At 35.2% G+C, this 65,759-nt stretch overlaps 10 protein-coding genes, 1 long non-coding RNA gene and 2 other non-coding genes across 14 annotated transcripts in view; 7 read left to right on the forward strand and 6 right to left on the reverse strand.

Moving 5' to 3' along the window:
- Positions 1 to 1,005, reverse strand: part of LOC145026964 (Tetratricopeptide repeat (TPR)-like superfamily protein) — a 2,382-nt gene extending 1,377 nt beyond the window's left edge. Inside the window, exon 1 of the mRNA XM_078976876.1 lies at positions 1 to 1,005. This exon is cut by the window's left edge and continues 1,377 nt beyond it. Within this exon, the coding sequence (XP_078833002.1) occupies positions 1 to 964 (964 nt within the window). The 5' untranslated portion in view covers positions 965 to 1,005.
- Positions 1,006 to 4,112: 3,107 nt separating this feature from the next.
- LOC145026980 (ferrochelatase-2, chloroplastic-like) lies at positions 4,113 to 7,560 on the reverse strand. Its single transcript, XM_078976877.1, has 9 exons — positions 7,218 to 7,560; positions 6,414 to 6,711; positions 6,159 to 6,302; positions 5,936 to 6,037; positions 5,691 to 5,794; positions 5,468 to 5,594; positions 5,196 to 5,348; positions 4,998 to 5,098; positions 4,113 to 4,729 (listed from the first exon to the last, which is right to left on the reverse strand). Exons 1-9 carry the CDS (start codon positions 7,301 to 7,303, stop codon positions 4,396 to 4,398), a joined length of 1,449 nt encoding a protein of 482 aa, XP_078833003.1. The 5' UTR covers positions 7,304 to 7,560; the 3' UTR covers positions 4,113 to 4,395.
- Positions 7,561 to 16,094: 8,534 nt separating this feature from the next.
- Positions 16,095 to 17,631, reverse strand: LOC145048580 (uncharacterized). Its single transcript, XM_078997114.1, has 2 exons — positions 17,320 to 17,631; positions 16,095 to 16,735 (listed from the first exon to the last, which is right to left on the reverse strand). Exons 1-2 carry the CDS (start codon positions 17,456 to 17,458, stop codon positions 16,215 to 16,217), a joined length of 660 nt encoding a protein of 219 aa, XP_078853240.1. The 5' UTR covers positions 17,459 to 17,631; the 3' UTR covers positions 16,095 to 16,214.
- Positions 17,632 to 20,378: 2,747 nt separating this feature from the next.
- LOC145003261 (ATP synthase subunit C family protein) lies at positions 20,379 to 21,634 on the forward strand. Its single transcript, XM_078962398.1, is given in 2 exon segments — positions 20,379 to 20,528; positions 21,413 to 21,634. Coding segments are annotated over 2 exon segments (372 nt in total).
- Positions 21,635 to 29,761: 8,127 nt separating this feature from the next.
- LOC145026996 (uncharacterized) lies at positions 29,762 to 31,242 on the forward strand. Its single transcript, XR_013674947.1, has 2 exons — positions 29,762 to 30,563; positions 31,092 to 31,242. It is a non-coding gene; the product is annotated as an uncharacterized LOC145026996 (long non-coding RNA).
- A 5,473-nt stretch (positions 31,243 to 36,715) lies between these two features.
- LOC145027007 (Rieske (2Fe-2S) domain-containing protein) lies at positions 36,716 to 38,018 on the forward strand. Its single transcript, XM_078976878.1, has 3 exons — positions 36,716 to 37,221; positions 37,342 to 37,602; positions 37,683 to 38,018. Exons 1-3 carry the CDS (start codon positions 36,841 to 36,843, stop codon positions 37,860 to 37,862), a joined length of 822 nt encoding a protein of 273 aa, XP_078833004.1. The 5' UTR covers positions 36,716 to 36,840; the 3' UTR covers positions 37,863 to 38,018.
- A 252-nt stretch (positions 38,019 to 38,270) lies between these two features.
- Positions 38,271 to 39,723, reverse strand: HSD5 (hydroxysteroid dehydrogenase 5). Its single transcript, XM_078976880.1, has 5 exons — positions 39,466 to 39,723; positions 39,278 to 39,363; positions 39,051 to 39,182; positions 38,792 to 38,956; positions 38,271 to 38,656 (listed from the first exon to the last, which is right to left on the reverse strand). Exons 1-5 carry the CDS (start codon positions 39,536 to 39,538, stop codon positions 38,354 to 38,356), a joined length of 759 nt encoding a protein of 252 aa, XP_078833006.1. The 5' UTR covers positions 39,539 to 39,723; the 3' UTR covers positions 38,271 to 38,353.
- Positions 39,724 to 42,350: 2,627 nt separating this feature from the next.
- On the forward strand, positions 42,351 to 42,423 carry TRNAK-UUU (transfer RNA lysine (anticodon UUU)). Its single transcript has one exon. It is a non-coding gene; the product is annotated as a tRNA-Lys (tRNA).
- Positions 42,424 to 42,556: 133 nt separating this feature from the next.
- On the forward strand, positions 42,557 to 42,629 carry TRNAK-UUU (transfer RNA lysine (anticodon UUU)). The gene has a single exon. It is a non-coding gene; the product is annotated as a tRNA-Lys (tRNA).
- A 2,190-nt stretch (positions 42,630 to 44,819) lies between these two features.
- Positions 44,820 to 47,180, forward strand: LOC145027040 (putative serine/threonine-protein kinase At1g09600). Its single transcript, XM_078976881.1, has 5 exons — positions 44,820 to 45,186; positions 45,271 to 45,558; positions 45,657 to 46,306; positions 46,380 to 46,698; positions 46,782 to 47,180. The coding sequence occupies exons 1-5, from the start codon at positions 44,854 to 44,856 to the stop codon at positions 46,926 to 46,928; spliced, it is 1,737 nt and encodes a 578-aa protein (XP_078833007.1). The 5' UTR covers positions 44,820 to 44,853; the 3' UTR covers positions 46,929 to 47,180.
- Positions 47,181 to 47,529: 349 nt separating this feature from the next.
- LOC145027082 (electron transporter, putative (DUF179)) lies at positions 47,530 to 50,166 on the reverse strand. The gene is made up of 3 exons (XM_078976885.1): positions 49,621 to 50,166; positions 48,427 to 48,563; positions 47,530 to 48,346 (listed from the first exon to the last, which is right to left on the reverse strand). Exons 1-3 carry the CDS (start codon positions 49,859 to 49,861, stop codon positions 47,669 to 47,671), a joined length of 1,056 nt encoding a protein of 351 aa, XP_078833011.1. The 5' UTR covers positions 49,862 to 50,166; the 3' UTR covers positions 47,530 to 47,668.
- A 585-nt stretch (positions 50,167 to 50,751) lies between these two features.
- On the forward strand, positions 50,752 to 53,637 carry LOC145027056 (immune-associated nucleotide-binding protein 9-like). 2 transcript variants are annotated; one of them, XM_078976884.1, is made up of 8 exons: positions 50,752 to 50,816; positions 51,426 to 51,668; positions 51,804 to 52,078; positions 52,186 to 52,350; positions 52,448 to 52,519; positions 52,664 to 52,792; positions 52,951 to 53,079; positions 53,227 to 53,637. In XM_078976884.1, exons 2-8 carry the CDS (start codon positions 51,449 to 51,451, stop codon positions 53,536 to 53,538), a joined length of 1,302 nt encoding a protein of 433 aa, XP_078833010.1. In that variant the 5' UTR covers positions 50,752 to 50,816; positions 51,426 to 51,448; the 3' UTR covers positions 53,539 to 53,637. The 2 variants fall into 2 exon arrangements, with proteins under 2 accessions (XP_078833010.1, XP_078833008.1); XM_078976882.1 differs by having other exon boundaries at positions 50,810 to 50,906.
- Positions 53,638 to 54,112: 475 nt separating this feature from the next.
- LOC145027098 (uncharacterized) lies at positions 54,113 to 56,870 on the reverse strand. Its single transcript, XM_078976886.1, has 11 exons — positions 56,466 to 56,870; positions 56,124 to 56,298; positions 55,869 to 56,027; positions 55,702 to 55,795; positions 55,502 to 55,572; positions 55,297 to 55,348; positions 55,118 to 55,166; positions 54,913 to 55,050; positions 54,701 to 54,820; positions 54,467 to 54,616; positions 54,113 to 54,335 (listed from the first exon to the last, which is right to left on the reverse strand). Exons 1-11 carry the CDS (start codon positions 56,774 to 56,776, stop codon positions 54,329 to 54,331), a joined length of 1,326 nt encoding a protein of 441 aa, XP_078833012.1. The 5' UTR covers positions 56,777 to 56,870; the 3' UTR covers positions 54,113 to 54,328.
- Positions 56,871 to 65,759: the final 8,889 nt, after the last annotated feature.

The following is a 65,759-nucleotide window of genomic DNA, read 5'->3' on the forward strand; positions in this document are numbered from 1 at the left end:
TTGTAATTAATGAATTTTTTACATTATCATAGTCATGACAACATGTTCGAATTGCTACACCATGGATTTCCTTGCCTAGATTCAGTTCTCCAATATGGGAACATGCACCTAAACCATTGATCACAGCCACTGGATCCCATTTACCAGAGGTCCTCAATTGGGAAAGTAACTTTAGTACTTGGATATAGTTTCCTGTCTTCAAATAGCCTCCTGCAATGGTATTCCAGATGATGACATTCACTTCTATGTTTTGGTTCTGCATATCGTTGAAAAGCTCAAAGGCTTCCCTCCACATGCCCTGAGATGCGTACCCTGAAATTATGGAGTTCCAAGAAATTTCATCTCTCACAGGCATTTCGTCGAACAGCATTCGTGCAACGTTCAAGTCTCCACATTTTCCATACATGAACACCAATGCATTGTGCACGAACAAATTCCATTCCAATCCCGACTTCATAATTGATTCATGAACCTCCCTACCGAGACCCAAATCAAACTCCTCGCCACAAGCCTTGAGAACAGACGGATATGTAAAATTGTCAGGGATAATTCCCTTCTCCATCATTTTTGTATACACAGATAAACCCTCCTTCCCAAGCCCAGCTCTAACATAGCCAGAAATAAGTACATTCCAAGACAACGGATGTAGAATGTTTGAACTTTCGGTGACGACATATGCATCATTGAAAAGATTGAAATCAACATAGAACGTGACTAACTTTGGAACCAAAATACGGGATTTTTCAAACCCCGAAGAAACCAAATACGCATGTAGTTGTTTACCTTGTGAAATTGCTTTAACTTGCGAACAACATGCAAGAAGAGAAGCCAATGACTGCAACACGAAATTAGATGACGAGGCATTGTGGGTTTGTTGTATGATGAGAGAGAAAATGTTGAATGCTTTTGATAACTTGTTATGACTTGCTGAATCTTTGAGGGAGGAGACAAGCAATGCTAACATGGATGAAGGATCTGGGTTTGGTCAACCATGACATTGAGCTGCTAGTCACGGATATGGATAGGGTGTAAGTGAGCGGAGCTACGAGCTCCTCGGCCGACTCGTTAAAAGCTCGATTCGAGATCGAATTAAACGAGCCCGAGCCGAGCTCGAGCCTAGATATAGGCTCGTTTACTAAACGAGCTCGAGCCGAGCTTCAATTAATGGGGCTCGCGAGCCTAAACGAACCTCTATATATATATATATATATATATATATATATATATATATATATATATATATATATATATATATATATATATATATATATATATATATATATATATATATATATATATGCTCGTTTAGGCTCGATTAGGCTCGCGAGCCCACTAAATTTTTCATGAGCCGAGCTCGAGCTTCATTTTAAGGCTCGAATCGAGCTCGAGCTTCCTCAAATTAAACGAGCCGAGCTCGAGCTTGGTCAGCTCGGGCTCGGCTCGTTTACACCCCTAACCACGGATATTGATTTATTAAAAAATAAATAAAAACCGTCAATGCACACAATACAAGACTGAGTAATTCTATATACAGGAACGCACGATTTGATTGATTATGTTTATTTAATCAAATTTTATTTTTAAATTTAAACAAACTGTTTATATAATTATATAATACACATAATATGTATTTTCATTTGTCATTCTTCTGTCTAACTATGTATTTTCATTTGTCACTGATTAACTATGTATTTCAAAATTCATGATTTACTTGTTTAAAATATATTTCACACATCCATTATTTAAATATCATTAATAAAATATTATAAGGGGAAATGACTTTTTTCTACTTATTTTTTTTTGTATGCAATTAACCCTGAAGCTCTTATGGGGATTTTTTTTGCACGAATGAAATGATTGATTATATTTAATGTAGTCAAATTTATCCAAAATTTCAACAAAATATATTTTTATTTATATCTTTTTTTATATACATATTAGAAAAACGAAATGCTATGGATTTCCCATGTTAGAAAAAAACATTAATTTAATAACAGAATATGACAGCTTCAATATTTGTATAATTTTAAACTTATGAAAGTGTTATTTTCTAATTAACACTAATTGAGTTTTTAAACGTCAGTTGAGTTCTAATATGTTAATTGAGTTTGTAAATGTTAATTTTTAAATACTACTTGAGTTTTTAAACACCAACTCGAAATGCTAATTTTTTAAAACACTAATTAAATTAAATACTAATTGAGTTTTTAAACACTAATTTTTAAATGTTGATTGAGTTTACAAATGAATTAGACTAATACTATAGGTTAAAAATCATGTATATATATTTTTAAATATTATCATACACATATTAACATATTTCTAATAGAATAAATTAATATAGTGAATTTTTAAAAGTGGAAAAAATATAGGATGAAATATGAGCATTGTATTAATAAAGGGATTAATAAGAAATTATGTAATAACATTTTCATATAAAACGGTTGTGACAGATTGTTAGTTTTCAAATTTTAGGTACAAATACCAAAACAATTACATGACTCGTTTCGTGCGAATAGGATTTTGGGTGTGCTTCAATGATTAAAAAAATCAGTATCGGGAAATTATCTTGATAAGGATTCATCGTTCGCCACCTATTTTTGTTTTAGAAAGTCATTTTGTTTATTTATTTTGCATCAACTTCACTTTAAAAACATATAGTGAGACACATAAGACATCATGCAACAAATCAGCGTCGTGAAATTATCTTGATCAGGGTTCACCGTTCACCAATTCTTTTTGTTTTAAAAAGTCATTTATTTTATTTATTTATTTATTTTGCATCAACTTCACTTTAAAAACATATAGTGAGACACATAAGACATCACGTAACAAATCAATATCGTAAAATTATCTTGATCAGGGTTCACCGTTTTTTGTTTTAAAAAGTCATTTATTTTATTTAATTATTTATTTTGCATCAACTTCACTTTTAAGTCATTATTTTTAAATTTTTGACTACCTATTTGGGATTGATTCCCAAAGTGTTTATTAGCTTTTCAAAAAAGCCCTGACCGTTTTGGACATACTACTTTTTTATTATAAAGTTATTGTTTTCCAAACATCTTTTTAACTTGTTGGTTTTTTTTAAAAAAATCAATAAACTAATAAGTAATTTTAAAAAACACTTCCAAACACCCACTAACATTCTACTTAACACATGTTAGAAGACAAATCAACACAAAGTTAAAATCCATGTCATTAAATGACACTCCTTCTCATCAATTAAGATACATGTCTGTTTAGTTTGCTTTATAAATTTCAGAGGTCATCTTTTTAAAAAAACATTTTGTATATTACAGGTCGGACCCATTTCCAAGTAGGGTCATACACCCGACTAAGCAAAGCTTAGCTCTGCCACTACCGCCATTGACCCATGTATGTTTCCACTACCGCCTCCCCTTTCCTCTAAAATTGTTCACTCACCCTCCCATCTGCCATGGACAATCCCGAAATTTGAAGATATTTTTGGAAGGAAATTTGGTTTGAAAACTCTCTTGGGCATTCCATCCCCAATTGTCCTAACTTTTTACCATGGCATACACAATCAAACACCAAAAAACTACTGTTGTTGAAAATTCATGATGATGATAGAAGTTTGGACCTTGAAACTAAAGAATTGATGAACATGAAGATTTTGGCAGAATACATGAGATTTGATCTAAAAAATATGTTGAAAATGAGAATTTGTTGTTTTTCGAAGTAATTGTTTAATATGAGAAAAAATGATGCAACTAATGTCGACGAGGACACAAACTAATCAAGTTTTATTTGTCAAGATTGAAGTTAAAATTCGAGTTTAAGATTGCTTTAGATACTTCTTATTGGTTCGTAATGATTTGGGTTGTGGTCCTAATAGTGATATATGAAGCAACAGCCTACATAAGCTCAATACATTGATGTGGTTCAGAAATTCAATTCATACGATGAAGAATGTGGAATAGATCTGATTAAATGGTCGTATACCGATGCCAAAAAGGTTGTGGTTCCGATGCTTTGAGAAGCTTCTAAATGATTTATAATGAATGGCTAAACACAGTTCTTGAATGTATGGACAAAATCGGTGAGTTCGAATTGTTTTGTATCATTCATGTTAACTAGTTTCACTATAATTTGTGAAAAAAATATCATAATTGACATAACGTAACTTACAAAACTTTTTGTTCAAATATATATAATTAATTACAAACTTTATCAATTGTGGGTGATACCGATATGCACCTGGTAACAACATAACCCTTTCTTCCCATTTCATATCTACATGTCCTGTTTGCAAAAATATCTCACATGTTCCAAAACCCATCCGTAAAATGCAACAAAAGCAAAGTTTCAAAACCCAAAAAAAAAAGAGATAATTATTTTTGTAGTTGATTATTACTCCTCATCCAAACTCTTCTAAACAACAGGCTTCCTGAATGCAGACAGCATTCTGGGAGATATAAGCAGAATAAACGCCAAAAAGGAACCAACAAATATCTTCATCGCGTACCCAACAGGATCACGCTTAAATTCTTGAGAGCTGCTGCCACTGATTAATGATGATGAGGATGCTGACATGGCTGTAGCAGAAGGTAACGCCTCAATCACTGCATCCGCCAGGTCAGCAATGAAGGAAGTGGTGCACCCAAGAGCCGGGACCCGACCCCAGTTTTCAACACCTGATTTCAGTGCCAACTCCTTGTACTCCATATCTATTTCTTCCAGTGTCTCTATGTGCTCGCTCACAAAGCTAACAATTCAAAATCCCAAACCAAACATCATTTCATTTGTTTAGGAACTTGTCTTAATACAAAAATAGTGGATTTCAAATTATTTGTATTACAGCATTTTAGTTTTTTTTATTAAAGCATTAGAAACAAATCAATTAGAGTACATTGTTGTTTCTTGAAAATATAACTCTTCGGTCCCTCTGTACTCCTTGATACCACTTTGAGTTTGATTTATAGCTATGTTTTAAAATTTTACACATTTGACCCTTGAAGATAAAATAAATATACCTAACAGGAACTGCAAGAAGACTCTTGACACCTTGTTGGCCAAGCTGAACAAGAACTTGATCAGTGTATGGTTTCAACCACTGCACAGGCCCAACTCGACTCTGATAAAGGGAATCAAAACATATTTTTATATTATTATGGTTTGAAACACTTGTTATATATAAAAGAACAAGTATATAAATAATTTGAATTGGTGACCTGATAAGCCAATCTATGATTATTTTCAATTCCTCTTGCTTTAAGTTCCTGCATGATCAAGTCAATGCATTCCTCCATCTGATATTTATATGGATCACCAGCATCAACAACATACGTCTCTGGCACCCCATGAGCACTAAAGAATATCATTACCTAAAATCACAAATCACATAAGCTGTTGCAACTTGCATATTTTAACCTTTTTATTATACTTGTACTTTGTGATTTCAGGGTATTTAATATTTAAAAGCAATCAACAAAGTAGCTTTTACCTCTTGAGGTTTATTAAAACCTTGCAATTCCTCTTCAATCAAGTCAGCCATAGACTTTATATAACCATATCTTTGATACCAAGACTGGATAATGGCAACAGGAAGCTTAGACAAAACTTTGTCTTCCCTGCATGTGATTGTGATGTGACTCAAGTTAATTCCCTTATCAGAGTTTCAAAATCAATAACCTCAAAGAAAATGAAATCAAGCATTTATGATTCACCTAAAGATGTTTTGAAGTGCACGTATACTTGATCCGGTTGTTGAAATAGAAAACTGAGGGTAAAGAGGCAACACCACAAGCCTTGTGATCCCATCCCTCTTAATCTGTCATGGATAAAAAAAGAAACATCATTATTAACAATCTCAATTGATGATGACTTTATGGTAATCTTTAATTTTACTTTTTTGTGTTGAAATGCCCTGATAGTAGACCAATTATTCTCCAAATTATAATAAGTTAACTACCTGTTGGGCAGCTTCTTCAGTGAAGGGATGCCAGTAACGCATTGCAATGTAGACATTAGCAGGTAATTTCTTAGCTTCAAGTTCTGATTTTAGAGCAGCAGCCTACAACAAACAGCTATAATCATAAATATATACTGAAATGAAAATATGAAATGCAATATAAAAATCAGATGAAAGTCAATTAGAAAACTCAAACATCAACAATAGCATGTCTTACTCTTACCTGCTCATCTGTTATCTTTCTCAAAGGTGAACCACCTCCAATTGAGGCATAAGCTTCTTTACTTTTTCTTGCTCTTAATACAGAAATGATTTGTGCTAAAGGTTGTTGTAGGAAACGAAACAACCTTGGTAGACGGATAATATCCTGTCCCAAACACTAAAATTGTTAGCATGATGAAAAATATAGGAACTAAATTAGCACTGAATCTTTCTTTAGAGTTTCAAAAAGGAGAATTATTTGTACAAATACACATACCGGATCTGCAAAGAGGTTATAGAGAAAGGGTTGAACATCAACAAGTGTCTCTGGGCCTCCAAGATTCAAAAGCAATACTCCAACTTTTTCCTCCTCCACATGTGAATCAGATTCAGTTTCACTCAAAGGATGTGTGCATACCCCTACAGAACAAAAGCTCTTTCCAGCTAAACCTATGTTCTTTATGGGTTCGTCTAATTTTAATTTCTGGAGGTTGCTGACAGTTGAATTGGAGTTCCCAGATGCTTTGCATGTATGGCTGCAGAAAGAAACTTGATGTTTTCTATGGAAACACACACTGCAAGTAGAGGAAGTAGGTGGATGTTTTAGTTTAATTATAACAAACAGGAGGCGATTTCATTAAGTGTGTTAACTTTTAAAAGAGCTAAAACATTTTCCGAATAGAAATGCCAAGGAAGTTAATGATCCAACCACAGCTCGTTTACACGTTAGTGATGCCTAACTTAGATTAACGAAGGCATAACTAAATCTCAGAATAATTTCAATACTAACAATCTAAAATTGTAAGATATGAAGCATATACAGGTTATATGAGAATCAAACGCTATGGATTCGACAAATTTTACAGAACCAGATTATAATATAAGCTTCTAACGCACGGATCTCCGATTAGGATTCAATTTCCTTACCAATCCGATTTCAGTTTCATTACCAATCAGGGTTCAAAGGCAGCACACCATTTCATAATTGATCAGGCGAAACTAATAACATAAACTACACAGCATACACACAATTGAATGGCATCCATGCTTGTACATGGGGATATTCGTATATAAAACTTACACTGAAGAATTGTGATTGAATTTGGAGGTTGTCAACTCTGACAGTTTCACGCCGAGCAGAGCATGAGAAGTCGCTGCTGTGTTCATGGCAACGAATAACGCCAAATTTGGGTGTACGTAAACCCTTCAAAACAAGGAAAAGTAAATCTGGGTTCGAGAGTTTTGTGAATTCTTTCAAGGGTTTCTTAGGGTTCTTGCAAATTATTATCAAATTAATAAGTGCAAGAATTCTGAATTAGTAATTACATTGTTAAAGAATGGGGAATAAAATTAAAGAAAATATATTTATTATTTTTCAATAATTAATAAAAAATTAACGATTTGAACAAAATAATCATACGCATCTACAAAAATCTATCATATCTACAAAAATCGTATGTGACATGCCAAAAATCATTTTAGTATATAGGTGGAAGGGATTAGGGATGAGCATTGGAACCGGAACCGCCTTGGAACTGCCGGTTCTGGAACTGGAACTGCCTTAAGTGGTTCCGGTTCCGATTCCTAAAGTTATGGAACCGCCTTAAGCGGTTCCGATTTCAATTCTCATTTTTTCGGAACCGCTACCCGCTGGGTACCCGCCGAAACCGGTTTATATATATATATATATATATATATATATATATATATATATATATATATATGTGTGTGTGTGTGTGTGTGTGTGTGTGTGTGTCATTTAAACCGGTTTAGAATATATTGGTCTGTCCCACTTTGGTCCAAATTGATTCGATTTGGATCGAACTAGTTGCGGTTTTATCGACAAAATTAACAAAGTTAATGTAACCGGGTTACCCGCTCCCAGAACTGGAACCGCCGGTTCCGGGACTGGTTCCAAAAATTTAAGAACCGCCTAGAGTGGTTCCGGTTCCGGTTCTAACTTTCTAGGAACCGCCGGTTCCGGTTCTCGCCAAATGAGGCGGGTACCCACCTATGCTCATCCCTAGAAGGGATTTTCATATATGCGAGTGAATTTTCGAAGATGCATATGTGATATTCTTAGCTATACATCTATGGAAAAATATGTTTCCTCAACAAATGAGTTTGTGTAGATGCCATATTTTCTCAAAATTTCATTAACGAAAAATAGGTTTCTTTGAATGAAATGCCAAAAAATAAGTTTTATCAAAATGTGAAAACTATATTTCTTTGTAATTCTTACTATGAAATTATAAATTCTTATTGTGAAAAGCGTAAAATACAGAAAAACACAATCATTTATTTATCAACATTTAGAAAAACCATTATATTTTTTTATATGAGAAAAACTCTTACATATTTAATTACCATTCATATTAATCCAAATATTTGTTTTTTTTTTTTAATTACTAGTTGTTTTCTGACATAACATTTATATTTTTTGTTTTTAGGTTAACAATGAAACATAAATAAACGAAGTTGATTCTTTTCTTAAGTAAAACGTGAGAAATACATAATTTACTCAAACAACCATTACTCAAGCAAGTATAAGTGACATTGTTTATGTTTTTTCAATGTTAACCTAAAACCGAACAGGATAAATGTTATGTCAAAAAACAACATGATAACTTCTTAAAACTAGATGTTTGGGTAAATATGAAAGATAACTGAAAATGTAAAGGTTTTTCTGCATATAAATAAAATATAAGAGTTTTTCTGAATGTTGATAGATAAATAGTTGTGTTTTTTTGTATTTTTCCCATGTGAAAAATCTAAAATCTAAACTGCAAAAATCTTCTTATTCTAATAAAAGACTCGTTTTATTTTCCTTTTGACATGTGTCACCATATTAAGCCTCATAATTAATGCATATTTTTTTTGCCACGTGTCACCATATTATGTCTTCTAATTAATGCATGCCACTTATCAACCTATTGATTATCTATTTCAAATTTCAAATTTTAAATTTTTCACTCTAATTACATTAAATTAACAACATTAAAAAAAAATTTAAAATAAAATTAACACAAACTATAAAGTGATATAATTTTACATATTTATTTAAATCAATGATTATAATTTTGTAGAAGTAAAAAAAATCTCTTAATTAATAATTTATTTAAAATAAGTGATTAATAATTTTGAGTTTTTTTATTATTAAAGTTTAATTAAATTTGTAACCGTGATTCTCACGGGTTATAAACTAATATAACATATATAGTTAATTTAATGGTCATCTTATAAGATGTACTTTTGATTAAAAAAAATTCAATACAACTTTCTTTGTTTGTAATTATTTTCCTGAAAAAAATACACGACTTTAAATTTTTTTTTTCTCTCTCTCTCTCTCTCTATATATATATATATATATATATATATATATATATATATATATATATATATTAAGATGTACGTTTGATTAAAAAAATTCAATGCAATTTTCTCTGATTGTTATTATTTTCCTGAAATAAAAACATGACTTTAAATTCTCTCTCTCTCTCTCTCTATATATATATATATATATATATATATATATATATATATATATATATATATATATATATATATATATTGGTTCATGACAATCAAAAAATGGTGGATGTATTTACCTTAGCCATTTTGTTAAAAACTATGGTGTAAAAATTTCATAAAATATAAATTATTAGATTTGGTTTAAGTGTGGTAAGGTTTGGAAGGTAGACCTAACATCTATTTGTCTTTCCGTTATCCATCAATGAAATATGTTATAAAGATAAATTTGATAAAAGTGATGTGAAACACTTGAAAACTGTTATTAAAAAAGTTTTAGTGGTTGTATATTTTTATGTGGTAGATAATGATCTGGTGGAAGAGGCTCCAACTGTTCAATATAATGCAACAAATCGATCTAACGGAAAAGGCTTTGGTAACAGAAATGGAAAAGGCTTTGTTAAGAACCGATCTAGCGAAAGAAGTAGCAACAACCAGTCATGTATTTTTATCTCATAAAGTGGTCATTAATACCCTCTTAGGTATGTTGTATATTAAACAAAAGTACAACCATAATTATGGTATGACGATTAGGTACACGCACAAAGTCTTGGATAAGTTGTATACGAGACCTAATTTTCGGTTCGAAAAAATCATTATGTCAATCCATAAACTTATAAGTATCTTGATGAAGATGTTGCTACATTTTACAATGTTGTTCCTACAAATGACAATGATGTTGATATGTTAATACATATGTTGTTAAAGATGATGATGCCGATTATTGAGAAGTACTTTTGTTGGGAGATGATATGAATCCACTTCCTTATGAGGAGCAAGTAGATTTTTGTATAAACTATTTGACCTTAAGAAAAGGTGATATATAATTGAATGGTCAGATGATGAATACACATTACACAAGAACACCATCCACTCGATATGCATGTTATACCCACCTGTTCAAACCCGATATATGCACCAACTCCATCACACAAGCAAAACCCATCATAGAGGATAAAAAATCTACAAATATTCAAAGACAAATAATCTTTTTCACTGACACTATGTGCAAATAGTGCTCGTGAAGTAGATCAAACAAAAAATATGTTTCAAGCATCTTGTTACCACCAAATTTGTATTTGGCTTATTTCATACAACTGAATAACATTAGCATGTTTCATGTCAGAAAACCTATGGATGAACACACTTGTGTTTCAACATAATTGAACACAAACCATTGTGAAAACAAACAAAAAAGTGTTGAGTCATTTAATTGTCGATGTGTTGAGTAATGATCATAACATAGCCTATTGTGAAACCAACATCCATCAGGATTTCACTACCAAATAAAAATTAAATATTTCATACACATAAATAAAAATTAAATATTTCATACACACAAGCATGAAGTACGAAACAACATACAATTAAACCTCTTAAGGCCTCAAGAGGAATCATTTTGTAGAGCCCTTTTGTAGTGTTACAATTTGGGGAAGAATAATATTGGAATAGTGACATAAATTCAAAAAGATAATTACAAACAATTTGAGTTATTGTTCCTATTGATTGGTTAACGGTAAGCTTAGTTTTTATGTTTGTATCTTTATATGGTATATTTCCACATCATTTGTTAATTAATTTTGAGTTTTTTTGTAGATACATGTCTTCCTCAAATGTTGTAGGTGTGCCATCGTGATAGACGCGACTCATCTAAAGAGTGATGCAAAGGCACCATGTTATTGGTTATCGTAGTAGACGATAACAAACAAAAATTTATTGTTGTGCATGAAATATTCAAGAGGGAGTGCATAAATATGCGCATGGTTCCTAAAAAGCTACATGATTGACCGGCGACTCGAAACCTTTAACCTTAACTTATGAAAGGGCACCATCGATTGCCGTGTCCATTGCAACTATATTCTCGAATTCACATCATGGTATTTGTGGTAATCATATTTGATTGAATGTACAAGCTAAGTACGGGGGAAATCTGAAGGCAAATATGTTGTTTTGGAAGTCAGCCAAAACGTACAAAGTGTATGATTTTGACAATTATTTTGAAACGCTATGTGATATATGAAAAATAAATTGGAATATTCAAAATGTGAAAATTCAAAAAATGTTGGAATGCATATTTCTACGGTCTTCATTATAATCTTATGATATCAAACAATGCAGAGACCACCAACATGTTATCTAGAGATGCCGATAACGATATTTTTATAGTTCTTTTGCATGAAGTTGTGATACCTGTTATTGTTATTTTAACGTCTGGACAAAGCAAATATATTTAACATGCATTGACAATGTTTAATGAGTTGGTTAATGGAATTGAAAGTTTAACAAGAATCTCCCCAAGAGGAGGAATCTATAATTGGGGAAAGTTTTGTACGTCAAGAAGTAATATTTTAATAATATTTCTCATTATATATGAATCTATGATGTTACATAAAAAATCAATAAGATGTCCTATTAATAATATATGTATTACTATTAACTAATTAAAATAAATAAATAAAATTTTTATTAAGTATTTGTTATCCAAACAAGAATAAATAAAATGTTTTTCTATTAAAAAATTTTATCTACTATTATTAATATTGTTTAAATTATAAAGTTGGCTAAGTTAATTATCCCGTATGATTAATTATGGGGATAATTAGTCACTGGACTAGTATATCATCAAACTTGTTGTAGGATTAAAGATATAATCCCATCTTTGGTATCCTCCTTCGTCCCCTAGTCGACAACCTTACTTCCAAAACATTTGGATTTTCAATTTTCATTAAGGATTAATACGAAAGAGGTGATTTGATCGTTGATTGGAAGATTAGCATCCAAATGGGTGTCACATGTTTTTTTGTGACATCACTTAGGTCTAAAACTATAAACAGTCAATTTACTGCGAACCATATTGTAGCGAGACCTACGACATAATACATCGATGACTTATGTACAAATGAGATCATGTTACTCATAAGTGCCTTCAGGATACCTCAAAACGCTCAAAAGGTTGACCATCATCATCAAACAGGAAGTAGTTCAAAAGTCAGTGAGATTTGATGCCCTAAAAATGAAATTTTCGCATTTGATGTAACACTCCAAATCAGGTATTACCTTGAAGCCCTTGAAAGATTGAAAATATTGCATAATAGATCCCTTAAGTACGTTGGGCGTACTCATGGGTACGCTTAGCGTACTTTGCAAGAATGACCGCGGAGGGACAACACGTACACTAGGCGTACCAAGAGTACGTTGGGCGTACGTGATGGATGTCCAACCCCTAATTTCCAGACTTGAGGCCTATATAAGCATCCTTAACTCAATTGAGCCTCACCCTGATCAGCCTCTTTCACCTTCAAACGTCTTTGGAAACCCTAATACCATTTGAGAGTGTGTTTTGAGCTTAAGGAGTGCATTTATGGCCTTTATAGTGTTCATTCAAGAAGAAGAAGTTGTCAAGCAAGTTTGGAGTGGCATTGGGCTTCAAGAATCTGTATCTAATTCACCTTGAGGATCTTTTGGAGGTATAAAGCTTTGATCTTGCCTTCTTGTTCTTTAGATCTAGTTAGGGTTTTCTTTATGGTTCCTTTTTGTTGGTTTTGGACCTTCTCTTGAGAGTTGAGCAACTCCAAAGGTTGGAATGGTTAGATATGAGCCTTGTGAGCATGCTAGATGCATAAAAGCGCTAGCTTGGAGAGTATCTAGATTCCATGCAAGAGTTTGGAACCTTATATGAAGTCCTAATGTGAAGAATGAAGTTTTTGAAGTCCCATATAGCATGCAAGGGTATAAAGTTACCAACTTTATGCCTTAGGACGTCTTAATGAGCTCAGATATGGTTTTGGACGTTAGAACATCGAGTATTAAGCACTTAATGGAAGGAAGTGCTTAATCTGTTTGTACGATGGGCGTAAGTTAGCGTACGTCGCGCATACTGCTCAAGGACTCAGTATGCTGCGCCTACCGGTGTGGTACGTCGGGCGTATGCACAATAATTGGACTTGGATTTGTTTTGGCCTTTGAGCTTTTGGGCCTCAATTAGTCATTGGGCCTGCTTATGTTTTGGGATTAGTGGGCCAGTTTATTTGTATTGGGTCATGGATGCTATGATCAGGCTTTATTGGGCTATGAGGTCCATTAATGATTTTGAATATGGACTTTAGGCCCATTAACTAAGGAAGATCTTTTGGGCCACCGGAAAAGGACTTGGAGTTTGGGTATTTCAATTGGATTGTGTTTAGCCCTAACATTGGGTAATGTTATCATTGTTCAGCACAGGAGGTTATAGACAGTTAGGAGAGCAACTTTTGGATTCTTCGGACAGAGGTGAGTCTTCTCACCATACCAATGGGTCTAAGGCACCAAGGCCGACCCATTTTATGTTATGTGGTATACTAGTTGTAGTAGAGATATGTGGTATGATAGTTAGCTTTATGCTAGTGATTATATGATATTTGCATGGAGGACCCCAGGGAGAGCTCGTGGCAATCGGATATATGACCATGTAAGGGAGCCCATGACATTCCTATGTAAAGACCATGTGGGGTAGCCCATGACACGATGGTATAAGACTCTGGGGGAGCCAACGGAATCCTTATATGTTTATATATGTGTTATGTAGTATGATAGATACTTCTGTGATATATGATATGCTAGTTGACGATGTATGTTGTTGCATGGAAGACCCCGGGGGGAGCCCGTGGCAGTTAGATATAAGACCATGTAGGGGAGCCCATGACATTCCTAGGTAAAGAACATGTGGGGTAGCCAATGACACGATGGTATAAGCCCCTGAGGGAGACCACGACATCCTTACAGGTTTATGTATGCATGGCTTATGTGGTATATGTAGCTTTTATAACTAATATGATATGTGTTATGTGGATTGTGTGTGGGGTATGCTATAGGGGGGGACTCACTAAGCATTAGCTTATATATTGTGGATTTGTTTCAGGTACATCAGAGCCTAAGGGAAAGGGCAAGCCTTGATGGCGTGGCGTGCACTCTCTCACAAGCGTTTTATGAGACACTTTGATGTTTTTAAATAAAAATTGTAATTGAAATGAGTTTGAAAACAATTATATCTGGATTTTGTAAATTATGAGAATGTGTTTGGGTAATCAAAAATGAAAATTATCCTTTGAAAAATTGGGTTGTTACATTTGACCTACATGGGGGCCATGGATGATCAAATTGGATAGAACATGTTCCCATGATTTTGGTGGATATAAATAACCAAAACTTATGATTTATCTCTTTATCAAACATTTTAAGTATGAAATTACATACAAATAAAATACTTTTTTTGGTCATTTTAAAAGTATTATTACCGCAATTAGCATAAAACTTGTAACTCTCATCAACTTTTGTATTGACTCTCAAACTACATGTATATATTCTCAGGAGCTTACTGAACCAACTTTTAGCAGAAGAGATAGTCACAAATTTCAGGCAATCTAGTATCTCTAGTTTTTGATATATCGGCCTATCTGGGCAAATTGATGAACTTATTATTATTATTTGTATGAATAATGTATTCAAACCTTAAAGTGGAATATAATTGATGGGTTGTTATTGTTGTAACTTGTGATATATATTCAATTTGTTTGTGTTCCATGAACCCAACATGTTCTGTCGTCTCATTCAGAGGTGTAACATTTTTCGTGCGGATGCCTATAGGATTGTTCAACTTTCTTTTAACAAAGTTTCTATATTAAAGTGATCAAGAAATTGCTCAGAAGGTATTTCTTGAAAACTCGTATGATAGATTATTGGCTAATTTGATTGATTCAAATGATCCATCTTTTGGAAATTTGTTTTTATAAAATTATTTATTATTTTTGCTATGTATTCTGATTGCTTGAAAATATTTCTAGTGGTGATATTACGCCTTGATGCAAGGGTACAAAATGATGCTACTCATACAACTATAGATGATGTCATCGCTAATAAAAAGATTTGATGACATCATTAGCAAATCAGCCGAATTGATTATTTGGTTTGAGGATTAGACGAAATTCGCACAATGGGCCAATTAACAATAATTATCGCTTCACCATGATGCAAGTTGTTCGTCCATTCAGAACTGTTTAAAGATACAAAACGATATTTTTTTTTTTTTTGATTTTTACAATTGTTTGGATCTTTTATATCATTTATGTTTTGATTTAGACAATTGATTAGAGATGTTATCGTGATCAAATTTTGTGTGTTAGAAACTTTCTATGGGTTCTTCATGGGATTTTTTTTTTAACTTTGGACATCCATTTTCTTTGTTCAAATAGTCTCACATTACACCTGAATTGATCCTATTAGGATGGTGATCTTTTTTATGGTAAAATAAAATGAACTTGTGATCAAGATTAAAAATTTAACGATCCAGTAGCGATTATATTTGTTATGAAAGAGATGTAAGAAAACAAGACCTAGGTGTTTGTTTCCTTATAAAATTAAATTAATCTTAATGTATTTTTAACAAATTGTCTTATAAATGTATTCATATACTTGCTTGTTTTTGGGTGTTTGAACTCATAAACCATAAATATTTGTCTCACTAAATTTACATACACACAAATTCCTTGTCAATATGTTGCTTAATTGACTCCCTTCATTTGAGGTTCCAATGAAGTATGAAACATAAACCCCAAGATACCGCTACCAACAATACCATTGCCACCATGTTCACTGCCACCATTCTCCCATCATTCATCCCTCCTATAGCTAACATTTTCACTACCATCTTACACCTCTCTAATTTATCCTTCATTTTTGAATCCATACTTGTCTTTGTCTTTATGATCTTCTCACTTGATGGTTCATTTTCTTTGATCCGATCTGATTGCTTGTGTTCAATTTTTTCTTGGTTGTTTGGATTTGTATTGTCACTAGTCATAGATGATGGCTGTTGTGGGAAAGTGGTGGTGGGTGCATTGGTCATCTTCTTAGGCATGGTAATACTGAGGATTCCACCATCGAATTTGGCGCGGATTTTGCTCTTTTCGCATGTTTCAGGAATTGTAAAATCTTCACGAAAACGATTCCATTTGTTTCCGGATACAAGACACTCCCCACGGATTCTAAGGATGTTTGGATTTTCAGTTGTAACCTTTATAAACTCCTTTCGGAATCCTACAACACAAATGCAAGTAATCAAATTTGAAATTATACACGAAAAATAGTTTGATGGTTGAATGATTTTACGGTTTATTTTGGGTAATAAATAAGAATATCTACAATACAGTCTTTTTTTAATTGTTTTTCCAAACCAAAAAGCTCTTGAATTTGAAAAAATATATATATTAAACTTTTTTGATCAATTTTTTTATTAAGATTATTTATATCTTTGAATTTGATTATTACCAGTAAAATATAAATTAAAATTGCATCTCACTTTAGAATTATTAGGGACAAAATGGTCGGGTCGGCCGACGTCGGTAGTGGATGAGATTGGGTAGACCCACATGTCTCTCTTTTTTTTCTTTAAAGAAAAGATATGTACATTAATAGTATATTAAAAATTATTACATGTTCATATTTAGTATGCTAACTTTTAACCTTTTTTTTTTTTTTTTTTGATAAACTGATTTTGGAGGTTATAAACGAATTAAAATACATTTTTGAGCAACTTGTAAAAACGTTGAGACAAGATGTATGGATATCACACATATGAGTTGAATAATTTCTTTTACTTTCATGTAAACAAGAAAATTTACCAAGAAGATAAACGAGAAGATTATCATGATCATCTTCTTGTCTCCATTCGAAGATAGGCTTGAACTTTTCATAAACGCGCCCGGTGATCACTCGTCTTGGCCGGTTTAGATCGTTAGTTCCACCACCCCTGAGTTTCATCCTAACTTTATTTGATCACTCGAGGCTCTTGATTTCGACAAATAAACTATTTTTTTTTTAAACAATAAACCATATATACCAAGAAAGGTATTAAAGTGCTATATGTATGTATGGGTTAGTTGAAAATTAACTTGAAATGAGGGTTGAGTTTGCTTGTAGATGAAGAAGTTCCAGGGAGTTTGCTTGGGGTGAGTCTTTATGGGTTATATTTTGTTTGATATTCTTGAAAAAAAAGCGACGGACTAATACTTTTCTTTTCTACCAAGGAATTAGACGTGATGATTCAATTAACATGTTACATATTGCAACCGATTCCAATACTTTTTTTTTATTCAAACCAATTTAACATGTTACATAATGCAATTGACTCCCTTACGGTAAGTCGGTAACGAGGTGTGATACCATATTTTTCTATATTTTTTGTTGGACAAAATACAAAAAAAACACAATTATTATCTATCAATATTCAAAAAGAAATGTTTATATTTTGTTTATATATTGAAAAATCTTATATTTTCAATTACAATTCAAATTTACCCAAATATCCGTTTTTTAAAGAAGTTATCAGTTGTTTTGTAACATAACATTTATCTTGTTCATTTTTAGGTTGACATGAAAAAAAAAAAAATGATGTCACATATTTTTACTTGAGTAAATGTTCGTTGAATAAATGATTTGTTTCTCACGTTTTATCTTAAACAAGAGACAATGTTACTTATTTTTGTTTTCATGTTAATTTTTTTTTGAACCGACAAATTTAGACTACTCCTAAGCTAACAACACTTGTTCCACCTATGTCGATGACGGGACTAGAACCCTCGACCTTAAAGAGGGTGGACACCACCTGATACCGCTGGGCTACAAGCCCTTTGGTATTTTGGTTAATTTAAAAACGAAAAAAATAAATATCATGTTACAAAACAAATAATTTCTTTAAAAAACTGAATATTTTTATTAATGTGAAAGATAACTGAAAAATATAAAAGTTTCTGCATATAAATAAAATATATATATATATATATATATATATATATATATATATATATATATATATATATATATATTTTTTAGATAAATAGTTGTGTTTCTTTTGTATTTTGCTATTTTTTCCTTGTTACATTGTCCTTAGATTATTTACTTAAGTCTTCTGTCACCACTATATCTATCTAGGGATGGTTTATTTTTCTCCTTTTATTTTTTATTTTCATTTTTAAACAGAAATAAAAAAAGTATTAATTTACTAAATAAAATATTTAACAAATACATTTAAAATCAAAACATTTTATTAAAATTAATTATATTGAAAATTGAAAATTTTATTTTTTTATGTTGTTTTTAAATGGCCCGTTTGAATTAAGACTATCGTAATTCACACCGAAACACAACTCAACTATTTATTAAAAATCAGGTTATAATCTGTGGAATCAACGGTTAATAAGGTAAAATAACATATAATATACAAAGTATAAATATAATAATCATTAATCATAGATTTGCATATATTTATTTTTATACAATGTAAGTAACATAACAACCACACTTAAACATGGTAATACAATGGTAGTATTGGTAGACTTTCAAAAGTACAATGCCTTAGTTGAAAAAGAAATAGAAATGCTAATCATTTGTAAATGAAGTATGTTGTTATTGTTAGCAAGTAACAAAAGAAAAAGAGGAAAATATTAACATGCATTACCCATTAAAGCATTGTGGACGGTGCTTATTTCATGTTTATTTAAAACTTTTGGTGCTTGACACTAAAACTTTTAACAAAAGAAGTTTAAGTACATGGACAATTACCATTCACCCCAAAGGTTGAGATTTTAAAATTGATTCAAGAGGGAAAGCTCTTTTGAATAGAAGTTGAGCTTAGTTCACTTGCTATGTGTGCAAAATAAAAAATAAAAAATCACAAAAAACTAAAAAGATTACATGTTAGTAGCAATGTACTTTTATTGATTAGTTTGCATAGCAAATAGAATAAAAAAGGAATGTGATTGACTAATGATCCATTAATTTATAAATTAAAGATAAAGACAAACATGGACAATCAATAAAATTATTGGATGAAAAAAAAAACCAATTTAGTAAGTACTTTTAGTTTCATGTATAGTAAAACGCATCTACCAAAAACCTGAGTAAAAATATATTACGTTTTGATTTGACTTGCTTGAACTTTGAATTCTACCGGTGGATTTTCTAAGATGTATTACTTTGACTTTTTGAGTATTATGTTTTTTCTTTCAATTAAAAATGCTATATGATTTCTAAATAAAGCAATATAAATTTATTGTAATCCAAATGAAATTGTCACGATAACCAGATTGTTTAAACTATTAAATTCCAATTATTTAGTTAGGTAATTTAAAGTTAACTTAGTATGACATACTTATATAACTCTAAACCGTTCATTAATGTAACAACCCAAAAATTCAGAGTAAAAATTTCATTTTTCAATATAGTCAACCACAAGTGTCACTTATTGCAAACATTCAAAAACATGGTTTAATTAAAATATTTATGAGAGTTACATCCCAAAATCACGTAATGCGGAAAACATGGATGTGCGCATTGCGATCAAGCCGGACCCTTTCTTTCCAAACCGATAATACTTGAAACCATAAATAAAACTGTAAGCACGAAGCCTAGTGAGTTTCCCAGAGCATACCCCACATAATCCACGTAATCACATAAACCATATAAATCACATAAGCCCTACATATAAACATATAAGGATGCCATGGAAACCCTCCAAGGTCTTACATCGGGTGCCATGGGAACCCCCATATGGTCTTAGCCCACTGCAATGGGAACCCCTACATGGTCTTAACTAAGTGTCATATAAACCATACATACAAACATATAAGGATGCCCTGGAAACCCTCCAAGGTCTTACTCCTGGTGTCATGGGAACCCCCACATGGCCTTAGCCCACTACCATGGGGACCCCCACATGGTTTTAACAAACTGCCATGGGAACCCCCACATGGTCTTAGCCTGGAATTCCATGGGAACCGCCACATTGTCTTATATCCAATTGCCTCGGGAACCCTTAGGGTCTTTCATGCAAGTATCACAAAGACAACTAGCATATCACATACCATATAATCAACTAGCATACCACATAACACATAATCAACTAGCATACCGCATAACACATAATGGGCTGGCCTTGGTGCCTTCGACCCATTGGTATGGTGAGGAGACTCACCTCGATTGTAGAAGCTTTTTGAACGAAATCCCTAGTTGCTGCCCTGACAACCTCTCGAGCTAATAATACCAAATGAAACCTAATTAGCAATTGGGTTCTAGTCCGTAAATACAACTTCATACCCGGGGTAAAAAGACAATTTTATCCCTAACCTCTTGCTGTCCAAAACTATGGCCCAAACTATAATATGAAAGGCTCAAAGGCCAATTAATCAACCAATGGCCCAATTTTCCAAATTGGGCTTATACCACTATATGGGTCTTTCCATGAGGCCCAATCCTTCTTTTCAGTCCAATACACTTTATATTCTGATGGTCCAATAATTATCCAAACAGTTAAGCCCAAAATGCTAAAAACCACTCGTGGCCGAAACCATGGCCTAATTTTCCAAATTGGGCCCAATTCCTTCCGGGACCTTTTCAACATCTCCAACAGCCCAAAACCTGATGGCCCTACAGGACCCAAGACAAACAAGCCCAACAGCTGGCACACACCGAAGCCTAATAATCAAACACCACCTGACTGAGTACGCAAGGCGTACCTAGCTGTACGCTAAGTGTACAAGCTGTTTGGCTTGTACGTTACACATACAAACTTATACGCCCAACGTACTACTCCATTAAGCTAAATCCTCGTTAAGCTCTTAATTCTCGGTCCAACAAGTCCAAACCACATATCTACATCTAATTAAACGAATATAACCATAAAGTTAATGACTTGGAGACTTTACATGCCCTAAAAAGACCGTAATAGGGGCCGAAGCTGCTACAATTGCTTCAACGTGAGTTGCTATCGGTATTGGAAATGTCCTTAGTTCCTCGATTCATTTCGTGGCTCGAGATCCATCATTGGCTAAATAATCATTTGGTTATGCCATTTTGGGCTTTGCTCTAACCGAAGCTATTGCATTGTTTGCCCCAATGATGGCATTCTCAAATTATAGAATTCTACTTCCATGGAAATGACTCAAACTCCCACATAGATGGTCTTAAACTCTAAAGGTACCAACTTTATGGACCTTGAACCTCAGAAACACTAAGAGGGTGGTGTAGAAGTCGAATTTAGCTGTGAGGTGTCGAATGTCATTTTAATATTTCGTTAGTTTGTAAATTTATTACAAGGGCATATATGTTTCGAAGATTAATGTAACAGTCCCTTGTATTTTTTATTTGCTTTCATATTTCCTATAAATAGGGGTGTGTAATAGAGTAGACAAGGACTTTGCTTTTGCTCATTCGTGTAATCTTGTCTATTCTCTCTGGACTTGTTGAAAGCTAATTGGAGTCAAATAGATTATATTTACATCTTGTGTTCATCATTCATAATTCACTCTGATCTTTTTATTCATTCTCGATTTCATTGTCGCTACATTTGGTATCAGAGCAGGATTTATACATAATTGATTTGTTTTTCTGAATTTTGCAAAAGTTTTGTGTCTCATTCTAGATTTAAATTTTTCGCTCTTTTGTGTCAGAAATTCATCCTAGATCTACTGTTGTGAGTCGATTCTGCATTCCAATTGCTAAATCGAGTGTTCGATTGGTGATTATCAAGAGTTTTTTTTTTTTTTTTTTTTTTTTTTTGATCTAATTCAAATTTAAAGTTTACTCAAATTTTGTCTGTTCTTAAATGGCGAACTTCAACATGAACACGATGACGTCTTATTCTCATCTCCTTGGTTCATCGACTAAAATTCTGATGCTGATACCCGAGTATTATGATCAGTGGGCCGATCGGATGGAAGATTACTTAAATGGAATCAATGAAGAGTTATGGAAATGCATTCTCGGTTATGTTCGTCCACCTGCTTCTGTTCAAAGTATTGAAACTTCTTCCACTAATTCAAATGTCGTTGAGCAAGCTGAAAGATTAGCAAGGAATGAGAATAAGTGCATGAGAGAACTCGGATGTGCTCTACATCCTGTTGTTTACAATCACGTTCATAGTTGTAAAACTACTAAAAACATATGGAATACTCTGAAGGAAAAGTTTCAAGGGATGAAAAGACAAAAATCAATTAAGTGAAAATTTGTCTAGTTGAATTAAGAGAATTTAAACAAAAAGATGGTGAATATATCGAATTGTACTACGATCGTCTAAATGAGCTAATTTACAAGTGCAGCCGATATGGAATCACCAGGTCAACAATTTAGTTTAATATCACGTTTGTTATGAGGGTTCGCAAGGAATGGCGAAATGTGAGTTTAATGGTGAAGACTCGATAAAGTTTTGATAACTTTTCGTTGAATGATTTGTACAATCTGTTGAAAACTCATGAATCCGAAGTTAATGAAATTTCTGTTGAAGTGAAGATTAGTCTGGGAGGTTCACTAGCTTTGGTTTCGATAGTAATTGGAAGGGAAGAAGAGAGAGAGAGAAGCTAATGAGAAGGAAGGTTCAGATAATGAGGGTCTGATTGCAAACTCCGATGATGAGGCTATTGCATTTGACTCTAACAACTGAGTAAAGAAATTCTTTAAGAAGCCATTCAATGCAAGGTCAAAAAATAGTGATGCGAAAGGAAGTGTTGTTGGGAAAACTGGAGGTGATGAGAAGAAGGAAGAAAAGAAGGAAGTTCGTGATAAAAAGGAAAAGAAAGAGAAAAAGCTTAATGACGATGTTGAATTCGACTGCCATTATTGCAATGGTGCGAATCATATGGCATCTGACTGCATGCTTCGTAAGCGTTATGAGAAGAAGAACAATGTGAAAGAGGAAGCTTATTACGTGGAAAGGCTGGAAGAAGTTCGTGTAAAAGCAAAGGGTTTGTCTTTGGTGGCTAAGGGTGTAGATGAAGAAGATGGCACATACCAAATTTGGTCGTCAGGCTCGGACGATGAAGGGATTTGAAACCCTGCACATGGGACGATGTTTTCCGTGCATGAGGAAGGAGAGGAAGAAAATATAACCGAGAAGTGCTTTATGACAACATCTTCGCATAAATCTCCAATGACTTCTCAGGTACGTTCTCTTTTACAATCTTTTAATATTCCTTCAAGTGCCTATTATTCGATTTTATCTGAGTTTGATGCAGCACTTACTTACATTAATGATTTACTTATTTCTGCTAGTAATGAGGCTAAGAAGTCAAATACTCAACTCTTAGAAATCTAAATGGTGTTAGATTCGAAGAAAATAATAATCGAATACTTAGATATGCAAATAACAAATTTGATGTGTGATAGGGATAATCTTAATGCAGCTGTTAAGCTTTTTTTAAAACAATGAAATATCTATTGTAAGTCTACCAAACGATTGTATGGAAAATTGACAGCTTTGCGGCATTCTTCGGACATTAGCAAAAAACCACATAGGAAACTTTTGCCCTTTTTAGCATTCGAAAGGGAGAAATTTGATTCTATTTTCTATGATTGTGAACAAACAATCGTTGATTTTGATAAAGTTCCAGATAATATATATGCATATGGAATAGCAAAAATGTCGGCCTCATCTGAAACTCCTTCAAACACAGACCAAATGGCTCAATCCTCACTGTTTGAGTTCTCTCTCGCAGACCTGCCATATTTAAATCCATGTGATTGGATCATGCTGATGCACCTCTTGATGAAGGATGAAAAGAAGTATGAACCAATTGTTGATCATATCAAGAGGATGTTGGTTTCGTACATCCCCGAGGTAGCAAAAATGGATGTTGGAATTGCCTCGGTGTTGCGAAAGAAACCAACAGTCCTTCCTGAAGCTTCTGCGAAAGACATTGAGAAGATGAAACTCGGGAGAATTGTGAAAGATAACTGGAGCATGATGTTCCATCGGGAATCGAAAGAAAGAGGAGACATCCATAGATGTCTATTTTCTTTTCCTGATAAACACTTATTTTCCACTACTTGCTTGAACTACATTCTGGAAATAACAGGCAATTGCAAAGCGAATGATGATGCTGCAAAAAAGTATTATTCGGATATGATCAGATGGTATATAACAATTCACAATACTCTCCTCAGTATTATACCCAAGCTCTTCAAGACGCAGAAACGAATACAACCATGAAGAGACTCCTGCCTCAATTGACGCAAAGAAGGATATTGTTGGGTCATATGGGTTGTGTCATTGTGTATTTAATGTATAGTCCATTTTGTATAGCGGGTTGGTCTTGTCCACCTATTTATTTATTATTAGGGTTTTACTATTTAAAGTGCATGCATGCACCGTATCTTGTAATCATCTAAGTTGTAAACCCTACACAACATTTACAACAGTCGTTCTTCATTGAGCTCTTCTAAGGTTGTACTTATTAATCATTCGACACAACTTTGATCTTCATTATGTGTTTTGATTATTTTACTTGTTTGAATCTAATCGATCATTCAACTTATCAACATGGAAGACCATGGCGGTAACATATGACACTTAGATATCAGACCATGGGGGTAACCCATGACATTTCAGGAAAAGACCATGGGGGTAGCCCATGGAAATTATATGTATGTTGCATGGTATTCTGCGATTGTATGTTATGTGATATTTTGGGAACTCACTAAGCTTTTGCTTACAATTTATTTGGTGGTTTCAGGTACTTTCGGTACTAAAGGGAAGGGTCGGGCTTGATGGATCAGCATTCACTCTCCAACATTTTCCGCACTCATTGATATGGATACTCTGATAATTTGACATATTTTGATGTAATGGATTTTTGGAAACAAATTATTATTGTAATTCCTACTTTTAAAAAAATGAAAAAATTTATCTGGTTTTTAAGTTTTTACACTTAGTAAGTTCCCCAATATATATCATACACAACACAACACAAATAAACATCTATGAGTTATCAGCAACCTTGGGGACTATCAACAGTCCCAGTGGGCAAACAACACGCCCGGTGGGTTGTCAACAACCTTGGAGACTATCAACAGTCTCAGTGGACAAACAACACGTCTGGTGGGTTATCAGCAACCCTGGAGACTATCAGCAATTTCAGTACATGATATCACATATCACAGTAACAACTAGCAAAACCCAACTGGTTAACACACACACACACACACACACACACATATATATATATATATATATATATAACACCATAAAGGCTCATACAAAAGTGAAAGAGTCACAAAGACATCTAGCATCCTACACACACAATTTAGTAAGTCGGCATTGTTGCCTTTGACTCACAAGCATATAGAGGAGGCTCACCTGGATCGAAGAACTCTGAAACGTACGACACGATCCTTTTTCTGCATTGCTTGCACCCATGAATCCACTAATACCAAAAGCAGATAAAATATTAATTAATAGCCTAAACCTCTCAATTTTGACCCAAGGTCAAACTTGGTCAAAAAGTCAATAGTTAACAGAAGTCAATGTCAACAAGTCAAACATTAGGCTAAGTACGCCCAAGGTATTCATCCCGAACGCATGGCATACTCACCATCCAGAAACGGAACCCCATACGAGTACGCGCAACATACTCAAAGTTACACCCAACATACTTAAAGTTACGCCTAGCGTACTCGGCTAGATGACATTTTTCCATTAAGTGCTTAATCTCTTAAGTCCTTTCATCAAACACTCAGATCTAGTCCCACAACACCATTCTAAGTTATAAAGTTTCCACCTTTATGACTTTCCATGTCTAGAAAAGGTCCAAAAGCCAAAACATTAACTTATTAATCCATTAAGACATCATGACACTTTCATGGAAGGAATAGAAGGATCAAGATCACATTTTTATGGATTCTAAAAGATCCATAATGTATAAAGTTTCCAACTTTATCAATTAGAACAATCCAACCACTAAGGTATAGCCTTTAAGTATCAAAGGGACCAAAAGTGCATCTTTTTCAACTTAAGCCATTGAGTCCAAGTCTCCAACATTCAAGTATGAACCACAATGATGTTTAGATGGATAAAGTTTCCAACATTATCCATAACAAAGTCACAAACTTCCAAGATCTAAACTTTATGCACTAAAATGACCAAAAGCTCATAAGATCCAAAACTAGCTAGATTTAATAAATACATCATTGAGATTCAAACTTTATACCTCTAGAAAAGAGATCAAGGTGAGAAAAGTCTGAATCTACAAGCTCCAATGCAAACAACACTTCTCCAATGAGCTCATTCTTCTACAGGATGCACCAAGAACACTTCAAAGCACTCAAAAACACCTTTTGCTAAAAATGCTCAAACTAGGGTTAGAAGTTTTCATAGGAGGGTGTTGGAGAGATGGATGATGAAAATGGAATGGGTTTAGGGAAGTTAAGGAGCTTAAATAAGGCTCAAACCACGAAAATAGGGTTTGGGCACTGATCGCGTACGTCCAACGTACTTAGGATGCCCTAGTACGCCCAACGTATGTGGCTTAACCCAAAACTGTCCAAACTTCAAAAGGTCGTAAATTCTTCGTTTCAACTCCGATTTCGACAATCTTTATATCACAGAAAGGTATTGAGGAGCTCTACGACCCTATCTAATTACTTTTGACTTAAAACACATCGAACTAAAATCCATAATTCATAAAAGAAGTCTAAAACACTACTTTTCCTATTTTACCCTCTGACTCCAAAGCACAAACCGAACTATTGAATCATATAATCTACGTTGCCCACATTCGAATGGGTCTAAACTTCTCTTTCCTAAAGCCCAAAGCCTTATGATACTTGATCTTCGGGTCTCGACCCCAAATTATGAAACGACTCGAAACAGGACATTAAACAAATCGTTGTAGTTGTTTTCCGTTATAACATCGTTCGCTTGCATCTAGTTAGGATATTTTGAGGTGTGGGTGTAGTATGGTGAATTATAACATGATTTTCTAAAGTAGGTGTGAGACCTATTTTGATAACATAAACAAATTGATTATCGAAAAAGCTCTCTTTCATTTATTCACAAAAACTAGTATATATACAAACTAGTAAACGTAATCCTCATTCTAAACAAACTCTAACCAAAATCGTATAAAATAGGAAAGATAAAAGGAAACAAATTATAGTAATCCTCTATGATAATAAGAATACTTTTTTTTTTCACATGTTAAATTTATAAGAATTATACAAGCTTATAAATTAATTAATAAATAACATTTTACATTGACCGAAAAGAAATGAACAATCAACTATCAATCTAACATAATAACTTAATAAAAACAGATTTGAAAAAAAGAGGTTTTCAACGCCGTATATTAACTGTATTCTACTAATTCATAAATATATTTTTAAAAAAAATATTATATATATATATATATATATATATATATATATATATATATATATATATATATATATATATATATATATATATATATATATATATATATAGTCGGTTTGACGTGTTGATCCGTGAACCCAAAAATGTAACCCAACCCGTTTACATTTTAGCAATTGCCAACACTATTGATTTCACGTCAGATCAAAGAGATGGTGTGAATAACTATATGGACGATGGATGATAATCATTAAACATGGTATGCTGATGATTTTAGTGTTACCAACAATTTGGTGTAATTGTAATAAACAGAAGTATCAAAAGGCTTTTAAGTCATGATTTAAAACAAACTAGGAGGTGCGGAGTGTACACTTGTATATATAAGACCAATTTGATCACATATACTACAAAATACAAGGGTCAAGGCGCGTCAGGGTTTCTATAAGAAAGAAACGCATACGAACATATCGACTAACTTGTGGAAAAGAAGATCAACACTTAGACCGACTGACATTTTTTCCGATGGATAAGTGGGAAACATGCATGTATCGATCTAATAAGAGTTTCCCCTCTAATGGGTTTGAGGAGTATATGGTCCAATGTGGAAGAGACCGTTTTAAAAGTTGTTTCATACAAAGTAACAAAACAAAAGAAAGCTTATATGGATAATCAACATATATGTATACCTTTCACGTTTGTGTTTGATACTTTTACTTTCTAGAGCTAGAGGTTGTTGATCTTGTTGGTGATTTTAATGCTATCAACATATTTTAGTGTAGTTATTATAATTTTGAGATAGGTTTAGTTATATTTACTCACTAAGATTGGAGGTACGAGATGCACACTCAAAGTGATTATTGTGAACTTGGGAATACGGGGTTCGGGGGTAACACCCTAGGGTACAGGGTTCCAAGGGGCGGCGCCCCTTGCGGGATCCAAGGGGTAAAAACCCTTGGTACCCATAAACATAAATGGATTTCTATAACAAAAAATAGTCGAGTCATGCATTTTCCTCTAAAACAGGGTGTGACATCATTGTGATGTAAGAATTGGTTATGCCTTATAACCACTTGTTTTGGCACCATTTGGTATCTAACCAATTTCTAACCATCGTCTTTCTTGTATAAAAGGAAGATGGGTGTTCCAGAAAATGGTTAACACTTTTGATACTCGAAATTAATCATATGCTTTCATGTGTCTCACCAAAATGCAAAACATCAAGGTGTCTTTTGTGTTTCGAATCCAAAAGCGACATGACTTCTAAATTGTCATTTTTGGATCATCACAAATCAGATTTCATGATACCCCAAGTTATTGGGTCGAAATCACAAATTTTAATAGATGATTACAATCACGATTCTAAAATTATCCAAGTTTATATTGATATTTTTAGATTAAAAAACTTACATGTGTCTCACCAAAAATGCAAAACATCAAGGTGTTTTTTGTGTTTCGAATCCAAAAATGACATGACTTCTAAATTGTTATTTTTGGATTATCGCAAATCAGATTTCATGATACCCCAAGTTATAGGGTCAAAATCACAAATTTTAACAGATAATTACACTCATGATTCTAAAATTATCCAAGTTTATGTTGATATGTTTAGATTAAAAAACCAATAGACTCTTCAATAGAGTTTAAAAAGGTTATGCATAATAATATTATCATTTCTATGAACTTTGTTTAAAAAAAAAAATTGCAATTCAAAAACTTGTTGTCGGGATGTCTTTTATCTAAGTATAATTTACAATATTATTTAATCATATGATTAATTAATATACAATTTGAACCAATTTTATAAAATAGTTCCTCACTTTGTTATATCAAAATACAAAATAAAATGTAAAAGTATATAATGAAAACGACATAACAGTGAAAATAGGAACCCAAAAAAATAATATTTTTTTAGAAGGGTTTGACTGACTGACAGGCTTTACAAACAACCCCCGTTGTGTGCCTCTCATTTCCAAAGCACACGCTTCTTTGTTTGCCTGCTCTGCTCTTCTCTCCCCCACCATCTTTCTCTGAAACAACAATGTCGAACTCGAACAGATCAAAATCAAATAAGAGCTTCTTCATGCCACTATTTTGTCGAGTCTCCATAAACGACACCGTCAAACCTGCCAAAATCTCGGAAACCCCCGCCACAGATCCTTCATCACCAAAACTCAGCTGTATAGGCCAAATCAAGAAGAGATCCACCACCACCACCACCACCAACAACAACAACAACACCAACCGTTTCCTCGCCTGCAGATTCTCCGCTTCAACCAACGCGAAATCCTCCGTCTATTCCAGCTTCAGTTACACTAAACTCCACAGACTCTTCTCCGGCAAAAACCTAATTTCTCCAGCTATTGACACTGCTTCTATCAACAACTGTAGCAGTAAATGTATTACGAATCGAAGCAACAGTTGCAACAGCAGAGGAAGAAGAGGTGTTAACACGAAGAAATATTACATGACTAGTAGTGATGATCCGGTTCTAATGAGAGTTATGGTGGCGGAAGAATTAGATCCGCCGTTGCCTGTGGTGAAATGTGGCCGCCGAGATCAGGAAACGAACGTAAATCTATGGAAGCGACGTGGAATCGAAATGAAAACACTCCAGATTCAGCCGATTCAATTGTCCATGGATCATCATAATACTAACAATAACAATGTCAATCGCAATTTTTCACTTCAAACATCCGCAAAAACCTTTTGATGAACGGATGAATCGATAAGGTAATTATTAATTATCCCCAAGATTCGAGAGGATATTTGAATATTGAAACTTTTATTAAATTATTGCTTCTTTTTTGGTTTTTTCTTGGGATGACACCACACTTTCGCTCTGTTTTCACGTGTTCATGTATTCAAACTTTGGAACATAGCTTGTGGTCAGGTTAATACTCGATTTTCTTTTTGTGGCTGGCTAGATTCCAAAAATGTTCTAATCACACACCAAACTGGGCAAAAAAGATAAACTTTTTGGCAAATTTATCATTTCACACTTGAGGTTTTATGGTAATTTTAGTTTCATTATTTTCGTTCAATTCAAGTCATATTACATGACATAAATCACTTAACAGTTTCGATGATGTATATATAATCAAATTATCTTATCATCTTCTTGATCCAGATTAAACTATCTACCTTAATTTATTTTTATAAAAAACGATACAATTGATATTATTTTTTTTATTACAAATATACAATGACATGTTTATTTGTCGTGTCTTATTGATCATCATCATTGGTGTTCCATCTCAGGTAGAAGCTCGAAGTATCTTCTATGTTTCGAAGGAATATGTTACGTAATTAATAATTATTATTTTTGTTTACATGTGCAATAAATGATAGTGTGAAACCATTATGAACATTTTGTTTATCGGCAGAATTGAAACTAATTATTTTTCTTTCACGAACCATAGAAATCGTATAATATTTGGTGATATGATTAATTTGGTTTGAAGACGAATGTCAACATCAATAATGGTGATATGATGTTTTTTTGCCATATATAATATTTTAAGAGTTAGATCTTTGATTCTTCTAGAATTAATAGAATATAAAGATACAAGTTGCTATAGCATGAAGCCATGAATACATGTTTTGAAGACGCCATCGACTGCACTTATTGCTTATTATATATATGAAAAACATATGTTCCAAATCAACCCAACAAATTATGTGTAATAACACTATATTACATTTTCAAATTATGTGTAGGTGTAAATTGTTATTGAGTTTGCCAGCTGTAAGTAGAGGGAAACTCTAAGTAGATGATATTTTATTTTGATGATAAGCTGCTACTTTCAACCCCAATCAACCCAACAAATTGAATGGAAAAATGGTGGTAATTTCAATTTGGTGAGAGACCTAACATGACATTAAAACCTTTGTTCCCTTAACACATGACATGATTGGACGGGAGAAAAATAACGATATGGACCGAAACCAAAACATAAAGAAACTTAAGGATGGTACAAGCAAAATATTCTTAATTCTTTTAATGATTATTTCACTTAAAGTCCAATTTTTTTCTTTAATTGTGTAAGTTACATAGATGATCTTTATGATTTATAATAAAATTAAGTTTAATTATTTATAATCACATAATCATATCCTTAGAGTTATATCACAAATGCACCATATATATTTGTATATGAATTCAATACATCTCGATTGAAGCCAAACGGGTAACAAGTTGCGCTGCTAGCCCTTTTTGGATGACAAAACTTATTCTTTTGAAAACAACATTTGTGTATCGAATGCAAAAGGAACAAACACATGTTGATTTTCTTTACATGCATTGTCGTGCTTTACCACTTTGCACGCAGCGGCTTTCAAAGCTGCATGCCCAGCTGTGAAACCTCCGCTCCCCAAACCAATGAGAGGAGATACACCAGTAAGATCCACACACGCATGCTTCCCTCCTATCCATCCAAAGACCAAAATGTCAGCCGGTCTAAGTGTGGACCTACCATCCTGTGGGTCCGTCAAAAAGTTCACTGGCGCTTCTTTCTTCACAGATATACCAGCACGCCGACAAGCATCAAAGAGAACATCTCGAACCACATCATGTCTATACTTGAAACCAGGGAGCTCTCTACAATGAACCGCGTGTTCCCCAAAGGTATCCAAACATGCCTTGCGACAAACTGGGCATATCTCGTCAATTGGGAATATGGGAATCATGAGGCGGTAACGAAGGATAGTTCGGTACTCCACATGAGACATATGCTGGCCAAGACCATCAATAGGGATAGTTAGTAGAAAATCTTGAGCATGAGGTGCCCGTAGACACTCAAAGACTGCTTTCTGTCTGACAGTCATCTCGAAGTTGACTTCCATATCTTGGACGATTTTGCTAAAAAGGGCATACACCAAAACTTTTTGGGATTTAGGGGGGGGGGGGGGCGGTGTCCTTATTAGTGAAACCACTACTGTCAAGTCCCGGAATCGTATCACGGAGACGAGTCATAGCACATAGATAATCCGAGTCCATACCACATATGTCACTGTCACGTAAGATGTGGTCTTGTAGTGCCCAAGATTGGGCCCTCGAGGCTACAAATACGTAGGAGGAAACCTCGTAGGCCGAGTACAAACCCAAACCACCAAAACGAATAGGTAAGGAAGCCAAGCGCCACTGAATGTCTCCAAAGAAGGGGCCTCCACATACCACCATATCCTCGATAGACCTGCGCAATCCCTTGTCAAAGAATAACGCTGCCTCTTCTATGTGTACCAGCTAACATGTTCTTAAACCAAAGAAAAGTTTTGCAATGCCCATACATGATCGATGCAAAAGGAGCTCACTTTGTGGGTCACATAGTTGTGGAAGAAGGCCCATCAAATCAACAGCATTGACCGCTCTTTTCATGGCCAGCCCGCTAATAAACCCCGCGTCTATGCTAACAGCCCCCCCAAGGAGTTTCACCCCCAAAGAAGGTCTCCCCATCTCCGTAGGGAATAAATCAGCCCGAAGCTTCCTACCATCACATAAGGGCCAAAAAATCTCCGTTTTCTTGATGTTCAACTCGAGACCCAAACCTGGACCATGCAACCGAATTATGTTCAACACTCTAGCCACCTCCTCTGAATCCCCAATGACAATCCCATCATCTAGGTACCAAGCATGGAGAAGGAGCTTAAAATGTCTAGATTAACATTTTAATCTCTTTCTCTCTCTTTCTCTCTCTCTCTCTCTCTCCCTCCCTCCCTCCCTCTCTCTCTCTCTCTCTCTCTCTCTCTCTCTCTCTCCCTCTCCCTCCCTCCCTCCCTCTCTATCTCTCTCTCCAAATCAAATCCCCAAAATTAGGGTTTCATGACATTAGGGTTTCCAACCTAAATACTAGCCAATTAGCCCCATGGTTGGGCTTTTAGGTCAATCAGGGCTACATTGGGCCCATTAGGGTTAAACAAGTCAGACACCACCCACTACCACTTCGGTTAGTGGTTGTTAACGGCGGCGGCCACCGCCTTGCGGTGGTGGTTATGATTTTTAGCTAAAATATTTAAGCATCCCAAAATAACAATCACACACACAAAAGCACACAGCCACCCAAGGTGGTGGCAGAATGGCGGCGTGAGGTGGCAACCACCACCTTACGGTGGTGGCAGGTTGTTTCCTTTGATTATTCCGGCCGTACAATATAATTTTATAACAACATCCAAATACACACCCAACCGCTCTGTGGCGGCAGACGGTGGTCGGAGGTGCTAGCCACCACCTCATGGTGGTGGTGGAGGCCCTATTGTGATTTTCGGCCAACTAGCCACACACACCCATACACGTCTTCTATTCATAAAAGGAGTCCAGCCACCCACCTGGTGGCATAAGGCGTCGGTGATGACACGAAATGGCGGCATCAACGACGATCGGTCGGCAACAACAGCGTTGTTGGTGACAGCCACCATGATCGGGAGCCATGGTGGTTTTTCTTGGGTTTTTCTAGACAAGCGAGCACCCATAATCATGTCACAATGAAGCAGCAACCCTCACAACATGAGTTCATTCCCAAAGCATGCACCCACCTCAGCCACTTCGGGTGGTAAAAGATGACCAGAGCAACGACGATGGCAAGGGCACGATAACAAAACGAGATGGAAAAAAACATGGTGATGCGTTTCCTTCCGAGTGCAGCAGTAGCAGCAGCATAAAGAACGTCCGCCAATTTGCAGTCCTAATCGTCGCCGATAGTGAAAATGCGATGTGCAAGACGATGGCTCAACATGGCGGTGAGGTGTCGACTGATACCGGTGATCAATGTAACAGTGACACTCGTAGCCCACCTCTTCACGACGATCTTGAGCTATCCCGATGTGGGGAAGAATGGAGGTTGACGGTGGTTCCCCTAGTGGCTTTAGCTGATCGAAAAGATGAGAAGGGAGGTGGCTGCCGAATGGTCACATGTGAGAGGTGGAGGCTGCAAGAGAAGTTAGGTTTTGGGTTAGGGTTTGAGAGGGTGATGGGATTATATGCCCCCGTCCAAAAATAGAACTTCCTGCATAATAACGTTTTCAGTCCCTCTTCCTCTCATTCTTCTCAAATAAGATCCATAAAGTACCATTTAGTCCCTTAGCCCCTAATATCTATTCAAAATAAGTCCCGAAATTACACTTTAACCCCCGAAACTCTAAATCATGTCATTTGGCTTCCCAAAACCAACACCCTGCTACTTATTATTTGATTTTGGTGTATAATAATATAAAATAATAATGAAAATTACTTTTTGGGATCCCGGGTTTATTATTTAATTATTCTATTTAAAACGGGATGTTACAACGCTCCCCCACTTAAATTTGATTTCGTCCTCAAAATTGTTTCTCATCATTCCTTACACGCCAGACAACTTGAACTACATGACCACAGTCCCGAGCATAACCCCAACCTTCCCAAGGCAATCAAAACTACCCCTAACATGGTTTTAAAACCTGAAAATGGACGAATTCCTCGTATTATGATCACATTACACAATTTGAAATCTGTAGTCTCGAGATGGCTTGGCTCCCTGACAGACCACTCATACCAAATCATTATTCTTGAACCGAGTCCGCTTATCTCTCAACCAACTATCCAACTTCTGATAACAGGGGGTTCATGATGGGTTTTATATAAACAATCCTATGTGTGCCTGCAACCCTAGATACGGATCTATGTTTTCAGTATTAGATACATAACATTATGAACACATGAAGATCCCTAGCATGCTTCTATGAATTTCGAAATTCATAAGATGAGATAGATTACATACCTCTTGTTGTTATGTAGTAATAACAACTTAAATCTTGAATCTCCTTATCCTTGAAAGCAAGTACCACAAGTGTAGTACCTCTAATGGCTCACAAACACCAAAAGCAAATGGAGAGGCAAGGGAGAGAGGAAGGAAGCTACAAAATTCGGCCTTAGGGCTCTTAGAGAAGTAAGTGGCCGATTTCTGTACCCTAGGGGCCTTATTTATATTGTGAGCAGCTAGGGTTTCCTCCAAAACCCTAATGGACAACTTAGACATTAAGCAACTCATGGAACCTTCTAGAATAAGGTCATAGATGAAAATATGATGGGCTCCCATCATAATTTCGTTCATCCATTTGTCCCATTGGTTTCCCAACCCAAAATCCAACTATCACACATTTGATAGTTTAAGCCCCTTTACTCAATTAATCTCTTTTAATCACTAAATTAATTCTTAATTAATTTATGACTAATATTAATTAAATAATATGATTTCTCTTTTAATATATTATTCTTATAATATATTAATAAACCATAATAACCTCTTTCTCTATTATTTTTCCAGTCAAGTTGCTTTGGTGAAGGCAACTCAAAATGATCATGCACAATCGGGTCAAGTACTTACCAAATATGGTTACGGGCTTAGACACTAATCCAACAGTCTCCAACTTGGATAAGTCTAGTAACCATAAATGCAAGTAGAATCCGATTAGCAATCGTAGCTCTCAAAGACGTTTTCGAACTCTGTTCTCATCAATAACCTGTCATTTAGATGTGATCCTCTGAACAAGATATCATGCGGACAATCACATGGAACATAATCATACTTATTGTCCAACAATTTGTTTCTCGATCTCAGATTCGTCTGATACCACTGATGGGTTTATACAAACAATCATATGTGGGCATGCAACCCTATAATGGTTTTTATATATTAATGATATACAAACAGTTAATGACATGACACCATAATAACTAATGGTGGTCTTGAGTTACTAAAATGGTTTTCAACATGGTGCAACTAGAATCCCCTTTATGTTAATAGATATTGAAAAATATACTTTTTTTTTTTTTTTTTTTTTAACCCTGAGTATATAAAATATTGGGTTATCCAATTTATGTGGCTATGGAACCTGTACGTATGGCAAGGGAGACCAGTCCACTCTTTCTTCTCTTTTGGATAATATGCCGATGCAAATCCATTCATCCACTCAATTTCCAGTTTTCCATTCTCCTCCGTCAAACGCCCACTGCCCATAATCGTCGTAACAATCAATTATGGCCGCTACGGCCGCCGCCAAGCTCGCTTCCGGCCTCCTTTCCTCCCCTTACACCCAACACCACCGCCGGAAACTACCACTTTTACCATTTCATCATCAGTATTGCCAACCAGGAAAGCATGTAACTCTGGCCCTCCGGAGAAATGGGATAACGTGCAAGGCAGCGGATGTGTCGTCCTCAGGCGTTTCTGAAGATACAAGGAATTGGATACCGGTGGTGCCAGTATCGGCGCTTCCGAAAGGTGAAAGGAGAGTGATAATACAAAATGGAGAAGAGATTCTCCTGTTGTGGTATAAAGATGAGGTGTTTGCTATCGAGAATAGATCACCTGCCGAGGGTGCTTATAGTGAAGGCTTGATCAATGCTAAGCTCACCCAGGTTTTGCTTTCTCCTAATTTCCCCCAAAATTTCTAGGTCGATTTCGAAATCGATGAATGTACTAGTTTAACAACATCAGTTATTCTTCCATTTGTGAGTGACGTTAAGAATGTTGTGCAGGAGGGGTGCATCGTATGCCCAGCAACTGATAGCACATTCGATTTGCGAAATGGTTCCATCAAAGACTGGTTTCCTAAGAATCCTGTGTTAAGAGTGCTGACACCCGCTTTAAGTAATTTATTTGTTTATCCAGTAAAAGTTGATGGTGAAAATATCTACATAAGCATGGGAAGATCAGCACCATCGGTTGCATCTGCAGAAATCGTGTTTAGTGGAAAGGCTCAACCTGGTATAACTGCTACTGATGTCAACGTGGATGAGGTAACTAACTTTGTTTCCTATTACCAATCATAGCATTGAGCTTCTAAGAACTTTTCCACTATATCTGTATTGGTGTTTAGGTAAGAATGGTGGTTGATGAAGGGTCTGGAGGATTTGGTTTTACAAATAAAAACGAATTGATAAACGGAAAAGCAGCCATTATTGGGTTCTTGTTGCTTTTGGATTTTGAACTTTTGACTGGTAAAGGGATCCTTAAGGGGACAGGCTTCTTGGATTTTCTTTATTCCACCATCAAGTAAGCATTATTACCTAGCCAGTGTGAAAACAAACTGACAGGTAAACTTGTAAGGTATACATCCGTTTTGCTGTGTTTCCAACAGTTTCACAAAGTTTGTGATTGAGTTATATATGTTGGTTTGAACATAAATATAAGCAATGTACTTTATTTTTATTTATTTTTTTACCTACAAGCAAGCTATATGGACAAGATGTTGTGAATCCCAATTTTTGCAAAAAATAGTTGTTCTTCATGTCATATGTATAAATCACACAAATTGGTTTGCATAAAAGACTAATGTCCACGGATAGCTCAATCTACATTGGAATTAAAATCTCATGCTACTACTGGTAAGACTTGGAAACATTGCAGGAGTGAAATCTTTACGACTTATTATGCATTTAAAATCCTTATGACTAGGTAGAAAATATGATAAGAGAACGTTACTTCAAAATCAATACAAACAAACCTGACCATGATTATTCAAAACATCATTTACAAACACAAACTCCCCTATTCATCCAATTGTCTTAGCTGAAGTCGAGGAGATGTACGAGATTCTCCTCCGGTTAGAAGTCGTTTTGGTGGTGATGAAGCTTCTAGAAGAGGTCTCCCTGTACCCATAAAAGACGTTGCCCTTACCCCTTGGTTTGACAAAAGGAACCGAAATGTCCATGTCAATACGTCCGGTGCAAACACCCTGTACAGAAGAAACACATCGTACCAGCTCGGGTATTTAACATTAGCACTCCCCCGCACTGCAGCCGATACAATTAACCTTGCAAACTCTTCCACAGGACTTCCCGCAGCTTGCACCTTGTGATCATAACAAACAACACACAAATTGTAAACTGATTTCATCCAATAAGACCCTTTCAGACAAAACTAAAACTCATAAGGGTGTCACTAACATACTAATATACTATCAACTAGCATTTTAGGTTAACTTACTTCTCGTTCTTCCCTCCATTGCATCTCGGCGCCTTCTTCCAGCATGAATCTCCCCCTGGCCATTTCGGCACCAATCCAGCCGTGGGTAGCAATCGTGATTCCGACATCACCATTCAGTTCCAACCTCAAAGTCTCATAGAAGTTCACTAGAGCAGCTTTAGCCGCCTAGTCAAGCATAACAAGAGTTAAAATGTGGTCCCTGTTCATAAAAAATGAAAAAAAAGAACATAATCGGTTTTGTCGACCGGAATACACTCACAGAATATATGCTCATCCTAGGGAGAGGCAACCAGTTCTCAACAGCAGCATTAACGACAATCCGCCCGTGATTCTGGCGGAGGTATGGAAGAGCCACATATGTAGGATAAACATTCCCCCAAAAATTGATATCCTGAAATTTAGCAATAAGTGTATGATGTCCATCAATTAAGAAGTTAAATAAAATTCATTCATCGGAATTGCCCTAAGCCAGAGTTTGAGTTATACCATCAAAATAGGGAACACTGAAGCATCATTTGCTTCCTCAAAATAGAAGGTATGCCCTAAGCTTGCGGTGTTTACCAGATGATCAACTGCAAACAATAAAAACCAAAATTGTTTATTTTTTGTTTCCATTAAGGATTGTGTGTATGAATAAATGATGTTTATGTACAAAGAATAAGGGAATAGATTACTTCGCCCAAAAACACCAATGGTCTCGTTGACGAATCTTCTACACTCGTCTTCTTTGACAACATCTGCAGCCATTATTAAGACGTGCGGTGCACCCAGTCGTTTAGCATTCTCGCTGATTCCATGCAGTCGGTGATCTCTCCGTGCAACTAATACCAGATTTGCTCTCTTCTTTGCATATTCATATGCGATTTGCTGATAACAATGAAAAAGTCAAACATATTTTGAAACTGACAGTGTGCTTAATTATTGAGTTATTGGTGACCTATGTTTCTCAATTTAGCCCAAACCAGATACTAAAGGTTAACGTTAAGATTACATATACAGACACCACCAACTTATTATAAAAGTCATTTTCATTTCACTAGGATGCCTCTCATTTTCTACAATAATCTCTTTTTTGTTACTTTATCTGTTCAAGTTAACCTTTTTCTAAAAAATAATTATTTTGTCACATAGATTTCAATTAGTTTTATTTTGCAAAAATCTATTATTAAAACAATTCCATCGGTTGATCCTTTTTCTAATAATAATAAAAAAAAAACACTTTTACTAAATTAACCAATTCGTTCAAATCTATGTATTTGATGAAACCCATAATCTAATTTGTTACATTTAATACATCAAATGCCACAAACAAGCGAAACTAAAAAGATAAACTATATCCACTCCTTTTTATTGAAAATATATAATTGATAAAATTATTATATATTTTATAGAAATAAATAATAATAACACAAATATTATACAAACATTACAAACCTAATAAGATAAATTAGCTGGAAAAGTTATAATTATTTGAAGTTAAAATAGAATTAGAGCAGTATAATAAAAATATTATTGCATGAACGGTAAATTGTATACAAAAACAATAATAACATTTAGTAAATAGCACAAGCGATAAAACAAGAGCAAAAATATGATAAAATGGTAATGTTATTAAATGTTATTTTAAACGAACCTTCACTATACTCACATGATGTGCGTCCTATGCACATAAAAACACAATAGTTCAAGCACTCATTATTAATCGTTGAAAAAACCCGATGACGAATTTGCAACTACTCACATCAACTCAATTTATGATTATTCGATCTGTTTTACTGGAAAGGATCATCTGAATCATTTGATGACTCCTTATCCCATAATTATCTAAAATCCTACATTCAAACACCCTTTAGGCTTTAACTCACTAACGACTTGTTTGATATGAGTGAATATTACGACTTGCAGAATCAAATCGTCCATATGAATCCACTGTATGTTTTTTTTAAACATCGGAAAGAATATATATTTATGTTGACAAAATTGCAAAAATGGTCCCTGTGGTATGTCAAAACTAGCATGTTTGGGCCAAAACGGTTTTGGCTAGCATCAATGGTCCAAAAGTTTAATTTTCTTGCAAGTTTGGTCCAATTTGGTTTGAATTTTTTTGGAAAGACGATTTTGCCCTTATTATTTAATTTTTCATTTTTGTTTTATTACCAACAATTAAAAATAAAACAAAATAAAATAAAATACCCTATCTCTCTCTCTCTCTCTCTCTCTCTCTCTCTCTCTCTCTCTCTCGTTTCTTGCTTACTACTATCCAAAGAAGAAGAATAAGTGGTTGTCACCGGCCTAGGCTGCCCCTTCGCCTCCCTCCGGTCAGGTAGCACCACCCCAAACACCCGATTCGATCGTTGCTACCCTCCCTTTGAACCTAGACAGATGCCAACGAGAAAAAGGAGATCGAGATCTGAAGTTTGGGTTTCTTGACGATTAGGGTTTCTTGGCGGCTATGGTTTTCAGATGGAGGGTTTCGTGACTGGAAATCGAGGGGAAGACACCTCGGATCAATTTTCCTCGGCTGTTAAGCCTCATATGAGGTGGTTGTCATCGATCAAGGGGGTTATCGATCTGGGTTACATCTCCACACCACCGTCGGATCCTCTAGCTACAGACTGAACATATCTGAAGGCGACGAGCATGGTGATGGGGTGTAGCAGTGACAAGAAGAACAAGTGAGAGGGATATGATTGGCATTTGATTCAAACACCGATTCAGAGAAGAACAAGAGAGAGGGACATGATTGGCATTTGATTCAATTATTGGAAAGGACGCAAACATTTCTAGGTTGTAAATCGTAACCCCTTTCATCTATAAATCGTAATCTCTTTAACCTGTACTGATTTAGGGTATACGGTGTCTGCGATTCAGGGAGAGGGATAAAAGGGGTGCAGTTTACCTTCGTCTTTATGTTTATTGAGTTGTTTGTGTGCTTATGGGTTTGAGTTGGGCAATTCATAGAAGAAATTGATTCTGATGGTGGTGATGGCAGTTCATCAGAAATCGATTTCTTAGTTTGTGAATATGATGTTCTTGTTCTTGAACTTAGGAAAAACCGAGTGTTCTTGATATTCATATGCATATATGAGTGTGTATGTGTTTAGTCTGTTCGACTTCATATAATGAATTGAACAAAATTGATAAAAGTTAGGGTTCTTCATTTTACAAATCCACTACCAGATTTGTATTAATTTTGTTTTTAGAGAGAGAGAGAGAGAGAGAGAGAGAAAGAGGAAGAGAGAGAGAGTATTTTATTTTATTTTTTATTTTTAATTGCTTTTTAATTACTGATAATAAAATAAAATGGAAAATTAAAATATAAGGGCAAATTCGTCATTATAAAAAAATCCATAGGAAATTGGACCAAACTCTACGAAACTATTTAACCATCCTTGCAAGTCAAACCTATTTTGGACCAAAAGTGCTAGTTTTGACATACCACAGGGACCATTCTTGCAATTTTATCATTTATGTTTGACTAGAGTTTGTTTTTTCCCTCTGACCACTGCTTGAGTTCTATTTTGGTTTAAGTAATTATAATTGGTTATTCAATCAAGAAGCCGTTCTAGCTCAGTTGGTAGAGCGCGTGGCTTTTAACCACGTGGTCGTGGGTTCGAGTCCCACGGATGGCGTATGAACACTGTTTTTTCGGTCTTTTTTTTGATATTTAGTTTTGTGAGTGTAGTGCTTATGGCATATGATGTAAGACTGAATTAATTTAAAATTGTTATTTATTATTTAATTAATTTAAAGCAAAGCAAACAGGCCGTTCTAGCTCAGTTGGTAGAGCGCGTGGCTTTTAACCACGTGGTCGTGGGTTCGAGTCCCACGGATGGCGTATTGTTTAATTTTTTTTTTTTTTAATTTTTTTTTGTTGCCTATGTGGTCTATTTATTTACACGACGTCATAACCACTAATTGAAAAGGGAGGTAGCAAGCAATCTCCATAAATCACTTCCAAGATTGAAATTGAGTTCATATAAATTTATTTCGGCTCCAAATGTCTTCATTCATTTGAAATTGCAATAATATAATATGACTACATACACATGTTGAATCTTAAACTAGATTTTGAAGAAAACAGCAGTTAATTGTTAAACGCATAGGTAGGTAAGAACTGAGAGCATACCTCGCCGATTCCCGAAGAAGCTCCGGTGACGATGACAACTTTGTTATACATATCTTCATGATAAAGAAAAGAATAGTAAAGCCATTCACAGGTGTTGATGAAAGTAAGTGCCGGCCATGAGAAGGCCAGCATCACTAGGCTTGCAGGTGGTACAACCCAATTAAGCACAGAATTGATCGTATCCATCATCACCATATGTCACCAACACCAAAACAAACACTTACAAATTAAGATATGCTTTGTTGAGTGAGAGAGAAATAGAGAAGATCGACTGTATGGTTGGATAGATAATAAACGATTTCAATGATTATGAAAAATTAAAGCGGCGAGTGACGACGAATCCAGAAGAGAAATGAGCTGCCTGTTGCTGTTGCTACTGGCACTAAGGTGGTGGTGGCCATGCATGCGAGGAACACGTGTTGCCTTCTCAGGCTGGTGTCGTGACGGAGTGGTATGTTGGATGACGCCACCGGCACCGTCCCCAAGACAGATTATTGTCATGTTATAAAATCTAAAAGCATCTTACGACACATTTGATAATTTTAGAAAGACACCAACTTTTTTAATAAAAATTCCGACTTCATTCTCTATGTAAAATACTACTTTATAAAAATCTTCATCTATTTTGTCACTAACTTCCTAAAGACATGTCATATTTTTAAAAGAATTTTTTCTTGACAATAATAAATGAAATATTCTAGAATATTTATATTAACCTTAGTTAATTAGTCAACCTAATAAACATTTGAAGTTCAGGTATAATTAATAGAGTAAAATGATTGTTTAATAAATTTGTTAGGTAATAATGACCAACAAAACTATGTTTTCCAATGATAATAAGCAGTTTATTAGCTAAACATGTAATATTATTAACATTTGAAAAAAAAAAGCCTCTAAGCAGGAGGAATATTTTTGAGAATACAAGGACTAAAATAAGAAAAGTTTAGAATTAAAGGACTAACTCTGTAAATCTAACAGGTATTTAAACTAGAAGTATTTGTTCCCGCCATAAAAACCGTTCCTCACAAATACAATCTATCTGCAAAAGAAAATCTTTGGTTGAGCTGATTTCAAGGGTTTCAATTCAGCTGTTTTACAATGGCCTTAATTTCGGAACCTAGTTTTCCATGTTTTTCTGTAAGTAATTAAACTATCATCCAGTTTTATTTAACTAACATGTATGCTCTTAATTTCTGTATATCATAATGGATGGGTATCCTATAATGCTGTTGTATTTGTTTATAAGTTTTCCATTTTTGGCCTTTCAGAAAAATGCTTTCGTCAAATCTGTTATAAAATTCAGATACGAAGCAAAATCCAGCAAGGGAAAAGCTTTTGGAACCCCCAAATCACCTTCTGGGTTATCTCACAGAAACGACCAGAAATCCAATCATCAGATTTCACATACAAATTATTCATATACATATTTATATGATTTAATTTGTGTGGATCTGATGCAAGATTTCTGGTTTGTGTTCTGAACATATCTTCCCTTCCCTTATTAATTTCTTCTTTTTTTTTTTTTTTTGTTGATTGTAATCAATCAATCTGTTTTCATCCCTGGTAGCACTGATCTGAATCATTCAAAATGGTATGTTGTTAATTATTACACCAAAAAACTTGAAAATTTCGGTATAATCTTTCAGTTTCTTGAGATTTTTTGTTAAAAAACATATAGAAAAGAAAACCCACGTTTTCTTTGGGGTAAAAATAAAAAGCCTGGAATTGTAAATTCTGGGAAAGTGGGAAGCTCAAAAAGCTTCTTGCATTTTGTTTTCCCCAAAAGAGCTTCATGAAAGCTGTAAGAAAACACAAAGGTCTAATCCTGGTAGTTTTCCACACTTGGGTTATTGAAAATTGATTCTCAATCGAGATAAACCCTTGTATCTATTTTAAAAAAAAAAAAAAAAAAAAAAAAAAAAAAAGGAGCAAAATGGGTGGGATATGCTCAAAATCAAGCTGCGGAAGGGATAGAAATGATTGTGAAGAAGAGGAAAGCAAATATTCTGGTGTACAGGTGGCTGCACCTTCAAAGAGACAGGGTGTTTCACAACATGGTAAAAATGAGACAAAAGATTGCCATAAACAATCACTATCTGAAAGGGTACTTGGTTCAAAAAGAATGCAACAGATTAAAAGCATAGTAGGTGGCACCCAAGGTGCACAAAAATCAGCCCAATGGCCCTCATGGCTAACCTCAGTTGCTCCAGAAGCCGTACACGGATGGACCCCACGCAGTGCTGACTCATATGAGATGCTAAACAAAGTTAGTACTCATTTTATATACTCACATTTCATGCTTCATGCTAAACAAACTTAATAACAAAATATGATAATCTTTTGAATACAGATTGGTCAAGGCACATATAGTAGTGTTTACAAAGCACGTGATTTGCAAAATGATAGAATCGTTGCTATAAAGAAAGTACGTTTTGTTAATATGGATCCAGAAAGTGTCCGTTTTATGGCCAGGGAGATTAGTATCCTGCGTAGGTTAGACCACCCGAATGTCATGAAGCTTCAAGCTTTGGTTACTTCAAAGTTTTCAGGGAGTTTGTATCTTGTTTTTGATTATATGGAGCATGATCTTGCTGGGCTTTTAACATCTGCAAGAGTCAAAAAGTTCACAGAGCCACAGGTTGGTTTCTTTTTTACTTCCTTTTCTTGATTTCTTCATATTCTATAATCAAAATCTTTCATCTTCTATAATGAAAATCTTTGTATTTACGTGTATAGATTAAATGTTATATGCAACAACTTCTTCGTGGAATGGAGCACTGCCATAATCGTGGTGTTTTGCATCGAGATTTAAAGGGTTCAAATATTTTACTTGACAACAATGGAATTCTCAAGATTGGAGATTTTGGTTTGGCTGCAAGATTTGAGCCTGGTCAAAAAGAACCGTTGACTAGCCGTGTTGTGACTTTATGGTATAGAGCTCCTGAACTTTTGTTCGGCTCGACATCATATGGTGTCGCCATTGATATGTGGAGTGCAGGTTGCATCCTTGCAGAGCTCTATACAGGAAGGCCTATCATGCCAGGAAGAACAGAGGTTGAACAAATACATAAGATCTTCAAGCTTTGTGGTTCACCTTCAGATGAATATTGGATGAAATCAAGATTACCTCATGCGACTAGTTTTAAACCTAAACATCCTTACGATCGTCGAGTTTCTGAGATATTTCAACAGCATATGCCTCCTTCTGCTTTGGCTCTTTTGGATACCCTCCTTGCAATCGATCCAGAAAAACGTGGTACTGCAACTTCCGCACTCGCTAGTGAGTTCTTCACGACGAGCCCTATTCCTTGTGATCCATCGGAATTACCAGAATACCCTCCGAGCAAAGAATTTGATGCTAGGTATCGAGCAGAGGAAGCTAGAAGGTAAATATCTGACTTAAAACGACATGGATTTGTCCGATTTCTGTTGTCTACGAACCTAATTTTGGATTTTCAGGCGGAAAGCTGAAGCGATGAAAGGACATGTGCCTGAATCCGTTAGGGTTGGTGTTGTCGAATGGAAAGCACAATCTAAAGCACAAGTGGCGATGAATGCGAGAAACTTCAATGCTCAAGGGGAGAATCGAAACGTGAAGAAAGGATTCTCGTATTCCAACTCGGAGATCCATCAAAGTGCAGTTGTGGGATATTCTAAGAATATAAATGACGATGCTTGTACAAGTTTAAGGATGGGGCCTTTACGGATTGATCCTGCTATGAAGCGACCGATGTCTAACACCCATCAAGCAGCAGATCCCATGAAGCTTGATAACCCTGTAATTTTTCTTTACCATGTTTACTTGTTTTTGCAGAGTATTTTATGTGAAGAGCATTTGATCAGATTATGAGTTGTTTTCAGGGGCAAGGAAAGAGGGTAAACAGAGAATATTCTGGACCGTTGATGCCAGGTGGAAGGACGGAGGACATGCTGAAAGAACACGAAAGACATGTTCAAGCTGCAGTTCGAAGAGCACGAGCAGATAAGAACAAAAGTAGAATGGCATGATAAAATTTTACTTTCATGGGAATCAAATGATGATATGTTTGAACGTGAAGGAGTGCGGCTGTTGTGAAACATATGGCAAAATAGAACGAAGATACAAAGGGGTGAAGCTGCGGGTTTCATGGTGGAATCGGTGGTGATGTATGTTGTTGTTGTGTGGCTGGAAGGAATTATTCAGGCTTAAAACAATAAATAAGTAAAGCATACCGTTGTAAAAAAACACAAGTTGAAATGTTTGAAATAGAGATTCAGTCGCTTTCTGGTTTACATAATAATGATTCCTGGTGTTATAGCAACATTGCTACGTTAAGAAGTAAGAACTACTTGTTATGAACATGATTGATGTGTTTAAGTTCCAAATCTTTGTCCTACCCAACAAGGTGGGGGTTAAACAAGTTAAGTAGCGCTACATAGCAATTTATTTTGTCATTTTTAACCAAGACAAGCAACATACCTTTGTATCCATAATAGTAACCAACTTACATTTTTCTACCAATTCAGACAACACAACATGCAACCTAGAAACCTTAAAATGCCAACATGGCATGGGTTTACACCCTATTTACCGAAGTATAATATTACAAGTTAAATGCACAAAACATGATTATAAGTTACAAGTAGCATAAAAAGGTTGATATAAAAGTTTAAAGGAAAAGTTTTCTACATTGACCCATTCTGTACAATTCGAGACTACACATAAAATAGTTCCTTTCATTTTATTTCAACTCACAATACATCCCAATTTAAAAATCCTGCTTTGGCTTCCGGCTAAGCTCTGAGTAACTTCCTCCCATCAGCTGCAAAATCTCCTCCCACAACCCATCAGAAGAAGAAGACGAAGAAGAACTCTGGGTCCCACCAAATACCAAATTGGAACTACATGCCGCCACATGCCATAAACCCGCATCAATCTCTTCCTTCAACTGATCAATTTGCCACCCCGCATACCCAACAAAAAATCTAAAATCCTGCGGTTTTAGCACCCCGGATTTCACCAAACCCGAAGCTTCATCCAAACTGTTTCGAGAACCAAAGGATAAATTCGGAATAACTTCTTCGAAATCAAGAACGGTTTTTTTGGGCCCGGATCTCAACAGGAATATGCTGGCTTCAAGGGGCCCACCGAAATGCAACAAACAGTCGGAAAATGTTGTTGCTAAATGGAGATTTGTGGGTTTCATGTTTTTGATCTTTTTGTGGAGCGGGCGGTTTATGATCACGCCAAACGGGCCTTCTTGTGGGTGGCGGGTCCCGGATCCAAGTAGGAAGACAACGGATCTTTCAAATGTTTGAACCCCATCGAGCTTTTCTGTTGCCACAAGGACACAACCGGTTTCCGGGGCAGATAGGGGGTGGGCCCATTTTGACCCTAGACTTTTAGACTCATGAACTACCCCTTCATCTTGTTTGTTAAGCATTGACTGCATAGTAAAAAGTCAATTCTAGTGTTTTGTGTTGATATTTTAGGTAAGGAAAATGGAGTGTGATTTGGAAATGTTACCTGCTGATTGAGGTAGAGGACTGCTCTAAATTCTCTCCAGTCTGTGGCTTTATAATGGGATTTTGGATTGCTTTCAGGCTCAGTGGGATTGTTTCCTTTCAGGCCCTCTCCTTCTGGAATAGAATGATCCCCATTGCCTGGATTTATGTATATATAATATAACACTTACAAATGAATACATATGTGAATGTAGTTATATATTTAGGTATTATGTGTATGTATGTGAGTAGAAGGTATATTATACATGTGTGTGTATGTCTATAGGTTCATAGATGCATGTGTGTTTGTAACTTCGTATACATAATATATATAAACAAAGAAGACAGATTAAAAGGAAGAAAAAAAAAGGTGGAAGGGAGAGGATGCAGATGAAATTTATAAAAACATAGGGAATGGTAAGGAATTTGTTTGCTTACTAGTGAAAGAGGAAGATATATAGAAGTCCAACTTTTTGTTCACATTCATGAACTTTCGACAATCTGTTTGTTTTATTATTTGAATTATCAATTTGGATCATCTGTCAAAACTTGTTTAGAGTTGAGATTTTCAGATAATGCCTTTTAGGTTATGATTGTTTTAAAAGTCTAAACTTGCAGCATATTACTTTGTTTTTATGTGTCCACATAAATGGACTTATGCAGATCTAATTTCAGTTACAGTCTGCAACTTAAACGATTCCACTATGGATAGATTCATCCAAGAAGTATATTCATCAAGTAAAAAATTAGGTGACATTCAGCCACATCCAAAACATTGATTATTTTAATCTTATAATTGTCTGTGTTTAACGTATTTCACATTGTGATTGAAAATGACTCGTAGTACAGATAATCTGTCAGACAACTTTATCCTTGTTAAGGTTATTAGCAATTCAAAACAACCTTCGGATAAAAGGGAAATGCATCAATATTAGTGAAAATCAACAAAAACTGTAAAACAATAAGAACTCAAACATGTTCAAATTTGTTACCATAAGCTAGGTCATTACTGGTTATGTTATAAATGCACAATCTTTCATGTAGTTTTAATCATCAGAAACCAATTTAATTAGAAAACAGCTAAATATTTTATAAAAAAATGGGTAATCCCAAAAAACATATTTTACAATACAAGCGGTATTCAGAAGAAGATGAAAGAGAACACATCAACAAATTAGAAAACCCTAAATTATTGAAGAAAAATATATAAACGCACCTGCAGAAGATGATGAATCAGAGTTATTCTGCGAATTCTTCTTTCCCATAGCTCGCACGACGAAGGATTGATGGGAAGAAACAGTTCCTCTTGGTACCCTGATCTCGCAGACCTTTCCAACATCGAAAGAAGCCATCTTTCTTGATTTCCATGACGAAATAGGTTTATCGCACAAGTGATTGCTCTTCGATATATAAGGGCATCGAGCTGCAGTTTTGATCTGCACGGCGCACAGATCCATCAAGATCCTCTTCTCTAGCTTTTCCTTGATAATTACGATCGGTAAGATTGGGATTTTTATAAGTTGAATTGGAGAGTTTTTTAGTTTGATTTCGCAGAAATCATGGTAATGTCAGATGAGGTCATCGTAAAGGATGATAAAGGAGGACCGAGTAAGGAATTCAGTGGTAATTAATGCGGATGTGCGAGATAGAGAGTAACGAAGATGAAAGGGAAAGGGAGAGGAACGTGTCTGTGTGTATGTGTGTGTGAGAGAGAGAGGGGGAGAGAGAGAGAGAGAGAATATGCCAAGATATAAACCGTTTTTTTATGGTAAGGAGTCTAAAACGACTGGGTTGGCTACTTCCATTTTAATCCATCCATTATCTATTGCAAAATATTAAAAAATCATTAACCACACTATCGTTTCGACATTTTTTTTTTGTTTTAACCATCTAAATAATACTTTTCTGGTTTATTCCTTTGCACTTTGATTTTTTTTTTTTTTCTTCCTAAAAAACCATTCTAACTGAATTTCATAGGTTTTCCAGGTCATGGTTTTCTTCAATAAAAAACTATGTGGCATTATAATCAAAAGATGTGGGCAATTTCATTTAAGAAAATTAGATGTCCCGCCTCCTTCATTTATCAAATGTCATTTATTTTTTTTAAATGAATGTCATGTCTCTTTTTATTATTAATATGTTTTTTATTTAAGTAATTGTTAACTAATGAAATTTTTGTATGTTAATATTTGTATTTAGATCGACTGTGGTGGGTATTTCTTAGAATAAGTGGTGCCAATGTGGTGTTGAGGTGGTCGACATTTTGGATGGTGGAGTGAGACCATGCCACGTAGCCTAATTAGGATATAAAAGAAAATTATGAAAGGATAATTACAAATAACAATAAGCCTAACTGATCTCTTAACAACATATCTTGTGAGACGTATGTATCCTTAATTAATGATAAAACCGGTACTTCCTTTCTCTCTTCAACCATGTTTTGTGTTTATTAAATTTTTTATTCTCCATTAACAGCAAACCCTAGAAATCTTTCGCTTTCAGGTATTTGCTTTGTACTTTTTGCATGATTAATTATAGCGCTTTGAATTGCCTTCAAAATGTTCAGCGCTTTAATGATCATATTTGCAATCAAATCACAATATTATTGACTATTGTTGCTCTAGGCTTGTACATCAACCTTGTTCACATTGTTACTATATGACAAATAATTGTAATTTTTAACAGTTATATAGACATGCGCCTGTATTCTATTTCAGTAGAGAAAGGGATTGAGGAAGAGTACACATTACACATTACACATAACACTTTCTCGATTCAAGTTTTCATGTACATATTTATTAAGCTTAATGCAGTATATGATCGGGAGTCATGCTATTATAGGCAAATGTAAATTAAGTTATGTATTTGATAATTTCTCTCTTATGGAACAATTGGTACTAATTTGTTGTGGTGTGCGTCTGATATAAGTGTAAAAGACAATTTATCTTATAGTGGCATTGATATACACTTTTCTCATCACAATCATGCCACTTAAACTGATTTTGAATTTGTTTATGATAGATTTTCATTTTTCAATTTGTATAATGGGGGGTTATCCGTTTGAAGAAGACTGTGAGTTTATATGGCCTCACACTCTTGTTTTGGTTGGAAAGACTGGAAATGGGAAAAGTGCTACTGGGAATAGCATCCTTGGAATGCAGATGTTCACATCAAAGCGCAGTTCATCTGCTGTAACACCTACTTGTGAATCAAAAACAATTGCATTGGAAGATGGCCAAACTCTTAATGTGATTGATACTCCTGGTATATACATTGACTAAGCCACAAAAGTATACTACTTAATTATGACAAGTCTAGTATTAATTTACGACTACTTTGATATATTTTTTTAGTGTTATATTGTTTGTTTATAGAGTGTTAACACTGACACTCTGGCAGGATTGTTCGACTCTTCTCTTGATATTGATTTTGTTGGGAAGGAGATTGCCAAGTGCGTCAATATGGCTAGGGATGGTATTGATGCCTTTCTAGTTGTCATCTCAGTTCGATGTCGCTTTGTAGAAGATGAAAAAGCAGCTATAAGTAGATTGCTCGCTTTGTTTGGAAGAAAATTTTACGATTACATGATAATAGTTTTCACTGGTGGGGATGAACTTGAAGATGATGATGAGAGCTTAGAAGAGTTTTTACGTGACTCTCCCAAAGCATTACAGGTAATGTAGTCACATAGCCCAACAAATTTTATAGCATTGTTTGTGTATATATTAATATAAATTCCTATGTTTGTATTTGCTTAATCAACAATTGTTTATTATTTCAGGAAACCCTTAACTTGTGTGAGAATCGGTGTGTTCTCTTTGACAACAAGACAAAAGATCCAACTACGAAATCAAATCAAGTGCAGAAGCTTCTTTCTCTTGTAAATACGGTTTCAAAAAAAAATGGAGGAAAGCCATATACCAATGAGATGTTTACTGAACTGAAGGTGAAACTTATTATTATTAATTTATTGCAAATCTACACTTGACCTGTAATTATGACACCACGTTGCAGTCGTCACACCAACAATATTTGTTTTACAGAAATGTACCCAGGAACGTGATGAGCAGCAGATATCAATGTTCGATGAGCAATTTAAGCGAATATATGAAATGGTATTCTTCTAACACAGTGCATTATTTAAAATTTTGTTAGATTTACATATGTATCAAATGACGTATGCTAAATATCATAGCATGTTTTGAAATGTTTGTGGTAGAATTCAAAATAGTCATGCCTACTTTGTTGGTGGTTGACAGGTTGAGTCAAAGCTGAAGGAGACAACTATGAGGCTTGAACAAGTATTGGCAGAAGAGCAGACTGCTCGGTTGAAGGCTGTAGAGAATACTACAGCTGCTCAAAAGAACTTAGAAAAAATGTTACAGAAGGTGAGCTTGTTATTGTTCATTATTATCTTATGATAAACAGACGAACCCAAAATGTTTATGGTAAAGAGGGTAGGATGTTATGATATGTTTGTGGTTAATTAGTTCAAGTATTCCATACCTACTCTTAAAAATGAAAATGATATGTTATTGGTTGACAGGTTGACTCAGAAATCAAGGAGAAAACTTTGAAGCTTGAACAACTATTGACTGAAGAACGGATTGCTCGGCTGAAGTCTGAAGAGAATGCTAAAATTGCTCAAAAGAAATCTGATGAGGAGATACAGAAGGTCAAACTTATTATATTGTTCATTAGTCGTTATTTCAGATTTACACTTGACATCATTACAAGACCTTGTGACATTATCAATGTTACACAATTTAAGTATGAGATACTTATTAAATAAGATTAGCCATGTGATGTTATTGGTTGATAGGTTGAATCAAAGTTCAAGGAGACAACTTTGAAGCTTGAACAGCTATATGAAAAAATGTTGACAGAAGTTCTTGATTTGACTGAAGAAGACTTGAGTGAGAAGTTTGCTAAGGGTGTCTCCATGGTCACATCTCTAGCTTCAGCCATCCATTATCCAACCATTGCAGCTGCTCCTCACATGCTCATCAATGGTTACATGAATGCTTTGTCCATTCCTGTTGCAACTAATTACTCTTCTGGTGGTGGTCCTCCGGTGAAAGAGAAAAAGGCAGAGGAGTCCGATGATGACATGGGCTTTACTCTGTTCGATTAGATGATTGATGTTTGGGAGTTCAGACTTTATTGTTTTTTACACAAGCTTCTGTGTTTGTTATTGTGTGGTGTTTATGCTTTTTCAGTAATCGTACTTGTATCTTGGGTTATTTTACCCTTTTATCTTGATAACACTTTTCATTAAAAAAATAATAAATAAATAAAGCCTTGTATGACATCATTGTTTCTCTTGAAGCTTGGTATACAACATCTACTGAATGAAGCCTTCTATTTATAGTAAGAGGCTTGGTGTTAATGACATCATTGTTTCATATATGTGACATAGTCCTTTCCATTTAGACTACATGCGCTCAACATCAAGCATAAGCTAAATATCATGAGCAATTTGTAAACCAGGTGTTTCAAACATAGCTTCTTCACTGAATAAGAATAATAACTCGTTGATAATATCTTAACTCCTTAAAAACACAATTATAAAGATTAAATTAAGTTGATTGTACTCTACCCACAGCATGTAAAAAGAATGCAACTGTTGGTTGAGGATCATGTTGCTCACCTCAAGGCTCAACATATCATTTCGACCCATATACTAATTCATGTTGACACTTATGAAGTATTTGTTGAAGGCATTTAGTAAAAATGTTGTATTTTAGTTGAATATAACAATTAATTACTAAACTATGTGTGTGTTTAATCCAAAATTTTATCTTTTAAGTCAACTAACAAACTCATCCAAAATTTCTATATTTCGGTCCATCCATTAACAATAATCTTGATCTCATGATTCCCCTGTCAGCTACAAAACAAACATTTCCATTTTCCAAAGATCACTAGGCCCTGAAAATTACCACAAACAGATCCAATTTTAACTTGGTAAAAAGAAGCTTCTAATCATACTTTTACTTTAAAATAAGGTCATAAACTAGAAAATAACAGGGTAAGAGTTAGTTGATCATAACCAAACCTACCTTAACCTTACTGGGGTTTCCAATTCACAAGCTGCCAAAAGATGATCACGCCTCTTCTCAATGAAACTTTCCCTTAATTCTTCAAATCTCCCTTCTGTAATTGCTTCTCTAATAACTCCAAAGAAGGACAAATAGTGATGTGTATTATGTCTGCAAGAACAACAACAACAAAAAAGTTCAAAAAATATATTGGGAATGACAAAAGTAATAAATTGAAAGGATATGTTTTTTTACATTTCAAGAAGAATATGAGCCAACATCTCATGGACATTAAGCAAATGATTGATGTATGCTTTGGTATGGTTCTGGCATGTGTAGCAAATGCACCCATCAACAATCCGTGATGCATCTTTCCTGCACCAAAATAATAAGTTATTATTAATGTTTTTCTATCATATAATAATAACTAATTACTTATAAATGATCCATGTCAAGTAATACTATACCTATAAATGGTTGCTTTTAGATTTATCTTTGTGCCATCACTAGCCATAGCACTTATCCCGGGGTCAGACACATGTTTACACTTTCCATCAAGTGGGAAGACAAGCGCAAAGCCCCCAAGGGTAAGATGGTAAATATACCTTTTCAAACACTTGTATCAGCTTACAGTCAACAAAAAGGTCAAAGCAGTTATTGAAACCTACTTACGTGGAGTCAAAGAGGTCAATGCCTGCAGCAATACCCTGCAATACCTCCTCTGCATTCATGGAAGAAAGATTCTTTGGTTAATAAAAGAACAAAATGTCAGCTATATTACTTTCATACTTCATGAATAATAATAAAAAAAAAATTATAAGATATGTAGACAAATGTGGTAAAAATAATACCTGGAAGTCCAAGGCCACAAACATGGCGAGGCTTTTCTTTTGGTAACAAGTCCTGAAAATAACCATTACATCAATATTTCTTCCCATAATTACATAAAACTAGTATTAAAAATGCAGAGTGTTAATTAATACATTTTCCATATAATTAAATGGAATTCTTTAAATGTAAGTGTTTCTGATAACAGATAGATTATAGTAATAGTACCGTAACAGCATGCAAGAGTGTAGCCCGTTCATCAACACTATCTCCAAGCCCAAAACCGCCAATATAGAAACCTGGAATGCCACATAAAAGTGATTACTTTGATTAGAATTTTCTTTTACAAAATGGAATTTATAGTTTTTATTCAATAGCTTGAGGATTCAGTGTGCTTTCTCTATAAATCACTTAAGAACACAGCATACCGGATACGTTTCTCTTAGCTACCTCTTGAGCACAGCGTTGGCGTTCTTCGATACTGCATCCTCCAACAATGGATCCAAAAAGAGCTCCATCTGTCTACATTTCACAAATTATTACAAGAAATTTTGTAAGGAATAATGGTGTTCATATGAAAAGTAAGATGGATTACTGATTTTAGAGAAATGCAATCATCAAGCCATTTGATAGTTCGGTCAACAGAAGCTTTATTCCTCTTTGTTGTAACTGAAGCATGTACTTCATCAGCTAAACTGACCCACAAGTCTGGTTTCATTGAAGAGATCATCTTCATGTACTCCACAGGTTTCACCTGAAAAGATACAAAGCATTATGAGTATGATGGTAAAGGAATAGAAGAAGAACGGGTATAGATGATATGAATTCAAGGGAGGTGTTAGGGAATTGCCAGGAAACGCCCACATGGAGTCTCAAATGATGCTCCATTCTTATTACTGCTATTACATTCTGGAAGAGATAGAATGGAATCCCTTGGAACAGCAACAAATCCATATTCATGCAAACCAAGAAGCTGATGCACTCCTCCAATAGCTGATATTGTCTTCGAATTAGGACCCTCCATACTGCAAGATAGAACAAATGTAGAGGGGTGGTCAAAGAGAACAATATATTCCTACCAAATTGATTATTTAACCCTTCGATTTTACAATTTCACAATCCATGAAGCATATCCAGATCCAACAGATTTTAAAACCTATTTTTGGGGAATGAAAAGTTATGGATTACTTACAAGTGCATGGGGCTAAACTGAAGGAGACGAGAATCGGGATTTGGAAGGGATGAAAGGTGGTCAGGGGATATGAAAGCAGGTAAGCCTTTGCGAGTTGTGAGGAGAAGAGCTGGTGTCTCTATCTCTATCTCTTTCGCCGGTGGTCCTCCTTGCGCAAAGCTACTGCTGGTAGTGCTTAATTGGAGAAGGCCCACCCTTGCCCGCCCGCTTTTGCTCCACGCCTTCACCGCAAACTTCATCTTATGAGTCTCTCGTATGCTCTCTTGCAGTATGCCGTCGAGGATGCGTTCTCGCCGTTCCGCCTGTGGCATCGATTTTTTAGTCTGTGGCCGCCGCCTGCAAAACTTTGGAATTTTGGCGGAAGGTTTTGGGTTTAGCAACCAAAGTCGAGGCAAAAACACATTTTTTAACTTCTATTCTTTGACAAAACTGCAAAATATTAGTGCTTATGGTTTACGAAAAACTTTGGAGGGTGTTCAAAAAGTTCTCAACCTTGTATGGGAGGTTCAAAATCAAAAAAATTTTGTGATTTTGGTCCAAAAAAACTTGAAAAGACGATTATACCCTTTTATTTTTTATTTTACATTTTTTATAATTATCCTAATATTATTTTACTTCAAAAATAAAAAGAAAAATAAAGAATTATCCCTTACCCCCACCGTTCTCTCTCTCTCTCTCTCTCTCTCTCTTAAAGAAAAAGTCAAGAAAAATCCTGATCCATCTTCTTCTTCCCTTTCTTAATTAGATTTTCTGGGTTTCGAGTACTTGCAAATTGTCCAAAATTAGTACTTGCTCCCTCTTCAAATCGTTATAACCAACAAATACACAAAACACATATATATAGGAGGTGGAGAAGGTATCAGATACTGAGTCAACTCTAATATATAATCAAGATAGAGGGAAAGGATCGAGACCAGTTTGCCTCCTTGATATTCAACTAATTTTGGTTCTACTACTTCAATAATTGCGCAATTTAACCATATCCTGAAGAAACTGATTATACAAGAAGCACATTCAGATATGTGATTGTGTTTTCTCCATTTCTCTGTCTGGTCCTCGCTGCCCTCTACCACCATTGGAAACCTCCTTGTCCCTTCATATTCTCCATTTTTCTCTAGCTCTGCTCCTTCATTGACTATCAAATCCACAAAACTGATGAGTATTTCTTGTTTCAGGTGGGTTTCTTGAGTATTTTAGGTTTCTGATGGGTGTGGTGAAGGATTTCATTGTTTCCCTCAAGGAAATCTCGATGGCAGCCACCGTGTTTGCTTAAGCGATGACCCTTGAACCTTCGCCTGACACCGGAGCTACCTTTCCATCGCGGTTTCTAGAGTAATGATTTACCGGTTTCTGGAGTAATGATCGAAACATCTCTACTTCTTTCTCTAGTTGCTTTCTTCCATAATTGATCAGAAAATCACTAGAGATTTATGGAAGATTGATTTTATCTTTGAGTCCCCTCTTTGCTCTCCTGATTCTAATAGTTGGAATGGTAAAATCAAGGTTACCTTTTGAATCAGAGTGAATGGAGAAAACGGGTGTTGTTGCTAGTGATGAAAGTCGACCCAATAACCTTCATTCTCAATTTCACTAACTTGAAACTTTGTCTCCTCCAATTCCATTGCTATGAACCACCATTGATGGAACCCTAGAATCACTCGACTGAGTGATTTCAAATAGTGAAAATGACTGCAATTTGGTCAAGAAAAAAATTCAAAGAAGTAAGATACAGGTAGGGCGGTTGTGGTATGTGGCTTTAGGGCGACGATAGTCATGGGTTCAAGGCAGTGGCGGTCCTGTGGTGGTGGATGGAGGTCATGTGTTTTAAGTTTTTGACTTTTTTTTAAGAGATACAGAGAGGGAGAGAGGAATATGGAGATATATATATATATATATATATATATATATATATGTATATATATATATATATATAGAGAGAGAGAGAGAGAGAGAGAACGGTGGGGGTAAGGGGATAATTCTATTTTTCTTTTTATTTTTAAAGTAAATTAGTATTAGCATAAATATAAAAAATACAAAAAAAAATAAAAGGGCATAATCGTCTTTTCAAGTTTTTTTGGACCAAAATCACAGGAAGTTTTTGATTTTGGATCTCCCATGCAAGTTGAAAACTTTTTGGACCCTATCCAAAGTTTTTCGCATACCATAAGGACTAATTTTGCAGTTTTGTCTCTATTCTTTCTATTTTAAGATTAAAGTATCGGGTATGGATAAAGACTTGAAAAGTTAAAAGGTAATATATTATTTGATTTGTACATATTTAGTTACTGATTTTTTTTTTCGTTTATATTTATCTTTTCAATTTGTTAAAGTATACACATTTAGTTGTTATGACCGGCTACTCCAGATTAGCCAGTAAAAATAATTTAATAAGGTGATATATTTTCTCACTTTGTACACATTTAATCCTTAATATTTTTGTACACATTTAATCCTTAATATTTTTTTTATTGCAAAATAAGTCATTTTTGTTTTTGTACTCATTCAATACTTATGAATGATTTCTTTAGGTTTTTCTCGTGACATCTTACGTGGGATAGCATATGGCGGTGGGATAGGTTGAGGTGGTCCTGTTATATGTTGTAGGCCAAGATACCTAGTGTGGGTCGGCTGTAAGCCGTAGGTACGGAGGCTCGAGAAGAGCGGTTGGGTTAAGGCGGCATGCCAACAAACCCTGGGTATTCCAGTCCGATAACTGATTGGACCTGTTGCATGTTGGTATTATAGTCCGATGACTTATTAGGCCAATGTATTCAAATCTGATGAGTGTGGGTCCGTTATGCATGATAATGCGTTTGTTATATCGGGTATTTTAGAGGAAACCCACTAAACTTTATATTATTCTGATTTTCGATAAATGTATTTTGGAATAAACGTTTTTTCTTAATAATAAATTTATAATCAAGGACTTTTTCCTTATTTAAAAATGAAAATTTTTTGTTGTGAAAATGAAACGTTACACATAAACATCAAAACCCCACACACTTCATCAATGATTGTCTCATATTCATAAGTACTGAATAAATACAAAAACAAAAATGACTTATTTTGAAACAAAAAAATATTAAGGACTAAATGTGTACAAAATGAGAAATATATTACCCTATTAAGTAATTTTTTCCGACTAACCTGGAGTAACAGGTCATGAGGACTGAATGTGTACGGTTTAACAAGTTGAAGGGGAAAATGTGGACGAAAAAAAAAAACAGTGACCAAATGTGTACAAATCGAAAAATATATTACCCTTTTAAGTCATTATCCCTATGAGAAAACATGTTATAAAGCCGATTATTATGACCTTATATTTCAATAAGCATGTTTCCAGGTTATAACATGGTGTTAAAAAGAGAGACTAAAAAAGAAAAAAAAAATGATTGGTGGATGAAAGAATAGTTGTCACACCCCCAAAACAGAACGGCGAAATCGTTCGAGGGCGGATGACTTCATGTAGTATCACAACAATTGAATACATAGTAAAGAAAATAATACAACCATCATATATATTTTGAAAGTTTTACATTGTTGAAAGGTACTTGTTTCAAAAGAAATTACAATATGATGTCAAAATGAAACTAAACTGATGCCACATCATCCATTCTTCAAAAGTTGTTTGTTTACCTGTCTTACTGAATTCCTAATAAATACAAGTAGTTTTGAAAGAGTAGGTCAGCATTTAAGCTGGTGAGTTCATAAGTATTTTGTAATAATGTTTGTATGAAATAAAATGAAATGGTTTGTACATGTTTGAATGTTCCTAGAAAATCTCATATTTTCTACTATAGTAGATGGTAGTTTAATTGTTTCAAAACTTGTAATGCAATAGTGCTTTTCATGCCTAATATATTAGGTTTATGTATAAATCGCTAAGGCATTTGAAAAACCTCGTAAATTAATGTGTTTTTAATACTCCATGTGACTCTTATAACCATGTTATTTGACTAGGGTGCCTATAACAATGTTCTTCAAGCGCTGGATAGTTATGATGTTTGTCACCCCAGGCATGTCGGCCTAGTTGTAGCTAACAGCTTTGGTGTGGGATTGTCAATCCCGTATAGATCTATACACAAGTATCACGCTCCCCCTACAAAGGATTTTGGTATATAATACAAGACTTCAAATGCATACTCGAAAGTACGTGAAATGTCTCACAAAACTTAGTATAAAGCAGATTTACGTACGAAAATATCCATTTGTTCTTGTGTATGAAAATATCTCTTTGATATAATGTTTCTAGTATGTAAATGTTCATGATTTTCTCGTAAACAATACCTATTATAGTTTTTCAAAATGTGTGTTTCGTTCGTATAGTAAACCCTAATGTAATGCTCACTTGTTATGTAAAGTATAACATTTATAGTGACATAAATGATCACATATACTTAAAGTATAAATAAAGTGTTTGATTCGTATATGTATATAAACATGTGTTATTTCCAATAGACAAGATGTTATTGAGAATATATATCACATATGAAAGTTCCCATGTTGTAGTTATGAATCACATATGATTTACTTGATAAAAATAGTATATAGTGAAACTTTATGTTTCACATGATAATAACCGTGTGTTTACTTGTATTCCCCCCTCCCCCTTAAAAGTGTATAAAAACATTTGAAAGTGTAGTTTATAGGGGTATGAACTCACTTGATTGATGGGAGAAAGCGAGAAGATAATCGAGCAGAACTTCGACTTGGAAGAGTTGATTTTCTCAGGAATCTCGGGAGTGTAGAACCTTCCTTCAGAACTTGAGTGTGAAAACCAGGGCTTCGGGAGATTAACCACAAAGTTTCGGCACGAGAGATAGAAGAATGGAGCACCTAAACCCGGCACCCAAAAAGTTCTATTTATAGTAGTATATTTTGGGTGCCACGTCGTGGAAAAGGGTATGACACATCATGGAGAGTCATTCTTATCCTCTTCCATTGATTGGACGCTCTCAGTTACTTGTCGGGTCGCGGCCAACTGTGCCACGTCGTGGCAGACCTGACAGCCTCGAATTTTGAGCCTTAAACTTGTAAAATCTGTAACTTTCGCGTACGAACTCTGTTTTCGACGTCTTTTATATGCACGCGTTGGTGAGAATATAATCTACAACTCTCATTTAGACTTTGTCGGCTAATTTTGAATTTATTTTTAATAGGCCGGACCTGGAAAAGTTCGTTTAAATTCCATAACTCCTTCATCCGATAACCATATTTGTCAGACTTTTTACCGTTACGCTACTTTGGTTGAGACCTTCGATTCTTATTTAGGTTGTTTTGGCCAAAAGTCTCTCGATCTTTATTTCGAGTTTTTAGTTGTTTTACTACTATATCCGGATCTTGGAAAAATCATAACTTCCTCATACGAAGTCAGATTTTGATGTTCTTTTTATGTACGCTCACGGTTTAATGATGTCTACAACTTTCATTTATATACTTAAAGCTAAAAACTATTGTATTGAAACTTCACATTTTTCGTTAATCGGTGTTGCCAGTTTTGTCGGAAACCTTAGAATGGTCATAACTTCTTCATTATAACTCGGATTTTAGTGTTCTTAGTATTTATGTAAACCTTGACACAATATCTAGCATAGTAGGTAACCCAATAGAGACTTTTGTACATTTTATTTTCGAAGTTAATTTCATTATTTCAAAAGTTGTTACAATACTTGACTTTTTAGGTCATTACATAAAGTCGAAATATCGGATTGTCACACCATCCCCCCCCCCCCCCCCCGTTAGAGGGAATTTCGTCCCGAAATTTAATGTAAGCTAATTATTTGTGGACTAGGGAAATAGATGTGGGTATTTTTGTTTCATCTGATCTTCGCGCTCCCAAGCATATTCGGGTCCCCGCTTTGCATTCCAGCGGACCTTCACAATGGGTATGCAACTTTGTTTTGTTCTTTTAATTTCCCTATCCATGACCTCAATTGTTTCCTCTACAAAGTGGAGACTCTCGTTGATTTCGATTTCGTCTAGAGGGACGATGAGGGTCTCATCGGACAAACATTTCTTCAAGTTTGACACGTGAAAGGTAGGATGTACGTTATTGAGTTCCTGCAGTAGTCGAAGTTTGTATGCTATCGGAACGATCCTTGCAAGGTTCTCGAAGGTTCCGATATACCTTGGGTTTAGTTTCCCATGTTTTCCGAAACGTATTAACCCTTTCCAGGGCGAGACCTTTAATAGCACTCGGTCCCCGACCTGAAATTCCAAGGGCTTCCGTCTTTTGTCCACATAACTCTTTTGTCTGTCTCTTGAATCCTTTAGTCGTTCCCGATTCTGAACAATCTTCTCAGTTGTTTCTCTTATGATTTCCGGGCCAGTGCGAGTGTTGTCGGGTACTTGTCCATTGGCTAGTTGTGTGTCACCCACTTCAGCCCAACACAGTGGTGATATGCACTTCCGGCCGTAGAGGGATTCGAATGGAGCAACTTTAATGTTGGAGTGATAGCTATTGTTGTATGAAAATTTGACTAGTGGTAAATGGGTATCCCACGCTTTACCAAAATCGATTACACAAGCTCTTAGAATATCTTCCAAGGTCTGTATGGTCCTCTCACTTTGACCATCGGTTTGTGGATGGTAAGCAGTACTCATGTCTAGTTTCCTTCCAAGATATTTTTGTAGCGACTGCCAGAATTGCGAGGTGAATCTACTATCTCTGTCGGATATAATGGATATTGGTACCCCATGTAGTCGTACGATCTCTCGGATGTATGTTCAAGCTAACTTCTCCATCTTGTCGGTTTCCTTTATGGCTAGGAAGTGTGCGGATTTTGTTAATTTATCTACGATTACCCAGATGGTGTCTAGCCACCTGCTGTCTTCAGTAATTTTGTTATGAAATCCATGATTATCCACTCCCACTTCTATTCGGGTATTTTAGGTTGTTGTAGTAATCCTGAAGGTTTTTGGTACTCTATCTTGACTTTGGAGCAAGTCAAACACTTGCCCACATAGGTAGCGATCTCTACTTTCATGTTCGGCCACCAATACAGTTTCTTGAGGTCCAGATACATCTTGTCCGAACCTGGATGCACGGAGTATCGAGTCTTATGAGCCTCGTTCATGACCACGTCTCTGAATACACCAAACTTCGGTGTCCACATCCGATCCATGAAGTAACGAACTCCGCCGACCTTGACTTCAAGATTCTTATCCATCCCCCTTAAGGCTTCACCCGTTACATTCTCTGATTTCAAGGCTTCCCTCTGTGCTTCCTTGATTTGCGTGGATAGGTGCGGATGGATCATCATGGTTAAGGATTTCACTTGGAGGCCCGAGTATTCCTTTCGACTAAGAGCATCAGTGTCACACCCCAAAACCAGAACGGCGGAAATGTTCTGGGGTGGATGACGTCATGTCAAGTATCAGAACATATGCAGTATAGTAATCAAAGTACAACAACCATTTCATTAATAGTAATAGTTTTACATAGGTTACATTTCATAGCAACATCAAGGTAATACAATAAATAATATAGATGCAGCTCGGTACTAGGCTGTCTCCGCAAAAGCTTCCGGGATGTACCTGTCTATTGATGACCTGAGAATACAAGTTATTTTGAAAGCGAGTATCAACATTTTTATAATGTTGGTGAATCCATAAGTATTTAGTGTCATTTGTATAAATACACATTTTTATTCAAAATAACTTTATGAAAGATAGTAATCTAGAATCTACGGTGTATTAGCGTTCTTTCCAGAAAATCCTATATTTTCTAAATAAAAGCAGTCTTCTATCAAGACCCGACAGGTTTATGTTTTAAGGAGTAATTCTCCCCAAGATACTATCATTACCAAAATACAGTATTGGCTTTAAAGGAATTATGAGAAAACACAAGTAAAAATACTAGGGAAAAATAACATGTACTTCAGCAGTAATACTGCTGACTAAAGCAAATAAAAACATAGACTCCACGAGAGTATCGAATAACTGATACGCCTTGCTCAGTCTAAAAAAAAGGAAACACAGACTCCAGACAATATCGAAGGAACGATACAGCTAGCAAAGTCTAAAACAGAGGGTGAATGTGAACTCCTATGTAACCATGCTGATCGACGATAGAGTATCCGATGACCCTCCAGGTCACGCGTAGAGGTAGTGGCATTATGTCACCCATGGGCCTTACCGGCGCAGATTGTAGCTAGTAGTCTGGGTGCGGGAGTGTCAGTCCCGTATAGATCTATACACATGATGTTCGCTCTCCTTCCCGGAGACTTAGGTTCCACGGTGATGGTATTATGAGGCGTCGTAGAAGGAAATAGTGTGTCACATTCTAAAGTACAAGAGAGAGATGGAGAGAGATATAGAGTGAGAGATAGAGGGAGAGATAGAGGGAGATATATATATATATATATATATATATATATATATATATATATATATATATAGAGAGAGAGAGAGAGGGTTTCCTAACTATTCCTATAATAGTTACTAGGGTTCCAGAAACATGAATAATAGAAAGATGCCTTTACTACCCAAAGGCGATGAACTGGTTGAGAGAGAGAGAGAGAGAGAGAGAGAGTTTTTATGTCCATATATGTATACGTGATATATAATTAATGTTTAAACGACCTTCGGACGGATACCCGATACCCACCATACCACATCCCAACGAGGTAAAGGAAATAAGGCGAACTAGCCTTCCTAAGTCCTTCAAACATTGTTTATATAATTATACATAAACAACTTTGAAAAGGGTTTTTATGAAACAGTTTAAGTGAAGAAAACCTTTGAAAAACCTTTAATAAGACATTACGACTGGATATCTCTTTAGTAAACGAACTTTGGAAAACTTTGGATAACCTTTAATGATCTAAAAAGGATATTCATTCTTTAACGAGGTTCGAAAACATGATTTGAAAATCTTAATCTGGACAAAACAGTTTAACATGCGAAAGTCTAATTTGCTATACAGTTATTAATCACATGCGATTTATCTAATAACTGTACAATTCAACTTGTATACCCCCTTAAAAAAGTAGTTAAAATCATTTTAAAAGGTTAATTCAGGGGTATGAACTTACGTGTGGCAGGTGGATCGGATGGAAGTGTCGGTCGAGTGCTCGGTGTCAAGTGAAGACTTGAACACACTTAATGACCTAGGAACATATGAAGACATATGTTTACATACAATTAGTGATTATAATACTATTAAACACGTATTAGCATCCTAATGAGCGGAAAACACTTTGGTCAAGTGCTAGGAGGCTATTGGGTTGCAATAAGGAAGTGTATGGCCTAGTTAGGGAGTTTACTCTTCAAGAGTAAACTCTTTATGGAGAT

The sequence above is a fragment of the Lactuca saligna genome, chromosome 1 (assembly GCF_052625555.1).
Source record: "Lactuca saligna cultivar CGN05327 chromosome 1, ASM5262555v1, whole genome shotgun sequence".
NCBI classification, from domain to species: Eukaryota; Viridiplantae; Streptophyta; class Magnoliopsida; order Asterales; family Asteraceae; genus Lactuca; species Lactuca saligna.

Bases quoted from the DNA above. Each gene is read 5' to 3' on its own strand.
- HSD5 (XM_078976880.1), bottom strand. From the start codon at position 39,538: ATGGCTGCAGATGTTGTCAAAGAAGACGAGTGTAGAAGATTCGTCAAC. The intron at 39,364-39,465 runs GTAATCTATTCC...TATTGTTTGCAG, and splicing joins CATTGGTGTTTTTGGGCGAA to TTGATCATCTGGTAAACACC. The intron at 38,657-38,791 runs GTAAGTTAACCT...TATGATCACAAG, and splicing joins AATGGAGGGAAGAACGAGAA to GTGCAAGCTGCGGGAAGTCC.
- LOC145027040 (XM_078976881.1), top strand. From the start codon at position 44,854: ATGGGTGGGATATGCTCAAAATCAAGCTGCGGAAGGGATAGAAATGAT. The intron at 46,307-46,379 runs GTAAATATCTGA...TTGGATTTTCAG, and splicing joins CGAGCAGAGGAAGCTAGAAG to GCGGAAAGCTGAAGCGATGA. The intron at 46,699-46,781 runs GTAATTTTTCTT...AGTTGTTTTCAG, and splicing joins CCATGAAGCTTGATAACCCT to GGGCAAGGAAAGAGGGTAAA.
- LOC145027098 (XM_078976886.1), bottom strand. From the start codon at position 56,776: ATGCCACAGGCGGAACGGCGAGAACGCATCCTCGACGGCATACTGCAA. The intron at 55,796-55,868 runs GTAATCCATCTT...TGTGAAATGTAG, and splicing joins ATTGCATTTCTCTAAAATCA to ACAGATGGAGCTCTTTTTGG. The intron at 54,617-54,700 runs GTAAAAAAACAT...TTGTTCTTGCAG, and splicing joins GCTCATATTCTTCTTGAAAT to ACATAATACACATCACTATT.
- LOC145027056 (XM_078976884.1), top strand. From the start codon at position 51,449: ATGGGGGGTTATCCGTTTGAAGAAGACTGTGAGTTTATATGGCCTCAC. The intron at 52,079-52,185 runs GTAATGTAGTCA...TTATTATTTCAG, and splicing joins ACTCTCCCAAAGCATTACAG to GAAACCCTTAACTTGTGTGA. The intron at 53,080-53,226 runs GTCAAACTTATT...ATTGGTTGATAG, and splicing joins CTGATGAGGAGATACAGAAG to GTTGAATCAAAGTTCAAGGA.
- LOC145027082 (XM_078976885.1), bottom strand. From the start codon at position 49,861: ATGGATCTGTGCGCCGTGCAGATCAAAACTGCAGCTCGATGCCCTTAT. The intron at 48,564-49,620 runs GTGCGTTTATAT...ACATAAATCCAG, and splicing joins TGATTCATCATCTTCTGCAG to GCAATGGGGATCATTCTATT. The intron at 48,347-48,426 runs GTAACATTTCCA...TTTACTATGCAG, and splicing joins TCCTCTACCTCAATCAGCAG to TCAATGCTTAACAAACAAGA.
- LOC145027007 (XM_078976878.1), top strand. From the start codon at position 36,841: ATGGCCGCTACGGCCGCCGCCAAGCTCGCTTCCGGCCTCCTTTCCTCC. The intron at 37,222-37,341 runs GTTTTGCTTTCT...AATGTTGTGCAG, and splicing joins TCAATGCTAAGCTCACCCAG to GAGGGGTGCATCGTATGCCC. The intron at 37,603-37,682 runs GTAACTAACTTT...ATTGGTGTTTAG, and splicing joins CTGATGTCAACGTGGATGAG to GTAAGAATGGTGGTTGATGA.
- LOC145026980 (XM_078976877.1), bottom strand. From the start codon at position 7,303: ATGAACACAGCAGCGACTTCTCATGCTCTGCTCGGCGTGAAACTGTCA. The intron at 6,712-7,217 runs GTAAGTTTTATA...CTCTACTTGCAG, and splicing joins TTCAATCACAATTCTTCAGT to TGTGTGTTTCCATAGAAAAC. The intron at 5,099-5,195 runs GTCACCAATTCA...TCCCTTTATCAG, and splicing joins ATCATAGATTGGCTTATCAG to AGTCGAGTTGGGCCTGTGCA.
- LOC145048580 (XM_078997114.1), bottom strand. From the start codon at position 17,458: ATGAAACTCAGGGGTGGTGGAACTAACGATCTAAACCGGCCAAGACGA. The intron at 16,736-17,319 runs GTAAATTTTCTT...TTTGTGTTGTAG, and splicing joins TCTTCTCGTTTATCTTCTTG to GATTCCGAAAGGAGTTTATA.